At 51.7% G+C, this 70,339-nt stretch overlaps 2 protein-coding genes and 1 pseudogene across 2 annotated transcripts; 1 reads left to right on the top strand and 2 right to left on the bottom strand.

Annotated features, from left to right (window-relative positions):
• Positions 1-13,033: 13,033 nt before the first annotated feature.
• CST7 (cystatin F) lies at positions 13,034-23,536 on the top strand. Its single transcript, XM_062203782.1, has 4 exons — positions 13,034-13,459; positions 20,635-20,807; positions 22,461-22,577; positions 23,045-23,536. Exons 1-4 carry the CDS (start codon positions 13,390-13,392, stop codon positions 23,120-23,122), a joined length of 438 nt encoding a protein of 145 aa, XP_062059766.1. The 5' UTR covers positions 13,034-13,389; the 3' UTR covers positions 23,123-23,536.
• Positions 23,537-25,836: 2,300 nt separating this feature from the next.
• Positions 25,837-67,114, bottom strand: APMAP (adipocyte plasma membrane associated protein). Its single transcript, XM_062203781.1, has 9 exons — positions 66,974-67,114; positions 58,376-58,492; positions 54,418-54,533; positions 38,582-38,674; positions 37,071-37,187; positions 34,107-34,281; positions 32,447-32,581; positions 31,835-32,027; positions 25,837-27,203 (listed from the first exon to the last, which is right to left on the bottom strand). Exons 1-9 carry the CDS (start codon positions 67,063-67,065, stop codon positions 26,994-26,996), a joined length of 1,248 nt encoding a protein of 415 aa, XP_062059765.1. The 5' UTR covers positions 67,066-67,114; the 3' UTR covers positions 25,837-26,993.
• LOC133769245 (U6 spliceosomal RNA) lies at positions 46,693-46,788 on the bottom strand (annotated as a pseudogene).
• Positions 67,115-70,339: the final 3,225 nt, after the last annotated feature.

Below are 70,339 nucleotides of genomic sequence, written 5' to 3'. Positions count from 1 at the left end.
ATGCTCCCAGCTTTTCTGAAAACGCCTGGAAGAATTTCACAGCAGAATGTTGTGGGATGAGCATCCCTTCTGAGCTGGGATGTGGTGGCTGTCGGATATCAGACGAGGGCTGACACATTGGGTGGGCACTCACGAGAGAAGGTCACTGAAGGAGGGACAAGGTGAGGGAACACGTGGAATTCACGCCCACCGCAAGAGGGGTTTTTCTCAAGAAAGATCAAGGCACGGCGCTGACATTGCATCCTGGGAATTTGACACGAGGGCAACCACGGAAGCCGACGGCAGGAGGAGAGCCCTGTGTCAGCTTCAGCCAGATGAATGACACCCAAGCCACAGAGGCGGGGGGTGTGTGTGTGTGTGTGTGTGTGTGATATGTGCAGACCCAGGAAGGGGCGGAGCCAGGGAGAAGACATTTAATCCAGCAATTGTTCTGTGAAAAGTGATGAGGAAAGACAGATGAGGACCACCACAAGAAAGGTGTGCCAGGGGCCATGCACAGGGTTCCACCTGGTCCTCCAGGGAGCGTCATCAAAGCTCCACACAGATCTGTCCACTCAGTCGCTGGGGGGAGAGTCTGCATGTGTACCAAGTTTGCAGGGCCAGCGTGGTGGACACACGCTGTATCAGAAATCCCACCCAGGCCCCACACCCACACAGGAAGTTTCTGCCCTCATCCCAGTGCCTGGCTTGGAGCCAGGACCTGGTAACTGCACCATGGGCTGGCTGGCCAAGCCCCAGATACTCACTCAATGCCCAGCTACTGGGGGTACCAAACCTGCCCTGCCTACTCCCCACGCCTCCTGGTGTGCCAATCAACCAAGACCACCTGCGTGAGAACAGGTAGGTGTGGAGCACACTGTGGCTGTTGGAGACATGGGAGCAGGAAACCAAAGGACATCACTAGGGGGTGTTCTGATTGGAAGGGGCAACCAGGGGACACTAGAAGCAGCTCTGGGGGTGGGGTGTCTCCCGGTCCGGGGCACAGGTGGATTCTTCTCTAGTCGATCTTAAATTGAACAAAGCTGAGCCTAACAAACTGCTGAGATGGTGTCGGGCTTCCCAGAGAGCCGGTTGCAGGCTGTGGGCCAGAATTTTGTTGTCATATAGGGTCTGGCTGTTGTTCCTCCATAGAGACATCCTGCCATGAGCCACAGGAATTCTGGTCTCCGGGGACCTGGGTGGGGCCGCGGTGCCGGCAGAGGAGGCGGCGACAACTTCCATCAGTGTGAGCGACAGCCTGGAAGTCCGTGGAGGGGACGTCCTCCCACGCGAGGGAACACGAGGCCTCGCTGGCCCCAGGCCCCTCCATTGGTAGTGCCCTGCGGGTGGCCCCAATTTCCAGGGTCCCACGGCTTTCCCCGGCAGGCAGAGGGTGCAGAGCTGAGCGTGGAGGGGACAAGGTGCACAGGGCCAAGGGCAGGTGCCCATGGCACACGCCTGCACTGGTAGGCCCGGCCGCCCAGGGAGCGCCTCCCCGAAATGCAGGTTCTCGGGCCTTCAAACTTTGCTCATTTTTTTAGATCACAGCTCCCCCTGCTGGAAGCAGTTCTCTTCACAGGCCCTACCTGAGAGAGTTGAAGACCAAAGCAAAGTATCTGGCCGTCATTCAGGTAACCATGGGGGACTTTTCTTTCACTCCCCAGATGGCCGCAATGGCCAGAGCTGCGCCAATCTGAAGCCAGGAGCTTCCTCTGGAGCTGCACCAATCCGAAGCCAGGAGCTTCCTCTGGGTCTCCCCTGTGGGTGCAGGGGCCCAATGACTTGGGCCATTTTCTACTGCTTTCCCAAGCCATAGCAGAGAGCTGGATGGGAAGTGGAGCAGCTGGGATTCAAACAAGCACCCATATGGGATGCCAGCACTGCAGGTGGTGGCTTTACCCGCTGCACCACAGTGCAGCCCGGGTGGGGGACTTTTAAAAGGAGCTGCAGAAGCCAGCCCCTCCCCAGCTCTAACTGCCCCCTCTGAGATTCCAATGCCACAGGTGCTGCGTCTGCCCCAGAGACACCCCCCAACACTGATAAGCTCCAGTCTGCAGCTGTGCAGGCCTAGGGCACCCGCCCAGCCAAGGAGCCAGAGCGGCCAGCACCTGCTGCTCCTGGAACAGGTCAGCATTGAGAACCCAACAGCCAGGGTGCAGACTCCTGATTCCTGGCAGTGTCTCACCCACTGCGTGCCTCACTTTCCACATCCATGCAGCGACGTGTGCAGGTCACAGGCAGAGGGGCCAAGATCCAGAGCAACTTCACAGTTGCCAGCAACATGCTAGAAGTTGCTAAGAGAGTGGTTGTTGAATGTTCTCACCACAAACACATGTGAGATCATGGGTGTGTATTTCAGCACGTCACGTTGCACAATTATATGCCATTTTTATTTGTTAATTAATTTTAATGTTCTTTAAAAAAAGAAGTAGTTATCAAGTGCTTAGGCAAATGCTCAGTGCACCCCAGCACGGTCAACCTGTTCCCTTCCCTTCAGTGTTTCTGTCTGACATTGATGGACGGCACCACCGGCCCTGTGACCTCCCACGGGGAGTGGAGGGGCCTGCCCGAGTCCAGCAGGGAGATGGTGGCATCTCAGGTCTCCCATACTCTTCTGCGGGGCTGGGCCATGGGACAGGACAGCTGATATGGCAGGGCGGTCGTGAGCACTGGATGACCCTGGTGCCAACATGCCCCAGGTCCCAAAGCAGGTGCCTGCTGTGAACCCTCTGAACCTCTCCTGGAGGGTCCTGTGGTGCCCCCCACTCTGTAGGCAGGGGCTTCTCCACACCCACCCCGAGCATCCTCGCACCTTCACTGGGGAATTGCACTCTCCCTCCATCCCTCTCTCCCAGCAGGACCTCTGCTGGCCAGATCAGCCAGTCATTTCCCCTAGGGCCTCTTAGCCAGGTATGCTGAGGGCCCTGAGCTAAGGGCAAGCACCAGGAGCAAGGATGGAGGGGCTCGCCCTTCCTGGAACTGAACACCCCTGCTTCAGCTCACACCAAAAGCCAAGCTTAGAACCCACCCAAAGCAGCTGCTTAGCCCAAGCGCAGCTGTGCCTCTGACGTCACATGTCAGGCAACAGCATCTGGAAGGGACCCTCCAGACTAGCACCCTCTGGATGCTAGGGTGCTGGGGTTCCAGAATGTTCTCCACACTGGCAGGCAGATGTACTTGTGAGAGGCGCCCCCTGCTGGCTGGGTAGAGTTTCACCTGCCTGCACCTCCATTTCTCATCCGGAGAGTGGGTTTACTCATAGACAGGGTTAGGATGACAATTCACTGGACCCCTTTGCTACCAAGCATACAGGAGGCAGTCAATAAATGTCAACTATTCTGATTATCTCCATCTGCCCAGCTATACTGACCCCAGGCCAGTGTGGCAGCTCTGGGGGCTGGGCCCAGGTCAGCTGACTGCCCAGAGCACAAGCAGCCTGGGCTGCAGACAGGCTGACCTCCGCCCTGTTGTCCAGAGAATGGGTTTTTCCCACCCCCAAAGCCAAGGTCGGATGCAGCTTGTCCAGACTGTCACGTGCGGGGCCTATCCCGGGCTCCACCAGCAGCCGTGTCTCAGTTGAGCCTCATGAGGACTCTCGGAGCCAAAGATTCCTCCCCTCTTCTCTTCAGGTTGGACACAGGCTGGGGGCTGACCTCCTACATGCTGGCCTTTGATGCCTGCCAACCACAGAGGGCCCGCCCACATGCCTTGGTGCAGATGCACTGGGCTCCGATCCAAGCGGCCCAACAATCAGACCCCTTCCCCACACACCTGCCATCCCACAAGGTCCCCACCACCCAGAATCAGGGTCCACTGCCTGAAGCCCAATGTGGCAGGGGTCCCCTGATGCCCCACCCAGGAACACCCCAGACCTGCCTGCCTCCTCAACACTCCCTGCAGGGCTCACAGCCTCCCCTGTCCCCGATATTTGGGGTCCCCCATCCCACCCTAGCCCCCAGGCAACAGTCAGAGAAGCTCCTGTGGACAAACACAGGTGCAACCCCTGGGCACTGTGAAGACCTGGCCCAGAACATGCAGATGCAGGAATCAAAGCTACTACAGCGTGGTCTTGCCTGTGGCAGGCACCTGGTCGTGTATACTCCGAATCACCTGTAGAGGATTTGGAACTCCTAACCCATCCATGGTGTTGGGTCTGGACTGCTACACTGTATTGGTTAGGGAATGTGACAAGCAAAGCAAGGCAGTCCGGGACACACACAATTATTTCCCAAATAGTTTCTATCTGTGGCTGATTGCTGTGTGGATGCAGAAGCGTGGGACCAAGTGTCTAACTGCCCCACCTTCATGCAGCTCTTAGAGGGCCTGCACGAGACGGACACGGGGTTTTCTTTCCCCACACAAGCCTCAGGCATGTGCCTGCAAGGTTGTGGCCAGGTACACCCTCCTGACACCCCGCAGTTTGGGAAATAGTGTCCAGCTGTGAGGACGAGCACAAAACCCCTCCTGTCATCCAGACCTGCTGTGAGCCGGGCCCACATCACCACCTCCCAGCCCCACAGGAGCCTGAAAGGAGGTCAGGTCACACCTCCCCCACCCCCTCCCTCCTCCCTCTTCTTCCCTCCCTCGCTCCTCCTCCCTCTCCTTCCCTCCCCCTCCCTCCTCCTCCCTCCTCTCTCCCTCCTTCCTCCCTTCCCCTCCCTCTCTTAATCCCTCTCCCCTCTGTCCCTTCCCTCTCCCCTTCCCCCTCCCTCCTCCCCCTCCCTCCTCCATCCTCCCTCCCTCACTCCCTCTCTTGCTCCCTTACTCAGGTCCCTGCTCTGAATCCTTATCTCACGTGGACAACCGGGAAACCCATTCCCTCAGCATCCTCAGTGGAGACAGCCAATGAGTGAGCTTCAGCGAGGGCGGCTGCAGGCTCTGGGACCCGGGCCCCCTGCCTCCCCCCAGCCTCCCTCCCTGTGGGAGCAGGTAGGCCGGCCCGTGACTTGCCTGTAACCAACAGAACAGGGCCGCGGAAGGTTGTGACGCGCTTTTTCTGACCCCTCTCTCTCTCCCAGGCGGGCTTTAAGGAAGCGAGCGGCTGCCTAGGAAAGTCCCTGAGGCTGGGGCCCGAAGGTGGTCTCCGGTCAGCGGCCAGCACGGAACTGAAACCGCAGCCTGACCGCTAAGGTCGCCCTCCCAGGCCCGTGAGACACAGGCTTGGCCTCCAGGGGGCGCAGTGGAACCTGCGGAACCTGGTGGGAGCCGCTTAAGTGGAGCCGGCGTCCTCTCTTGAATTCTTGGAAGAAGGTAGTTGCAAAAGCTTATTACCGACCTTTGAGCCCAGTCCTGGCTCGCCGCGTGCTCCGCCATTGCCGCCAGATGCCCCACGAACGAGGCCGCCCCATCTCGGTCCACAGCTGTGAGCTAAATAAACCCTTTTTCTGTAGCAAGTCAACGGTCTCGGGTGTTTCATGGTAGTAACCCAAAGTTCTTCATACAACCCCCAAAGAAATGACAACCGCCAATCAGCACGTGAGCCTGCAAATGAGCTTGGAAACGAGGCATGCCCCAAACCTCCAGTAGGACGGCAGCCCTGGCCAGCACCTGCGCCACGTGTGCCTGCAGCCTGAGCATGGGAGCCTGGCCCTGGGAGGTGGCAGATGCACTGGGGTGGTGGCTGTCACTTGGCCTAGGTCACTAATCCAGTAGCTGCACACACACAGTTCACTGGGTGTTCCTTATAGGTTGCAAAAGTGGTCCATGGAAGGCAACCTGTCCAGTGACCTGCGGGCAGAGCCCACCCAGACGATGAGACAGCAATGAGACAGCCCCCTACCCAGGATAAAATACAACACACTTTAACCCTCTGTGTGCAGAGCTGTGGAGGATGGGGGTAAAGGGGAGAGGGGGACGCCTAAGCTGCACCTCTTTTGCACCCCAATACAAGGCAGGAAGGGCTCCCTGGAGATTTACAGAGAGAGGAAGGAGTTCTGGGCTCCTGGGGTAGGGGTACAGACAGCACTTCCTGCCCACCCAGGTAACAGCAGGGCGGCACCCTCCCCCTCTGGCAGCTTGGGACAGGCCTAGAGAAACCAGGTTGAGTGATTTCACTGCAGGCTGAGCTGTGAATTCTGCAGGAGTGACCATATCCACGGGGGGAGGGGTGGTGCTGGGAAATGTGTGCGTGCACTTGGCTTCACTACACCAAGTGCTCTGGCCCAGCCCTCATCCCTCCCACATCCATTCCACCACCCCAGCACCAAGAATCTTGCTTGGGAGCCCAGCCTGAAGACCAGGGAGCGGCAAAGTCATGTTCTCTGCATGGCCAAGGTCAGCAATGGGCACACAGGGCAGGCCAGAGGGGCACCGTGAGAAAAGGCCGCAGGGCAAGCAGCAAATGGGGAGTATCAGTGCTTCTCAGACGTTAGAAGCTGGGGCCCTGGGCCCACCCTCTGAGAGTCTCATCCCACGGGCTGCAGCGGGGACCAAGAATCTGTGTGTCCATCAAGCTGCAAGAGGACACTGTTTCTGCTGGCCCAGGAACCACATATTTGGACCAACATTGTTAAGCCACTGCCTGCAATGCTTGAATCCCATATGGGAGCAGCAGTTCAAGTCTCAGTTGCTCCACTTCCAATCCAGCTCCCTGCTAATGCGCTGGGGCAGGCAGTGGGAGATGGCACATGTACGTGAGCCCCTACCACTTATGAGGGAGACCTCAGGTTTCCTAGCCCTGACTGTTGCAGCCATTTGGAGAGTAAACCAACAAATTGAACGATCTCTCTCTCTCTCTCTCTCCCTCTCTCCCTCTCTCCCCTCCTCTCTCTGTCACCCTACCTTTCAAATAACTCTTTTTTTAATTTTTTTCCTTTTTTTTTTTTTTTTTTTTTTTTGACAGGCAGAGTGGATAGTGAGAGAGAGAGACAGAGAGAAAGGTCTTCCTTTTTGCCGTTGGTTCACCCTCCAACAGCCGCTGCAGCCGGCTCATCGTGCTGATCCGAAGCCAGGAGCCAGGTGCTTCTCCCGGTCTCCCATGGGGTGCAGGGCCCAAGCACTTGGGCCATCCTCCACTGCCTTCCCGGGCCATAGCAGAGAACTGGCCTGGAAGAGGGGCAACCGGGATAGAATCCGGCGCCCCAACCGGGACTAGAACCTGGTGTGCCGGCACCGCAAAAGGAGGATTAGCCTGTTAAGCCATGGCGCTGGCCTCAAATAACTCTTTTTTTAAAAGATTTATTTATTTGAAATACAGAGTTACAGAGAGAGGCAAAGGCAGGGAGACAGAGAGAAAGAGACAACTTCCATCTGCTGGTTCACTCCCCAGATGACCACTACAGCCAGAGCTGCACTGATCCGAAACCAGGACCCAGGAGCTTCTTCCAGGTCCCCCACACAGGTGCAAGGGTCCAAGAACTTGGGCCATCTTTTACTGCTTTCCCAGGCCATAGCAGAGAGCTGGATCAGAAGTAAAGCAGCCAGGACTCGAACCGGCACCCATATAGGATGCTGGCACTGCAGGCTGGGACTTTAACCCACTGCGCTACAGCGCCAGCCCCTCAAATAAATCTTTAAAAAAATGTAGCAAAGGATGAATGAATGAACTAATGAATGCCTAAGAATTCTATATAGAGCCCAATACTCCTGTAGCAGTTCTGGCATTCCTGGATGGGATAGAAATAGTACACATCACCATCACATACATGTACACAGCGATACAGACACACCACGTCCACGTGTGTACGCTTACACGTACATGCTCACACACATGCAGAGATACACACATAGGAAGCCTTTTACCCATGCCCCGGGAGCACACACAGAAACACTGACCCATGAGTAATGGATACTTGCACAGAAGGACACGGCACAAACATAAGCACCCATGCATATTGGACAGGGCCCTACACAGAGGGGGCACTCAGCCAGGTCGGCAATGGTCCCATGGTTAACTTGGTGGCCCGTGGTCAAACGTCCAGTATCTGCTACAACCCACTAACCAAGCTCTGTCACACTAACGTCTCAGTCAGTCCACGGTGCTTGCTCCCTGGGTCCATTCCGCATCCTGTCCTGAACCTAACGGACCGGGGTGATGTCTGATGGATGAGAAAGGCAGTCGGGATCCCTGTGACCTGCACTGTGACACAGGACTGCGAAGTTCATGTCCCCAGAGGGAGGCTGAGAGAAAGCTGTTTCTGGTAGTTTCTGTGAACGAGCATGGACAAGCAGGCATTTGCTAGAGCAAGAGCTACGCACCAGGTACCAGAGGATGCGTGCATTTCCTGGAGCAAAGAAATCGCATCTGGTGCAATAGCTGTGCTTGGAGTTATCACCTGGAACCCATCTCTCTACTACACAGGTGAGGAGGAGAGCTGGGGGCAGTGGGGAGGTGGCGGGGGAGGTGAGGTACATGAATCTCCATCATCCCTCCAGGCATGTGGTGTTGCTTTTGGTTTGCTATGCTCCTGTGCAGAGGCAGTTCTAGAAGCTTCCACCTGACCTTACCCTTAAACCCTCACTCCACAGGTCCAGGAGCCGCTGGGGGATTCTGCCAGGTGCTAAGCAAGTCTGTTCCCATTTGCATTTCCAATTACATCACCAGTGCCCATATGGGATGCTGGCGTTGCAGGCAGCGGCTTTACCCGCTACGCCACAATGCCAGCCCCTATCACTGATTGTCTAATCATGTTCCTTCCACATCTGTGGTCATCCAGCCAAAACCATTGACCACAGCCCCTGAGTTGGGAGACTATTGCAGGTACTGGTCTGAGCACAGTACACAGCCTGGCTCGTGATTCAAAATTCCTGGCATCACATCCCAGAGAGCGGATCCCCAGCAAGGGGATATCGTGCTGTGTCTATATGTCTCAGGTAGTCACCTGCAAACCCCACCTCAGTGTTGAGAAGCTCCCAGGGGCTGGGAGAGAGAAGGAAAAAGAGCAAGCATGGGGACCAGGGAGATTTTGTCTCTCCAGTAGTTCACCCAGCTTGTTCCCGCTGTCAAGTCTACCCTACATAGAAGAGGGATGACAGAGCTCTCCAAGGATGCTATGGAATCCACTCATAAATGTGCTTCCCCTGGGGCTGGCCCTGTGGCGCAGCAGGTTAAAGCCCAGGCCTGCAGCACCAGCATCCCACGTGGACACCGGTTCGAGTCCCAGCTGCTCCACTTCCAATCCAGCTCTCTGCTAGTGTGCCTGGGAAAGCAGCAGAAGATGGCCCAAGTGCTTGGGCCCCTGCACCCATGGGGGAGACCCGGAAGAAGCTCTTGGTTCCTGGCTTCAGAACAGCTCAGCTCTGACTTTTGTGGCCATTTGAGGAGTGAACTAGCAGATGGTTCTCTGTCTCTCCTGTCTCTGCCTCTCTCTGTAACTGACTATCAGTGCTCCCTTACTACCAGAAGTGCAGTCATTCCCACTTACCCACAGGGTATAAGTTCCCAAGACCCCATGCATGCCTGAAACCACAGATAGTACTAAATCATGCATATAGGGGCCGGCACTGTGGCGTAGCAGATTAAAGCCCCAGTCTGCAGCGCCGACATCCCTTAAGGGCACTGGTTTGAGTCCCAGTGGCTCCACTTCCAACCGAGGTCTCTGCTTGGCCTGGGAAAGCAGTAGAAAATGGCCCAAGTCCTTGGGCCCCTGAACCCAGATAGGAGACCCAGAAGAAGCTCTTGGCTCCTGGCTTCTGATCAGCTCTGGCTGTTGCAGACATTTGGGGAGTGAACCAGTGGATGGAAGACCTCTCTCTCTCTCTTCCTCTCACTGTCTATAACTCTACCTCTCAAATAAATAAATAAAAGCTTAAAAAAAATCCCAGAGTTCTTCCTTCTTCACAGCTGCTCAGAGGGGAGATTTGTTCTTACTGTAAATGTTAACAAGCTCAGCCCACATTTCTGTCCCTATGAATTCAGCTGAAACTCTCACCTTCTCGCTTATACGAAACACCCTATGGCTTCTCCCTGGCAAATCTGCACAGCCGATGTCTCCATGCTTGCCTTTCCACATCACTGCTGAGTAAAATAACAGCTATTTCATCACAGGCAGCTCCATACCCTAACAGCCCATCTGATAACCGGGACGGCCACCAAGCGACCAGCGTGAAGAGGCCACAGTGGCAGGACATTTCATCACACTCCTCAGAACGGCACACAGTTTAAACCTTATGAATTGCTTACTTCTGGAAGGTTCCATTCAATATTGGCAGGCTGCGGTTGGCCATGGAAAACCAAAACTGCAGAGAAGGGAGGTTCATTAGCAGTCTTTGTGAAGATGCATGTGTTTATTTGAAAGGGTGAGAGAGGAGAGAGATCTTCCACTGCTAGTTTATTCCCCAGATGGTTGCAACAGCCAGGGCTGGGCCAGGCCAAAGCCAGAAGCTTGGAACTCCCTCCTGGTCTCCTCTGTGGGAGGCTGAGGCCCAAGGCCTTGGGCCATCCTCCGCTGCTTCTCCAGGTGGATTCATAAAGAGGTGAATCAGATGCAGAGTAGCCAGGACTTGAACCAGCGCTCAGACATAGATGTGCCACACGCCAGCCCCTCATCAACTGTCTTTAAAGATAATCAGGTGAGAGAGCCAGGTGAAAAACTCCAGAACCAGTTCATAAAACTCCTTCTTAAAATCTGTCAGGAGGCCAGAGTCGTGGCTTAACAGACTAATCCTCCGCCTTGTGGCGCCGGCACACCGGGTTCTAGTCCCGGTTGGGGCGCTGGATTCTATCCCGGTTGCCCCTCTTCCAGGCCAGTTCTCTGCTATGGCCCAGGAAGGCAGTGGAGAATGGCCCAAGTCCTTGGGCCCTGCACCCGCATGGGAGACCAGGAGAAGCACCTGGCTCCTGCCTTCAGATCAGTGTGATGAGCCAGCCGCAGCGGCCATTGGAGGGTGAACCAACGGCAAAAAGGAAGACCTTTCTCTCTGTCTCTCTCTCTCACTATCCACTCTGCCTGTCAAAAAAAAAAAAAAAAAAAAAAAATCTGTTAGGAGCCTGCACTGTGGCGTAGTAGGTAAAGCCATGGCCTGCAGTGCCAGCATCCCATTTAGGGGCCAGTTCGAGTCCTAGCTGCTCTACTTCTGATCCAGCTCTATGCTATGGCCCGGAAAAGCAGCAGAAGATGGCCCAGATCCTTGGGCCCCTGCACCCTCATGGAAGACTTGGAGGAAGCTCCTGGCCCTGGCTTCAGATCAGTGCAGCTCTGGCTGTTGCAGACATCTGGGGAGTGAACCAGCAGATGGAAAACCTCTCTCTCTCTCTCTGCCTCTCCGTCTCTCTGTGTGTGACTCTGACTTTCAAATAAATAAATAAATCTTAAAAAAAAAAAGTATATTCCTAGCCGGCGCCGCGGCTCACTAGGCTAATCCTCCGCCTTGTGGCGCCGGCACACCAGGTTCTAGTCCCGGTCAGGGCACCGATCCTGTCCCGGTTGCCCCTCTTCCAGGCCAGCTCTCTGCTGTGGCCAGGGAGTGCAGTGGAGGATGGCCCAAGTGCTTGTGCCCTGCACCCCATGGGAGACCAGGAGAAGCACCTGGCTCCTGCCATCGGAACAGCGCGGTGCGCCAGCCGCAGCGCGCCTACCGCGGCAGCCATTGGAGGGTGAACCAACGGCAAAAAGGAAGACCTTTCTCTCTGTCTCCCTCTACTGTCCACTCTGCCTGTCAAAAAAAAAAAAAAAAAAAAAAGAAAGTATATTCCTTTAACCCACTCTGATACCAATCTGTGCTCATCCATGTTCTCCAGAGAGCAGGTCCATGGAGCTCTCTCAAACAATGGACATTCATTGTCAGGCGTCAGCTCACGCAGCCACGCAGGCTCAGAGTCCAGGCTCAGGTCAGGCCAGTGGTGTAAATCACAGGCTGAGGCCAAGCACCAGGAAGGTCAGGGATGTCAGTTCCAGTCCAGTCCAGAAACACAAGGTCAATGTCCCAGGTCCAAGACATGAAGGGGAGGGGGGAATGCCCTCTTACCTGGCCTATTGCTGTGCCCAGGCCTTCCCTGGATTGGGTGAGACCCACCCTCAACCTGCCTCACTCAGTCCATTAATGCTGCTTTTGCACCTTGTGACTTACCCAGGGCCACCCTGTGCCTCTGCCTGCCCAGCAGCTCTGGGGGAGATGAGGCCACAGGATGGGGGAGCCCATCACCCCGTGTTCACGGATGAAAGGGCCTGCAGCTAGGAGAAGACATTGGGTGCTGGGGCGTCTCCTAACCACCCTGAGCTTTCTCCAGTGCCCATGAAGCGGAGGGTAACAGGACACTCGGCGCAGCAGCAACCTGGGATCCAGTCTGCCTCCCTGCCTCCTGCTTGGTCTCAGCCAGAGGAGGATCCCAGGGCCAGGCACAGCCATGGGGAGCGGGGAGGGGTCACAGCAGCCACCATACCTGGAGCCGTGCTGCCAGCCATCACGGTGGCCGCCATCACAGTGCTCACAACAGATGTCAGAAGCCAGAAGCTGAGAGATGATGCTCCTTGCCCAGGACCCACAAACCCAGGACCCAAAACCCAAAGCCTGAAACCCGGTACACGCAAGAAGGGCCAGGGGCGGGAGTAGGGGTAGCGCTTTCCCTGGGATTTGGGTTAAAAGTGAGGGCTCTGACCCAGCCACCCTGGGTGACGCCGGCCCTGTGCACACAGGTCTCCCTGCTCCGACTCAGGTGTCTCCAACCTGTTTGGACAGGACCCCTCCGAAGCAGCTTGCTCCATGCCAAGCTGGGAGCATTGACACTGAAGCAGCACTCGGGGAAAACTGAGGCACCTTGCCAGAGAGCACCCAGGCATGCAGCGGCAGAGCAGAACTAAAACTGGGGTGGGGGAGGGGGCCTGTCTCCAAAGCCCCCTCCTAGCCCCTGCCCGGGGCACGTATACAGACCCAGGTCCTTGGAGCCACAAACCATTCTTTTCTCTCCTTTGCTGGCTTGGAACCAGAGAAGGGAAGTGATCAGCCACTCGCTGCTGACCCAGTGCTTACAAGATGCTGCTCAGACTCTGAGCCTCTGGCCCCGCCCCCACCCCGGGGTGGGGTGGGGCGGCTGGGGGCCCCAGAACGCCGGAATTCAGGGAGGAAGAACAATTGGAGAAGGAAAACCACACGACGCGGCTTCTGAAAATCCCCGCGGATTCTTGAAGACATTAGCCTTCCCTGTGAGCGCACGGGAGGGAGCCAGGCGTTGCACCGGGCTCCCTCGCAGATCTCACTTCTCCTCCTCCTCCCCAGCAAACTATCGCTGCCTGGAAACTTTGTAAAGGAAGCGGTTTTCAATTGTGGTCGAGAGGGAGGCGGCAATGAAGCGCTTCTGGACGAAATGACTCAGCAAGACGCCACCCCCTCCCCAGCCAGGAGCAAGCGCCCCCCAGCCCCGCCCTGGCCCATCCCCGGCGCAAGGTGGAGGTGGGGGTTTATAGGGCAGGCTCGGCTCCCTGCACTCTAGCCCAGCACCGCTCACCGACCTGCAGTGCGCACTGCCCCACAGTCATGCGGCCGGCCCGGGCGCTGCTCGCCTTCTGCTGCCTCGTGGTGCTCACCGCCGGGGCCAGTTCCCCAGGTAAGGGGGAATCTCCCCTGGTTGCCCCCAGCCTCCAGAGACTGACCACCCCAGTTTTAGTTCCGCTCTGCCGCTCCTCGCCTGGGGTCTCACTTTCCAGGCTTGGAGCCCACGGGACCGCGCGGAGGCAGCATGCAGAGGGTGCACCTGCTGTGCACTGTTCCTCTCTGTCCCCTCAACTGGCCGCAGGGATCCTAAGTCTGCGCCCTGGAGGTCAGCGCGGGGGAAGGGGCGGGGAGGAAGAGGAGAGAAACAGAGAGGCACAGCTGGATGGGTGGCCACCTGCCCAGGTAACAGCCAAGGAGCTCCTGCCTGCCGGTGGAGGGAGCTGAGTAGTGCCCTTCGCTGCCCACATAGACTGTGGAGGGGCGAGGAAGCAGCAGGTGCCAGAGGGCTGGGACCTACTCAAGTTCCCCGCAGCCCAGGGCCCAGCAGCGGGGACAGCACCCACTCTGTGGCCAGAGTCTGACCAAAGGTGACGAGATGAGGGTACCCAAGACCCCGGGTTCGTGGACGGCTCACACTCCCCCTACCCAACGGTGAATTGGACATCAGGGCTCAGTGACGCTGGGGGCCTGTCAGTTTTAAACCTAAGGGGGGGGTGCAGGGTGAGTGCTGTGACTTGGGGGCCTGGAGAACAGGGCTGGTGTGGGGGTGCAGCTTCCGATGTCAGTGAGGGGGACAAGCCATGGGGTGTGTCCCCCCCCCTGGTGTTCTCCCCTCAACCCCCTCACACAAACACGTGGTCCACACTTGGAGGCCCAGAGCCAGCAGCAGGCTGGGCCAGGACACCCGACTTCAGCTTAGGCCACGGAGGCACGGGGGCTTCTGCCCCTGCCCTGTCCTGACCCCAGCCTGCTGCTGTGTTTGGTGTGCACCCAGGGGAGAAGCAGGGGGCAGCTGGTTGTGCACAGTGGAGAAGCCTCCTGGAGAGGCTGCCCTCTGGCGGTGCCTGGGAGGAAGTACCCTTAAGGTTCTGCAGTCTCCAACAGAGCAGGGCCAGGGCAGGGACAGGACTGGGGCGGGGCACCCCTTGACAGCTGGGTGATATTAGCATATCCAGGTCTTGCTTTCTCTTTGGCTGGCCCCTTTGGGCCAGCCTGGGCCTCCCCGTTCAAAGCTGGTCTCGGCCACTGAACCCCAGATGGAGAAGGTGGAGCCCATACCGGCACAGGGAACCTCAAAGCACCCCAGACTGCCCTCCTGCCCCATAGCTGCAGGACCTTGGAACATTCCCAAGGCTCAATTCCATCATCTATGAAATGGGAAAATGACCACGTGCCTCCCCACCTTTTGCCCGGAGGGGCTGAGCAGAGGCGGCTCAGGGAGTAGAGGTGTGGTGGCTTGCGATGGGCCTGGGCTGGCCTGAGCTGGCCTGGCTGCCAGAGTCTGGGCCCGAGCTGGACCCCAGCACCGCAGCTGTTTCTGGGGATTCTAGCAGGCCAGGGTGAGCGCCTGGAGGCCCCTCTGCCCGGCGGGGGAGGACAGAGAGGGGAACCTGGGCCCCAACCTCAGTCTGCAGCCCTGCAGCCTTTCTCTTGCCTCATCTGACAACGGATCCCAGAGCCTGCTGGTGTTGGAGGGAGGGGGAAGGGGAGGAAGAGGACAGCAGGGACCCCAGGGTGGGGCCCTATGGGCATCTGGCTTTTCTCAGCACCCATGAGCTAGAAGCTGAACCCTCACAGCACCTGTCCACCAGGGCCCTCCAGGACACAGGAAATTGCCACACGGCTTCCTGCTACTCTTTAGCTGTAAATTACAAGCAAAATGCGCTTCTTCTTTCTCCTCCAGGCTGGCGTCTCTTCCAGGAAGCCCCACGGGCTGCCAGCCATGCCCTTCCCCTGCCCCCTCCAGCCAGGGCAGGGACCCGACCTGGGGTCAGCTGTCATCTGCTCTTCTATCCTCAAGGTGCTGTCACTCGGGCTGCGAGCATTATGCCCTACCTGGAGAGACAGCGCCCCCTCCAGGCCAGGAGGCCAGGGAACCACTGCATCCATTCTTCCCAGTGCTGACATTTCTGTTCCCCAAAGGGCACGTCTGCTTGCTCTTAGAGCCCCTCTGGGTGGCCAGACTGGCGTATTGATAACCACTGCACATCGTCCACTGCTAAGTGTGTCCCGTGCGGTGTCTCCTTCCTTCTCACCACCCGCTGTGAGGTTGGTGCCATCATCACCCCTGTGTTCCAGATAAAGATATGAAGGCTCAGAGAGGTTAAGCAGCTCACCCAGGGGTGCACAGCCAGAGAGAGGCAGGGTTGGGATTCCCACCCTGCATAGGTCCCAGTGAACCAAGGCCAGGACTAATCCAGGGAAAGACAAGGGGACACGTGTGTCCTCAGCAGCATGAGCCTGCTCATCCCTCTTCACTTGGGGACCTGTGCACCCTTGCAATTGATGACATGAACCCCAACTCAGTTTTGATGGCATCGGTGAAAGGAGCAGAGGAGCAGGGATGAGCTGAGGGACTCATCCCCCCGGGGCAGTGGGGAGGGGGCAGAGTGGACACAGCCCCCTTGAACTGGACATTCACTTCCTACTACCCCAGTCCTTGGGGGCAGCCTACAGACTGTAAGCCCCGAGAGATGGGAGTGGGGTCAGTCCTCCCCGAGAGTCCCAGCAGCACCTCAGCCCCATCCACGATGTCTCCCCAGCCCAGGAGACGTGGGACACGGAGGAGACTAGCAAGGCTGCCTGTGTTTGGTGCCTGGTGCCTGGGATCCCTCCTGGCGGGGGGTGTGGCTTCACATACTGGGATTCCCCACCCCGCTGGGGTCACACCTAGAATACTCCTAAAAGAGGAAGGTACAAGCAAGGCAACTTCCACAGAACCCACCCCTTCCCTGCTACATGGCAGGTGCTCCCCGCTGCATCTTCCCCTACTGTGCCTGCGTGTCCTCCGTGTCGCAGAGGCCCAGATGAATCCGCTGCGGCACTATTTGCTGGCCCTTTCTTGGAGGACAGGGGGCCTGACGGGTGGGTGGTGTCACTGACCTACTGACTGTGGCCCCAAGCTTTGGTGCCACCTGCAGGTCGGAGCCTGCATTGCAGTTCAGATCTCAGAGGTGGTCGTGAAGGGTCCATACTCATCATGCGTGTGTCCTGTATTTAAATGAAGCCCATTCAGAGGCCGCCCAGGTGGGCTGTAGGAGCTGGACAGGTGGAACATGACCCAGAAGGTGAGCTTGGGGTCTGAGAAACACGGGGGAAGGAAACTGCAGGAGTCATCTGTAATGTGTGTGGGAAAACTGCTTCTTTTTACATCTTTTATTTTCTGATTTATTTCAAAGGCAGAGTGACAGAGTGGGGGGGGAGAGGAGAGAGAGGAGAGAGAGAGAGAGAGAGAGAGAGAGAGAGAGAGAGAAAGGGAGAGAAAGAGATCTTCTGTCACTCCCCATATGGGCTGCAAGGGCCAGGGCTGGGCCAGACTGAAGCAAAGAGGCAAGAACTCCATCCTGGTCTCCCACATGGGTACCAGGGGACCAAGCACTACAGCCATCTTCCACTGCTTTCCCAGGTACATTAGCAGAGAGCTGAATCATAAGTGGGGCAGCTGGGGCTTGAACAGGTGCTCTTATGAGATGCAAGTGTTACAGGCTTAACCCCCTGTTACCACAACACCACCTGAAAAAAATGCATTTTTAAGTAAGAAACAACAGAGGTTGCTTGGACGCTTTGTCCCCCATTCTGAACCTCAGCACCAGGGAGAGGAGAGGCCCTAGATTTCCATAATGCATGGAATGCTGGTGATAGCAGGGATGGGGTGCAGGGGCACCCCTGTCTGTCCTCGGTCCCTGGAGCAGGTCCAAGCCGTTCAGGGACAGGAAGCAGGAAGGAGCTACACACCCAGGTGCTTGTGTGGCCAAGTCCTCCACTTTTCCCAAACCTGTCTGTGGCAGGGCCTGGCCTCTGAGGACACTCATGTGTGACACGAGTCCCCAGGGAAAGGGCACCAGGTCCACTGCCCCCTCTCCAAGCTACTCAACATTTTATATCCATGCACAGGTGCTCACTGCCTCGGCACTGCTCTGTGGCCAGTATAGCCCCGAGCACCCTCCAGCCCCAACCTTTCCTTGGACAAGGAGCTGGTCAGCCTGCAGCCACTGTCTAGTACCCAACCCCAGGCCCAGGTAACGGGTGTTCCTCTGGGTCCCTTTGGGGAAGGGGACATGTTATTCCCAGGGAACACTCAGATCTGCTTCCCCCTGTTGGATTCATGCTGCTATTTCTTTTTAAGGCTTTTTTTTTTAAGGCAAAGTTACAGAGAGAGGAGAAAAGATACAGAGAGAAAGAGAGAGAGAGATCTTCCATCTGCTGGTTCACTCCCCAAATGGCCACACCAGCTGGGCTGGGCTGAAGCCAGGAGCCAGGAGCTTCTTCCGGGTCTCCAGTGTGGGGGCCCAAGCACTTGGAGCATCTTCCACTGCTTTCCCAGGTGCATTAGCAGGGAGCTGGATCAGAAGTGGAGCAGCAGGGTTGTGAGCCAACGCCCATATGGGATGCCAGCGTGGCAGGCAGAGGCTTAGCCAGCTGCACCACCGGGCTGACCCCCTGGAGTTTCCATTTCTTCATAACCCAGGAGCCAGCTAGTCTCCCCACCTCCCCCCACAAAAGCCCGCATCCCTTGCTGCCAACCTCTCCGGGACCAGCAGTGCCTCTGATTTCCAAAGGCCCCTGGGGCAGTGTCTCAGCAGGATCTTCAAGTGCCACAACTCACACAGCCCCAGAAGCTGTCTGGATAGGGCCTCCACTTCTTGCTGCTCAGCCCCACCTCTCTGAATGAACTCCTAGTCCCAGGGCCTGAGGCCAAGGAAGCAGAGCCGGATGCTCTCAAAGGACCTGGACAGACACCTGCCCAGCCAGTAGCCACTGCCCGCACAGCCTGGGCCCTACCACCAAGGAGGGACTTTCACATTAAGTTTCTTCATGTTAATCTCCTTGACAGTGGCACTGGCCAGCACCTGCCTTATATGCAGCCTGGCTGTCTCATTTCTGGCACACTGATAGTTCTGGAAACTCTAAAGAAGTAAAAGATTTAGGCCAGCGCCGCGGCTCACTAGGCTAATCCTCTGCCTTGCGGCGCCGGCACACCAGGTTCTAGCCCCAGTTGGGGCGCCGGATTCTGTCCCAGTTGCCCCTCTTCCAGGCCAGCTCTCTGCTGTGGCCAGGGAGTGCAGTGGAGGATGGCCCAAGTGCTTGGGCCCTGCACCCCATGGGAGACCAGGAGGAAGCACCTGGCTCCTGCCATCGGATCAGCGAGGTGCGCCGGCTACAACGCGCCAGCCGCGGTGGCCATTGGAGACTGAACCAATGGCAAAGGAAGACCTTTCTCTCTCTCTCTCTCTCTCTCTCTCACTGTCCACTCTGCCTGTCAAAAAAAAAAGAAAAAAGAAGAAGTAAAAGGTTTAGGGGCTGGAGCTGTGGTATAACAGGTAAAGCTGCAACCTGCTGCGCCAGCATCCCATGTGGAGGCCAGTTGGAGACCTGGCTGCTCCATTTCCAATCCAGCTCCCTGCTAGTGTGCCTGGGAAAGCAGCGGAAGATGGCCCAAGTTCTTGGGTCTTTGCACCCACGTGGGAGACCCAGAAGAAGCTCCTAGCTCCTGGCTTTGATCTGGCACAGCCCTGGCCGTTGTGACCATTTGGGGAGTGAAACAGCTAATGGAAGACCTCTCTCCCTCTCTAACTCTGCCTTTCAAATAAATAAATACATCTTAAGGGGGGGGGGGGAGAAAATATTTATAAAACTAAAACTCCTCTTCCCCATTCTCCCAGTCCCCTTTCCAATGTACTTATAATTCTTCCAAAACTTTTAAATTTTTATGTAACATACAAGCACTTCATGACTTTTATGGACAAAGTGAAAAATGCAAAGAGAAGTCCAGATTCAAGCCACTCATGAGACAGCACTCACTTGTGGTTGTATGGAGCCTGTATTAACACTCACATTCATCTCCTCTTTGGTTTTTTTAAGATGTATGTATTTGAAAGTCAGTTACACAGAGAGGAGAGGCGGGGGCAGGGGTTCTTCTGTCCGCTGATTCACTCCCCAGTTGGCCGCAATGGCCAGAGCTGCATCAATCCGAAGCCAGGAGCCAGGAGCTTCCTCCAGGTCTCCCAAGCAGGTGCAGGGGCCCAAAGACTTGGGCCATCTTCTGCTTTCCCAGGCCATAAGCAGAGAGCTGGATCAGAAGTGGAGCACCCGGGACTAGAACCAGTGCCCATATGGGATGCCGACACTGCAGGCGGCAGCTTTCCCGCTACGCCACAGCGCTGGCCCCCTCCTCTTTGTAATAAAAGGCAAATTCTGTGCCTGGAAGGACCAGATACCAGTGCCTGGCCTAACCTTGCCCCTCCCCCAGCTCTCCAGACCCCTCTTCAGCTGTCCTGCTCTGCTGATTGCTGAGACCCAGTTCTCAACTCAGCACAGGGCCCTTAGAGTCTCCCTACAGATCTGTTCAGACCCAGCACCCCCACAGACGCACCTTGCACCCCGACTCCCCCCACCTCACTTGCTCTGCTTTCTTGCCATGCTGATGCTTTCATTGCGTGTTGCTTTGCAGGACACCGTGAGAAGCTTCTGCGTGCCCAGCAGGAGGAGGGGGCAGGAATGGGCTAGAAAGGAGCTGGACAAAGGAGTAAGCAGCTCAGGGTCTCCCCCGAGCCAGACCCCAGGCCATCTGCCACCTTGGCTCTCTGGGAGTCAAAGGGATACCAGGGTCCAGCTCTGGCACAGACACTGAGAGATGCGGCTGGGAGGGAAGCCGAGTATGCCTCCCTTGTATGGGAAGACGTGGAAAAGACAAAGAACTGCAGCTGCCTACTCTTGGGCTCAGCGGCCGTCATCCCCAGCAAGGGCTTGGGCACAGAGAAGCCAGAGAGAGCCGTGCACAAGTGGGGAAGCAGGACCAGGTCAGCACTACCACGTGACCCACTAGGTTGGGGCACGCAGACAGGGGTGGAGGCCGGGGGCCCTTCTCCTAACACCCCAGGCCACATCCTGTCCACAGGTCCTGCTGTGGGGGTGGGGGAGCAGGGGGTGCTAAGGGAAACACAACAGAGGCATTATGGGGTGAGAGGGGGTGGGGTGGGTAGGAGAGGGGGCCTGCCCAGGCACAAGACATGGCGCCCACTGCAAGGCTCCCGCGATCATTGTTGTGCTTGTCTCATTGTTTTTCAGATTTTTGTTCCCAAGATCTTAACTCGGGCCTGAAGCCAGGATTCCCCGAGACCATCAAGACGGATGACCCTGGAGTCCTGGCCGCAGCCAGGCATAGCGTGGAGAGGTTCAACAATTGCACAGACGACATCTTCCTGTTCAAGGAGTCCTTTGTCCGCAGGGCCCTGGTCCAGGTGAGGGGCCCTGGGGAGCCGAGTAGCACTGGCCCCACCCTCACCTCACCACCCCCACAAACACACACCCCACCGCAGGGTGAGACACTCAAGGCTAAAACCCGTGACCCAGGGCAGTCACTAGACCTCCAGCCCAGAGTCCACAGGGAGTGGGACAGAAGAGAAACCCACGGAGGTGCTGCCCTCGCCCCAGAGCAGGCCGTGGCATCTCCAGCCAGGGCTGGCCCCACTTCCCACTCCCCGCCCAGCCTCGGCCCCAAAGGACTAGGTGCTGCTCTCTACCCACCCAGAGTTCTCTCATCCCTTTGCCTGGTGCACAACCCCACTCTGCCTCCAGCCTGCCTGAATAGCCCACAGCCCCCTGCAGAGTGGTCACACCCTTAGTAACCTATGGCCACCCACAAGGGACCGCACAGGGCACAGCCAGCCTCATTCACCTGAGTCCAAGAACACGCGGCCAGCACGGGCAGCAGGAGGGGGCTGTGTGGTGGCCTCTGACGCTTGGAGGAAGCTGGCCCTCAGTGATATTGCTGCTGGAGGCTGGAGGGGGTAGGGGGCAGTGCAGAGGCTCTGCTCTGAGAGGAAGGCCCAAACTCTGGTCTTGTGGGTCACAGGAGGAGGGTGATTTTGGCAAGTGTCACTGTGAAAGCAGCAGGGCGTGGCCAGTGCCAGTGCTCCGGGCCCAGCCTCGGAGCTGTCAGGTCCTCTGAGGCACTGCCTCCTCCAGGGAGGCCAGTAGGATCCCTGGACCCAGTGTCCCTGTCCTCCTTGTGGGGGGGATGGGAGGTTGCTGGACCTTGGCCATGGTGGAGATGACCTTGTTTCACTTGAGATGGGGCTGAGACTAAAAATGAGCCAGGTCACTGGCAAGGCCAATTGGAGAAGGGTTTTGTTTTTTTTTTAAAGGTTTTTTAAATTTATTTTGAAAGAGTTAGAGAGAGACAGATCTTCCATATACTGGTTCACTCCCCAGATGGCCACAATGGCCAGCACTGGGCCAGGCCGAAGCCAGGAACTTCATCCAGGTCTCTCAGGTGAGCACAGGAGCCCAAGCACTTGGGTCGTCTGCTGCTGCTTTCCCAGGTGCATTAGTAGGGAGCTGGATCGGAAGTGGGGCAGCCAGGACTTGAACCAGTACCCATATGGAATGCCTGAGTTGCTAAGAGGTGGCCTTACTCACTAATGCCACAGCATCAGCCCCAAAAGGGCTCTTCTGAAACTCAAAACAGTTTCCAGCAGCGGGGAGGAGGGGGTACAGGGTGAAGCCAGCAGTGCTTGCCACAGGAGCCATGTAAAATTCACAGCAGGTGCATCTCCCACTCAGGGGGCTTCATTTTGTCTCCGAGGAGAGAGAGGGAACAAGCAAGGACTTTGCCCTTAGCCTGGGGGCCAGGGCAACCCAAAGGCAAGCCTGGCCTGAGGTTACTCCTGAAGTGTGGGATCCAACCAGGAGCTGGCACTCTGCCGGAGGGAGGGAATGGCAGGGGCCACGGTGCAGCGGCCTGCTCCCCGCCTCATGGGGATCCCGAGTTGTCCTCCACACCAGCAGTCTCCCTCCTCACCTGTGTCGGCACACCTGTGCTGGTTGGTGCAAGAGCTGCCGTCTCTTCCGCCCAGCCTTAAAACACCAGCCCCTGCTCACGTTCTCTGCAGATAGTGAAAGGCCTAAAATATATGCTTGAGGCGGAATTCAGCCGAACCACCTGCAGGAAAACCTCGCACGTCCAGCTGGATGACTGCGACTTCCAAAGCAACCATACCCTGAAGCAGGTAGGTCTGAGCCCCTGCTCACATCAGTACCCTAGCATCACCTCCTGTGTTCCTGCACTGCCGTGATGTGGGAGAACAGAGGAGTAGTCAGGTGGGAGAAGACCTGCTTTGAGATCACTCAGAAATTGCAGATAGATAGAGTTGTATATGCAATGTATAGGATATGATACCTCTCTGCAGGGAGAAAGAGAAACCAGATGTGGCAAGATGTAGGTGCAATGTAAATGCCCTCAATCATCCTTTCAAGTTTTCTTAAGCTTGACATTTTCCAGAATAAAAACTGGGGATTGGGGGAGAATGCCTTGGTGAGGAGTATACACATGGACACATGTGCACACACACGCATGCTGACTCTGTAACTGGCCAGCAGTCCCTCGGGCACAGATGTGCATGTGTGCATGCGGCAATCTGGGGCAGGGGTCCGGGGCGGCCAGGTGGATTCCCAGGTGGGTCCTTGTTTCTTGCAGACCCTGAACTGCTACTCCGAGGTCTGGGTAATCCCCTGGCTCCAGAAGGTGGAGGTACCCGTTCTCCGCTGTCACTGACTCCTGGGCAAGACCGTGGCTGCGACAGACACGTGATGGATGATCCAGTGGGTCGCTGCCAAGGACAGAGGGCGGCGGCCCCCTCTGCTACCTATGTTACACTGCACTTTCTTCTCCAATCAGCTGTTTTGCTGATGCTTTGCACCTGGACTCAGGGCCAGAGCATAGGGGACTGAGTCCTCAGATCAAAGTCACTGGAGTCGGGGCCACAGCAGAAACAGGCTGACCTCAGCGGGTGGGGGTCCCAGGCATCCACCCTGGGTCTGAGCACGTAGCACTGGGAAGGTGTGGGGCAGGGAAAGCAAGCATGCTCCTGGCATCAGGACCTTGTGCGGATGCACAATGCTAAGTAAAGAGCTGACCATCTCAAAGCAAAGGCTTAGTATGTTACCTTTTAAAGGGTGTGGTCAGGAAGGGCGGGTGAGTGCTGTGAGGGGCTCCCTTCACCAAGTTGTCTGAGTTAAGTTGCCTCCATAAAGCTCTGGGACTGTCCAGCCCTTTTGTTGCCAGCTAAAACCTCTTGAAGACCAACGCAGCCACAAACAGGCAGGCCTGTGGGCAGGAAGAACTGGCAAGGCAGACTAGCCACCAGCTCCGAGCTGTGCTCTCTTCCCATGAGGAGGGTGGGCTCCACCAGAGTCCTCTGTGCTGCCCGTGAGGCCCAAGGGATCGGAAGGGCTTGGCAAAAATGGTTCCAATTGCACCGCACCTACCAATTCTCTCTGGATTGCTTGTGCTATTACCTATTTAAAATGCTGTATCAAGTTATTTCAAACACTTGCGTGGACGGGCAGGTGGGGCAGAGTGCTGGGACCACTCCCCAGGGACCACTCCCCACTGCCAGAGCCCCGCTGCAACCCACTGCCCAGACAGGCCTGAGAAGGCCATCCTGTCACTGGCTCTCCAGCCTCAGGAGTGTATTCTCAGCTATGGCACGGGAGTCTTGGTTCAGCTGTGTGCCAGCCACAGCTCTGAGAGCTGTACAATGAGATCGCGTTGCCTCCTGTCATTTAAAAGTGGATGTGAAAGACCTTCAACATCCACATCACTCTACCAGTGTGTGATGATCATAAAGTACTCAGACAGGGATCCCCGTCCTGCAAAAGGCAGTAACTGAACCCTGATGGAGTTCTGTAATGGGCACTAGAGGCAAGCTGTGGGTCACCTGCCTAGTTTTCCATGGGTGCTAGTGATTCATACTGGAGCAAACCCCACTTCGGTGTACAGCAAAAGCATATCCGACCTAGTGAGAAGAGCAGTTTGCACCTTGCCATGCTAAATTAGCACATAAAACACAGGAAGTGACACGTACAGAGAGAATCAACACCTGGGTCAAAGTCGAGACTCTCTTGCTCAAAACTGTGAAAAAACAATTTCCCAGCTTCTCTTCCGTGGTGAGAATGAAGCAGTAAAAGCCAAAGCTCTCTGTTCTGAACTGAAAAGTCAACCTTCAGGCCCAGCCCGTAGAAACTTTTTTAACGACAGAATAATTGGGGGCGGGTACGGCGGCTTACTAGGTTAATCCTCCGCCTGCGGCGCCGGCACACCAGGTTCTAGATTCTGTCCCGGTTGCTCCTCTTCCAGTCCAGCTCTCTGCTGTGGACCGGGAGTGCAATGGAGGATGGCCCAAGTCCTTGGACCCTGCACCCGCATGGGAGACCAGGAGAAGCACCTGGCTCCTGGCTACGGATCAGCGCAGTACGACAGCCGCAGTGGCCATTGGGGGGTGAACCAATGGAAAAAAGGAAGACCTTTCTGTCTCTCTCTCTCACTGTCTACTCTGCCTGTCAAAAAAAAAAAAAAAAAGAATTGGGTATTCCCTTAATGTTCTTGTTTATCTACTATAGGAGGCTCATCGTCAGCTATTAGAAAGTATTTAGGCCGGCGCCGTGGCTCAACAGGCTAATCCTCCGCCTTGCGGTGCCGGCACACCGGGTTCTAGTCCCGGTCGGGGCACCGATCCTGTCCGGTTGCCCCTCTTCCAGGCCAGCTCTCTGCTGTGGCCAGGGAGTGCAGTGGAGGATGGCCCAAGTGCTTGGGCCCTGCACCCCATGGGAGACCAGGAGAAACACCTGGCTCCTGCCATCGGATCAGCGCGGTGCGCCGGCCGCAGTGCGCTACCGCGGCGGCCATTGGAGGGTGAACCAACGGCAAAAGGAAGACCTTTCTCTCTGTCTCTCTCTCACTGTCCACTCTGCCTTTCAAAAAAAAAAAAAAAAAAAAGTAAAAAAAAAAAAAAAAGAAAGTATTTAATGAGTATTCAACTCGCTGCCTTGCAGGGTCATATAAAACAATATTAACAGTTTTCATCTACTGTGACAAAGGTTGCACCAACTGGGTTAATGCCAACCTCTGCCTCTTGTCTAACCAGCCATCAGCCTGCTGGCTTACCGCTAACTTGAGGCCTGCCCACCGTGACAACAAAAATGGTTCCAATTGCACCGCACCTACCAATTCTCTCTGAATTGCTTGTGCTATATCTATCAAGTTATTTCAAACACTTGCTGAGAACCCATCTCGTGTGTGCCCTCACAAACACCCAGGAAGGAAAGCAGACCGGTGCAGTGTTGACTACCAAGGATGAGCTGGTGCTGGAGGCAGGCAGCCTGAGCCCTGGCCCTGCCCTGAGAGGGGTTTCGCAGTTTCCCTTCAGTTGCTGTTAAAAAGCCACCGTCCTCGGCCACACGATCAGAAAAGGTTAATCATCCAAAAAGTCTTTTTAGTATTATTATTTATTAGCAAATTTAATTCCAGTGTGGAGACGTATTTGTCAAGATACACAGCAACTTGGGGCTTTTAACACTAGAGCAAATGTGACATTAACGCGTGCACTTTTCACATCTGTGGGTCGAGAGGTCAAGGACAAGGCAGAGACCCAGGACACTCCTGAACATACTCCTGCAGCAGGTGCTGAGTGCCTGGGCCACCCAAGTTTCCCAGACAAACCCAGGAAGTCCCCTGAGCCACTGGGAACAGTCTGCCTTTCCTAGGCACCCACTCAGGAGTCTTCTCAAATTTTTACTTACTTTACTTCAGAGACAGAGACAGAGAGAGAAACAGAGACAACCTCCATCCACTGATTCACTCCCTCAAATGCCCACATGGTGTGGCCAAAGCCAGGAGCCAAGAATTAAATCCAGGTGTCCCACACAGGTGGCAGGGACCCAACTGATTGAACCACCACTACCCCTCCCAGGTGAAACATTAGCAAGAAGCTAAATTCAGGACTCCAACAATTCAGGCTGTGGGTATCCCAGTCGGCATCTTAGCCGTGAGACAATCTGGTGCAGAGGAAGGCCAGGCAGGAGCAGGTGGAGGGTGGGATTGATGCTCCTCTGCTATATGGAAGGAACACCTAGGAACCTGGGCCCACGTCCCATACAACCCTCAAGAAGACAGCTCCCAGCGGCCCCGATGCACATGACCTGTGCTCCACCACCCCCACCCGCCTTTCCATGCCCCCTCAAAAGGTATCACCCCACTTTCTACTAGATGCTGCAGCTGGCAGGACAGAAGCAGGAGCAACAAGACCCCTATGGCTCTGTACACCGACCCAGAGCCTGTTAAAAGTGCATGGTGTTTCCTAGGCCCTAGAGAGTTACTGTACTTAGAAAGCTTTTATAAAAAAACAGAATGGCTTCACAGATTTGGCTTCCCTGGAAGGTACGCTATGCATCCCTCTAAACCCAAAGTCAAGCCCAAGTTGAGGGGTGGCCCTCAGGGGTCCACACAGCCTTGGGGGTCACGGCCGCCGTGGCCACCACACCTCGAGGACTGGCAGGCGCAGGTGGGCAGCGCCGTGTCCCCGGCTCCAGCTGGGCCAGGCAGGGTTCCGAGCGGCTGACTCCCCGCATGCACGGCTGTGGGCTGGCTACGCGGACTGGAGGCTGAGTCTGCAGAGGAAGGGGGACTTGAAGGAGCCCAGGTACAGGTACCCATCATGCTCGTGCGCCTCGCTCACGTGGGTGGCCACCAGGCCATCAGGGTCGTGCAGGCTTCTCCGGAAGGCCCCGCTGTCGCTGAGCTCCAGGACAAGGCTGTAGCGCGGCACAAACTTCATCACCGTCTCCTGGCTGAACAGCTGGACGAGAAGCACAAGGCAAGGACCGTGAGAAGGCCGTGAGCAGACAACTGCTCTCGCCACCCAGGGCAGAGCCGGGATCGCCCCACCTCCTATCCCAGCACAGGGGCCCCGCAGCAGCCCCACCTGCTCCCAGCAGGCCAAGGAGGCCAGTGCAGGGCAAGGTTGGCCTGGCCGAGCACAGGGAAACACAAGTCACATCCAAGGAAGACACAGCGCCGAAGGCACCATCAGGATGACCTTGGCACATCAGCTCCTCGGATTACAGAGCCGTTCACGCCCCAGAACCCAAGGCCGAAAGGGTTCAGCAAGCAAATCCACACCCCATAGACAAGCCGATTCCACAGCCTGCCTCAAAGCTCAGTGTGTAGATTGTGAAGTGATACCTCCAAGCTCTGCCTCCAGCCATCCACCATGGCTACTGAAGTTTGAAACAGAAAAGCCCAGTGGAGAAGACATTTCTAAAACCAAGGAATGGAAACTGACAGGCAGATGTGTACTCTGGCACGACAGGCGCTCAAGTGTCTGGTGCAGAGCATCTCCCAGTCACCACACATGTTCAGCAGCAACAAGCCAAAGCCGCCATGGTGCCCAAAAAATCCCTAAGGCTTCCCGTGACCTTGACCCTTGACCTTGACCCAACCGCCCCTCTCTGCGCTCTGCTTTCTCCAGCTTATCCCTGAGACCGCCTTTCAACTACACGTTTCCAGAGAGCTCACAAGCCCCACCTTCCCATCCAGCCCCAGTGCGAGATCCCTCCGGGCTGGGGGGGGTCCTTCCTTCTCCAGCTCAGCATCCATGGCTCCTCCACCCAGCAGATGGGGCCTGACACCAGCCCTGCCTCTCTGCGCCCTACATACTTGGCCGCTGGACAGGCTCCCCAGGGCCCGTTCTCCACACAGCAACCGTGGTTGGCTTTCTAAAACGTTCTGCATACTCTGTCACCTTCTCCTGAACAATCAGGCCATACGGCTGTCTGTGAGCAGGGCAGGTGCATACACAGGACGGGGCCACTGGGCCTGGCACAGGCTGTCGGGGCCCATGTGGGTGAGGAAGGTGCTCACCCAGTAACAGAGCGGCTGTGGTACCAGGGCCCTTGAAGGGAAAGGTAGGCTCCTACAGGAGGCCAGGCAGGGAGGGGACACCCAGTGTGTGGCACTGGGCCCCAGCAGGGGGCCACGCAGGAGGAGACAATGGCTATAGACTGGTTAAGTGTAGGGGAACTGTGGAAACAGGTAAATATTGTCTCACTGTCAGAGAGGGAGGTGCAAATACGGGGTGGACAGGGGCAAGAACTGGAATAAATTCTGCAGTGTGGGACTAGAACTGGAGACATAAGCATAGAGTTTCAAGTTAAACAAACGACAAATAAATGAAGGCTCAGCAGAGTGTGCATGTTACGACACATACGCAGGCCTGGATGAGTGCACACAGGTGTCCCCTAGCTGGGGGCAGTGATGCTGAAACACAGTGCGACTCTTAGCACCCAGGTGGGGCTCCTTGGAGAAATGGACGATGCTAGAGCCGGGACAGGTAATAGGCAGGATGAGCGTGGAACAGCTCGTGTGCCAGGGAGCAAAGAACACATCCCAGGGGGACAGCGGCGAGTTCAGGAAGCACACTGAGGGCACGCCCGTCGGCCATGGCCAGACAACTCGGGCATCAAGGTAAGTCACGGCATCAACACCAGAGCCAGCGACACGAGAGGAAACTGTGAGATGGCTCTGGTGACAAAAGACCGCCCTAGACAGCGAGGCACACAGCTGTTCACAGCCACACTCCGCCCCTGGGGAACCTGCATCTGATCCTGAGGACACCCGGACAAATCCAAAGACAGAGGGACACTCGGCAGCCCAAGTGACCTGTGACCTCACAAGGGATCAGGCCAGGAAGACAGAACAAGCCAGAGGTGAATAAAGAGACAACCAGACACCACCACGCCTGCTCCTGGATCCAGCCCCTTGCTATTAAGGACACTGGGGCGGCTGGAGACACCTGAATGGGCTGTGGACGGGACATAAGTGAGGCATTCATCCACGGGAGCAGCCTGTCTCCGGCTGGTGGTGATGAGGGACAGCGTCCCTGCTGTGGGAAAACACATCAAAGGATCGGAGTGATGGAGCCTTGGGGGTGGGGGGGGGTGACCGGCCTGCAACTAACTGTTCAGGAAGAGTTCTCTGTGCCCTTCCTGCTCCTTCTCTGACACTGCCTCCAACTCCAGACAATGACACTTCAGCTCGGATTAGATCTGGAACACAGCCTAATCTCTGCAAGTCTAGAGGCCTCTGGCCTTCTCCTCCCTCTCAAGGGCACAGGACGCTGGCAGAGGGAGCAAGGCCACGCTGCCTCCTGCCCCAGATGTTCTCAGTGCACGGATCACATCCCACCCCTCTCACACGGGGCCTCTCAGCTCTGCAGTCACTCCCTCATTCAACAGCGCATCCAGGAGCCTACCATGTGCCAGACACCACTACAGGTGCTGCAGACAGAGCAGTGAACTAAGCCTGCTCAATCAGGGAGGCACAACAGCCACCAGCAGACAGCAGGGGTGCTCACGTCCTGGCTGCAAGAAAACTGACAGTGACAGCAACTGAGCACTTAGCCAAGGGCACTGTTTACCTGTTCTCATTCCATTAGATCAGCACCTAATGAAATGCTACCACTGGGCTGGCACTGTGGAGCAGCAGGTTAAAGCCCCAGCCTGCAGCGCCAGCATCCTATATGAGCACCGGTTCAAGTCCTGGCTGCTCCTCTTTAAATCCAGCTCTCTGCTATGGCCTGGGAAAACAGTGGAAGATGGCCCAAGTCCTTGGGCTCCTGCACCCAAGTAGGAGACCCAGAAGAAGCTCCTGGCTTCAGATCAGATCAGCTCAGCTCTGGCTGTTGCGGTCATCTGGGGAGTGACCCAACAGAATGGAAGACCTCTCTCTCTCTGGCTCTACCTCTTTCTGTAACTCTGTCTTTCAAATACATAAAAATAAATCTTTAAAAAAAAATAAGGAGTCAGCGCGGTGGCATAGTGGGTTAAGCTACCGCCTGCAGTGCCATCATCCCATATGGGTGCTGTTTTGAGAACCAGATGCTCCACTTCCAATCCAGCTCTCTCCTGTGGCCTGAGAAAGCAGTAGAAGATGGCCCAAGTCCTTGGGCCCCTGCACCTACATGGGAGACCTGGAAGAAGCTCCTGACTCCTGGCTTCAGATTGGCACAGCTCTGGCCATTGTGGTCATCTGGGGAGTGAACCATCTGATGAAGGACCCCCCCCCCCCCGCCTCTCCTTCTCTCTCTATGTAAATATGACTTTCAAATAAACAAATATATCTTTTTAAAAAAATAAGAAATGCTACTACCACTCTTTCCAATTTACAGATGCAGTCACTGAGGCAGAGACAACTCATCTGCGCAGGACCCACAGCTGCTGCTCTGGCTTTCTCGCCAAAACTCCTCTCTCTTAGCCCACCCCACTGCTCTGCCACCTCCTCGGTCCCAGCAGGGACAGATGCTGGCAGATGCTGGCACTGGAGGAAGAACAGAGTTCTGAACAGATCAGGATTCACCACACAGCAACCTTAACACTCCCAGCACCCTAAAGGCCACACGCAGCTCTCAGAGGGCAGGCTGGGGACACTGTGTCCGATTACTGGTCGCATATTCAATACCAATTCCAAACTTCCCTCTGGCCTGCAAAGTGGAGCTTTCTGGGAAAGACTTCTGCATGACACTAGCGCCCACGTGGGCAGCGTGATCAACATTTAAAGGCTGTGTCCAAGGGACAGTGCCAGTCAATGATGCAAGTGGGTGGTAATCTTTTTAAGTATCTGGTTGTGGTAGGAGGTCCCCTGGAGAGGGGAGACTGACAGGAGGATGGGGAGGCAAAGGAATTAGGCTGAGGGAAGTGGCTTCTGGGTGTGGCCACAGGAAGGGGAGGCAGGTGTAAGGCAAAGTTGCAGGTCTGCAGGGGAGCAGAGGGTCCGAGAGAGCCATGGCAGAGGGAGGAAGGGACTGGCCAGCAGGTAGAGACACCAAAGCCAACATGGTGAGGTTGACAACACAAGTATCCAGAAACAGGGAACCAGAACACTTTAGAATTAAAGGGCTCAGATGTTTAAGTCCACCTTTCAGGATGCAGACTAGAATGCGTATTAAGAAACCATCAGAAGTAACACTTAGGCCGGCGCCGCGGCTCAACAGGCTAATCCTCCGCCAGTGGCGCCAGCACACCAGGTTCTAGTCCCGGTTGGGGCACCGGATTCTGTCCCGGTTGCCCCTCTTCCAGGCCAGCTCTCTGCTATGGCCCGGGAAGGCAGTGGAGGATGGCCCAAGTGCTTGGGCCCTGCATCCGCATGGGAGACCAGGAGAAGCACCTGGCTCCTGGCTTCGGATCAGCGCTGTGCACCGGCCGCAGCGCGCCAGCCGCGGCAGCCATTGGAGGGTAAACCAACGGTAAAAAAAGGAAGACCTTTCTCTCTGTCTCTCTCTCTCACTGTCCACTCTGCCTGTCAAAAAAAAAAAAAAAAAAAGAAGTAACACATAGTTTAGGCAGAACTAGACTTCTTTGGATATAAAGGTCAAAGAGAGGTCATAATTAGCTTCCTTTTCATTTGTGTTTTGGAATGAGTTTGAATAGTTACCTTAAAAATGATCTTCTTAATGTAGGGCCTCTCGGCTAAGAAGTCCAACATGGAAAACCCGGGGCTGGGGCGGATGCTTGACATGGCAACCCAGTATCCGCCGGCGCTGCTGGGCCGGATGTTGTCTGGAAACCCGGGCATGTTCTCCACGAACAGGTCAGCCCCTCCCTTCATCAGGCCAGACACATAGACTCTGAAAGATTCACCCGAGATGCAGTGAGCAACAACCCCCGATTTAAGGGGAAAAAAACTTGAGCCAGGCACCCAGTTGATGTTGGTCCAAATCCACTGCGGGGAATGCCCACAGCTGTGCACATCATAAACCACAGCACAGCTACTGAGAGGAGACCCTGGAGAGCCAGCTCAGCTGGGACTGAGGGGGGACATGGGGGTGGGCCAAGGCCCTCCTGGGGGCACGGCTGGCACCAAGTGAAGACACTCCCCCACCTGCACCCTTGAGGAGGCTGCAAATGAGAGGAAGGAAACCCAGCTTGAATTTTCCTTCTATCATGGTTACTTAAGTAGCAGTGCCTGTGGGTCCTCAGGCTCCATCCAGCATGTCTCCAGCCCACCCCGAAAACAATCGACAGCGCCACTGAACAGCACACGCACCTCCGGATCCTCGCCATGGTCGTTTCAGCCACTAGGACAAAGTCCTCGGCAGGAGAGAGCTGGATGCCATTAGGGAACCGCAGCTGGTCCAAGAGCACCTTCACCTCCTTGGTCACGGTATCATACTCCAGCAGGCTGTGGACGCCAAGAGTGCAGGGCCATGCAGGGGACAGTCCTCCCAGGGGTCTTAGAGCCCTGCCCTCCCTTCTGGGCTTTCAAACTCGGGTACTGAAGGGGACTCAGCCGCACACTGGCCCTGGGGCTCATCTGCTCAGACCTGGTTCCAGAGGGGGGCCACCTCCCCATCCAGAGCAGACCCACAGCATCCTCTTCCAGAGAACCCCACACACAGGTCTCAGGTGAGCACCAACACTCCAGCACCACCAAGGTCCCCCTTCCCAGCCTGCCTGAGGGGCTCTGTCAGATCTAGACCCACACCCTCAGATGGACTGGCCAGTTTTCTTTCATTCCCTCAAAGAGAGAGTGAAAGTATCTTATCTGCTGTGACACACCCATCACCTGTTTCCAGAAGCCATTAAGCTCCTATGCTAGAAGCTAAAACATGAGGGGATCTTCCAAAAAAATGTCAGAAAATACAAATTTTTAAGAATGTTATACTGGGGTGGTGCTGTGGTGTTGTGGTGTAGCAGGTAAAGCTGCCACCTGCAATGCAGGCATCCCATCTAGTCCCAGCTGCTCCACTTTCGATCCAGTTCCCTGCTAACACACCTGGGAAAGCAGTAGCAGATAGCCCAAGTGCTTGGGTCCCTGCACCCATGTAGGAGACCTGCAGAAATATCCTGGCTCCTAGTTCCTAGCTTCGGCCTGGCCTAGCCCTGCCCGTTATGGCCATCTGGGAAATGAACCAGCAGATGGAAGATTTCTCTCTGCCTCTCTTTCTCTCTCTGTAACTCTGCCTTCCAAATGAATAAATCAATTTTAAATAAAAAATAACATTGTACTACAGTTTTAATGATCTGTGATTATTTTAAAATTTACTGCATATGAGTGAAATGGATGTCTTTTCATTTGATCACTGTCTGCAGCCCTTTCTCATATTCCTGCTGAACTAGGGTCCTTTTACTTTGTACTTCTTGAACTCTTCATTTAGTGGAGCACCATGACTTTGACTATGTTAAAAATATGTTACCTAAAAAAGAAAAAAAAGTTTGGTAGAAAAAAATTTGACAGAAAATATTCTGACATGGAAAATAAGCATCTTTAAAAAAAAAAAAATGTTTACATGAAAGGCAGAGTGAAAGAGACAGAGAGCTTCCAATCACTGTTTCAGTCCCCAGTGGCTACAACAGCTAAAGCTGGGCCAGGCAAAGCCAGGAGCCTGGGTCTCCCACGTGGACGGCAGGAGCCCATGGATTTGGGTCACCTTCTGCTGCCTTCCCAAGTGCATCAGCAGGGAGCTGGAGAGGAAGTAGAGCAGCCAGGACATGAACTGATACTCATATGGGATGCCAGCACTGCAAGTGGTGGAATTAATCGGTGCTACAACACCAGATAAACAACCTTTAATTCCGTTTTTCCGCCAACGCCCCCAAGTGCCCTCACAGTGTGCTGGGAACCACCATGGTTCCTGGAGGTGCCACGCTCTGCTGACGTCACCCTGCTGCTCAAGAACCGGGGAAGGCCCGAGAGGAAGGCTCACCGCCCATCATCCGTGCCCTCCATGACCAGGAGCAGGTAGTCCCGCCTCTGCCACTTGCTGCTGGAGTCCGTGAAGTAGATCTTCCTGCCGTCGCGCGTGATGGTGAGGTCATTTACAAAGGACATCTTCTTCCCTTCAATGGGTGTCTCGGAGGACAGCAGCAGCTTCACTTCACCTAAAGACAGAAAACAGAAAGAGGGGCCGGCGCTGTGGCGTGGTGGGTAAAGCCACCACCTGCAGTGCCGGCATCCCATATGGGTGCTGGTACAAGTCCTGGCTGCTCCACTTCCGATCCAGCTCTCTGCTATGGCCTAGGAAAGCAGTGGAAGATGGCCCAAGTCCTTGGGCCCCTGCACCCATGTGGGAGACCCAGAAGAAGCTCCTGTTTCCTGGCTTCAGATTGGCACAGCTTTGGCTAGAGTGGCCAATTGGGGAGTGAACCAGCAGATAGCAGCTTGCTCTTTTTCTCTCTCTCTCTGCCTCTCCTCTCTCTGTGTAACTCTTTCAAGTAAATAAATAAATCTTTAAAAAAAAAAAAAGAAAGAAAAAGATTTTCTCTTATTATAATAACTGGCTTATCAATAATTTCAAAATACTAATCAACCAAATTGATTTAAAAGGAAGAAAAATAAAATGAGCTTTTTCTTGCCAGATGATGTATTCCTTCTTACGGTAGAAGGAAAACACTGCATTTGCTGTGTGGTGATGACTTTTATACTATTTTTTTTAATTAATTTATTTATTTGAAAGTCAGAGTTACACAGAGAGGAAAGGAAAAGAGAGAGAGAGAGAGAGAGAGAGATGTCTTCCATCCACTGGTTCACTCCTCAATTGACCACTATGGCCAGAGCTGTACGGATCCGAAGCCAGGAGCCAGGAGCTTCTTCCAGGTCTCCCATGCAGGTGCTGGGGCCCAAGGACTTGGGCCATCTTCTACTGCTGTCCTAGGCTATAGCAGAGAGCTGGACTGGAAGTGGAGCAGCCAGGTCTCGAACCAGCAGCCATATGGGATGCCGGCACTTCAGGCCAGGGCGTTAACCCGCTGCGCCACAGCGCTGGCCCCGCCTTTTATACTATTTAAACATTTTTTTTATTTATTGAAAGGCAGAGTAAGAGAGAGAGAGAGAGAGAGAGAGAGCGCGCGCTTCCGTATGCTGGTTCACTTCCCAAATGCCCACAACAGCTGGGGCTAGGCCCGGCCAAGGCCAAGGCCAGGAGTCAGGAACTCCTACATGGGTGGCGAGGACCTACCAAGTATGTGAGCTCTCAGGGTGGGCAGCAGCAGAAAGCTGGGTTGGAAGTGACAATGGGACTCAGTCCCAGGCATGGCACTATGGGATGCAGGTGTCCCAGGTAGCAGCTTAACCCCCGCACCACAATGCCTGCCCCTAGACTCACTTCATTAAAGGAAGACTGCTTTCTGCAAGGATAAGGAATTCTTTCTTCTGTTCAAGCCAACTGACTTTAAAACATCTATTAAGTGTGTTAACACATCTATTAAGCGTGTTAGGTAAAGGCCTTAGCTTTGTTTGCTTGAGACAAATATACAATGTTCCACTCATTTGCTTTCAAATAAAGTAGCAGCAGTGTGCCTTTAAAAATCATAGAAAAAGGCCGGCGCCACGGCTCTCTAGGCTAATCCTCCGCCTGCGGCGCCGGCACCCCGGGTTCTAGTCCTGGTCAGGGCGCCGGATTCTGTCCTGGTTGCCTCTCTTCCAAGCCAGCTCTCTGCTGTGGCCTGGGAGTGCAGTGGAGGTGGCCCAGGTCCTTGGGCCCTGCATCCGCATGGGAGACCAGGAGAAGCACCTGGCTCCTGGCTTTGGATCGGTGCAGCACACCGGCCGTAGCAGCCATTTAGGGGGTGAACCAACAGAAGGAAGACCTTTCTCTCTGTCTCTCTCACTGTCTATAACTCTCTCTGTCTCTCTCTCTCTCGTTGTCTAACTCTGCCTGTGTAAAAAAAAAAAAAATCATAGAAAAAAACATTCATTTCCGTGTATAATCTCACTTAAACCTGCACAGCACTCTCACGGGGCAGGGACAGCTGTTAATCTACAGAAGAGGAAAGCTGACACATCATCACACAGTCAGCAAAGGGCAATCCTGGGGCTGCAGGGCCCAAGTTCAAGCCCCTTGGCACTGCCCAGAACAACAGATGCTTCCACAGCACGGACTTCCACCAGGAAGACACTCACAGCTAATATTATAGCACTGGTCAAGGTGACCCCATGACCTGAGATGGGAGAGAGAGGAGGAACTGGAAAAAGAAAGAAAGAGACAAAGGGGACAGCAACCAAGAGAAGACTGAGAGGGAGACAGAAGACAGACAGACAGACAAGCTGTAGAGAGATACACAGGGAAACAAAGATGAAAGAGGCCTAATACCCTCAGAATGAATCTCCTGAGAAGTCAGGGTCCAGATCAAATGCAGTCATGGGTAGGGAGTATGCTGGTGTCCAGCACAAGCTGATACATGTGGACAGTGCTTGCAATACAACTCAGTGAATACGAAAACACTGAGAGGGCCAGCACTGTGGCACAGCAGGTAAAGCTCTTGCCTGCAGTGCCAGCATCCCATATGAGCGCTGGTTCCTGTCCTGGCTGCTCCACTTCCGATCCAGCTCCCTGCTAATGGCCTGGGAAAGCAGTAGAAGGTGATCCAAATCTTTGGGCCCCTGCATCCACGTGGGAGACCTGGATGAAGTTCCCAGCTCCTGGCTTTGGCCTGGCCCAACCCTGGCCACAACAGCCATTTGGGGAGTGAACGAACCATTGGATGGAAGATATCTCCCTCTAACTCTGACTTTTAAATCAATCAATAAATCTTAAAAAAAAAAAAAAAAAAAACTAAAGAGAGAGAAGATATTCAGAGTCTACAGCAGACTGTATTTAACAAATCCTATTAAACACATTGTTAAAAAGGTCTGAAATCATCACAGAAGGGAACAAGATGTTGTCACGTACGTTTCCAAGGGTTTACTTCAAATAGTCCTTTGTAAGCATCGGCCACAAACAGAGTCCCGTTGGGCCCCGCGCGGATGCCCAGAGGTCTCCCACAAGCAGGCTCATCATCTCGGCTTTCTAGGGAAACAAACAGACAGGAATTGGTGGCTGGCTCAAGATGCCACTGGTGCCCTCCTCCATGTCAAGTACCTCATCCCTCCTTCCTACAAATACATCACGCCGGACAGAGCAAAATGACCATGACGTTAGAGTAAGGACAGCCCCTGTAGGTGCTCACTGTGGGTGCTCACTGCAGGTGCTCACTGTGGGTGCTGCTGTGGGTGCTCACTGCAGGTGCTCACTGTGGGTGCTCACTGCAGGTGCTCACTGTGGGTGCTGCTGTGGGTGCTCACTGCAGGTGCTCACTGTGGGTGCTCACTGTGGGTACTACTGTGGGTGCTCACGGTGGGTGCTCATGGTCAGTGCTCACTGCGGGTGCTACTGCAGGTACTCAGAGTAGGTGCTCACTGCGGGAACTTATCACAGGTACTCGTTGCAGGTGCTTATTGCCAAGATGGTGCAGAAACAGATTAAATAACCAAATTAGTAAACAATCCATCAAATAAAACTAGATGTGGATGCCAATGAGTAGAAAGATGCCTGAGAAGTTACTAAAATGGTGGTAACTGTAATACTGAGACCACTCTAGGGTGATTTTTACTTTTTTTAGGGAGGTGCGTATCTCTGTGTTGTTTCTGCTTCACAATGAAAATGCATCATTTGTTAAGAAAAAAATTCCAATTATTAAAACATCATAACTAATAAGAAGTCTATGGCCCACCAGCTGTTAAAAAGTGGGATTCTTTGCAGCCGGCACTGTGGCTCACTTGGCTAATCCTCCACCTGCGGCACCGGCATCCCATATGGGCACCGGGTTCTAGTCTCAGTTGCTCCTCTTCCAGTCCAGCTCTCTGCTATGGCCTGGGAAGGCAGTGGAGGATGGCCCAAATGCTTGGGCCCCTGCACCCGCATGGGAGACCAGGAGGAAGCACCTGGCTCCTGGCTTCAGATCGGCGTAGCTCCAGCCGTAGCGGCCATTTGGGGGGTGAACCAATGGAAGGAAGACCTTTCTCTCTGTCTCTCTCTCACTGTCTATCTGTCAAAAAAAAAAAAAAAAAAAAAGTGGGATTCTACTCTAGTTTTCCAAAGTCTGAGTGAACTTTGACCCACCCTTCTGAAACTCCTAGGAAGCTAATATAGGGATTAGATTTAAATGTCCAAGGAATGACAAAGCTCTGTGACAGCAGCATGCCCTCAGCACCTGTTCACTCTGAGGGGACCACGAAGGTAAACCCACACCTGAAGGAACTGCGTGGGGCAGGTGGCACCATGAGGTCCAGGGCCCACGTGCGGTAACAACCACATCGCATTCCATGTGCCAGAAGCTCAGGGGTTCTGAAACTGACTTTAGGGAGAAGCAGCTGCACGTGACAATCTGACCTCTTGCGGAAGGACTTGTGTCACACACTTACTGCAAGGGCCCGACCCAAACCGGGCGATGGTCTCAATTTCGCCATTCTCCAGTTTGACGACTCGGCCATCTGCTGTCCCGGTAAACATCACGTCTGTTTAAAAGAAACAAAAGGAAAAGAGCACTATGGACTTGGTCTAAAACCAAGACCACATCACCTCCTAAAACAGGGTGGCCGGTTTATGTTAATTCACCTCCAGAGAAGAAAGGGCAGTTCTGAAGCTTAAGGGGAAGTAGTGTCTGGGAATTTAAAAAAAAAATCCTTAAAACTCACAGCAATAAAACTGGGGGCCTAGGGAGTCAGTGTGTGGGCCTGAACCACCAAGCAAGGAGTGGCACACAGCCATCAGCGGTGAGAACTGCAGGGACAGTTCCCAGTGCAGAATCACTTGACTGAAGCTTAGCATCAGGGGCACGCGCTCATGTTCACCTTGTCTGACAATGATGCTGCAACATCCTATCAAAGGGGAAGAACTTCTGGGAATCCTTCAGGCTACCATGAATGCACGCTGCTCCCCCAAGGTGCCCATTTGTGTGACCTAGCAGTTGCCTGATACAGGGGTGCCTCAGTTTGATCCAACCTTTGACTCCTGCCTCCCTCTTCCTGCTAGTGCAGACCCTGGGAAGCAATGATGATGGCTCAAGTAATGTGGTTCCTGCCATTCATGTGTGAGATATGGATTGAACTCCTGGTTCCCAGCACCAACCCAAGCTAAGGGCCTTTGTGGGTATTTGAGGAGTGAATCCGTGGATAGATGCTCTCTCTGTCTCCCTGCCTCTCTCTTTATCCCCCAGCTTCTAAAATAATTTTTGTAATAAGAAAAGCCTCTCATTTGAGGGTGCAGCAAGATGGCAGCTGAGTAAGACGGCCAGGGACTGTTTCCCCACAGCGACACCAATCGGAGCAGATATTCACATACCAAATCACCTTCACCACCACTCAGGAATCCAGGTGAGACATCACAGTGCCTGCTTTTGGTATCATAATAAGGTGCATTGAAGGAAGCAAGAAGGAGAGAGTTGCCTGTGTTATCCCTCTCCCAGCTCCAAGTAGGGCAGTGTGAAGAGAGATGCTTCACCTCCCAGTTGGAGGACAGAGAAAGAATTAAGTTCAGACTACAGACTTGAAACCCAATACTAGGCCCACCACGGGAATATGCCAGACAGGGCCCATGGCCCCTGCTCCCAGACCAGTAGGAGCAGACTTGGACTTCTGACTCTCTTTAGCCAAGCAGCCAAGGCACCGTTTCCACGACTCCTCCTCCAGCCTCCAGCCTCCAGCAGACAGCAGAGCAAGATCCACAGGAGAGCAGGGTAAGAAAGCGAGCTTAGGACTCTGCCTTGGAACTCACAGCCAGGCCCACTCCAGCAGCACCTGATAAAGCCCAAAGGACTCCACCCCAGGTCAGTGCTCCCAGAGGAGGCCTCTAGAGGTGTCCTGGCACTGAAGAGAGACCCACGCTCTGGTGGAATAAATTCAATGGGACAGACCTGTTAGGGCAGATTCACTTTGGCAAGTGTTACTGCCAGCCTCGCTGGGCCTGATGTACTCCCCAAAACTGTCCAGGGCCTGGTGACTGTGAGATCTGGTTAGCGCCAGCACAGGCAGCCAAGGGGATGCCTTTATAACCCCTGCCCTAACTTGAAGAGGCAGAAAGGAATCACAGAACTATGACTGGGACTCAGCACTGGGTGGATCTTAACCATTCCCATAGCAGGGCCAGTAACTATGAACAGGGCATCTAGACCTGCTGCAGAGCCAGCTGGAGTCCCGTTGATCTGATGCATATCGCAGCCAGCATCATCTGTGGTTCACCACAGCAGCCTTAGGTGTTGAGTCCACCTCAGCAGTATACAGCCATGCCATACCAGCATGGGCTTTGATCCTACCCCCAACCCCCTTGCTGCCCTGGGCTCAGTAGCCCATGGGCCCCAGATGTGGTCCTGGTAGTCACAGGACTAGGTCTTTGGGCTGACCCCATCCCTAGGAAGAGGCTTACAGAGACACACTGCCCATTTTTAGATGGTTCCCCCAGATCACTCTGAACAACACAGCAACTGCACATCTGGGGCTTTGGGGTCCTCCAGGGCTGAAACGGCAGTAACACCAACAGGAGGAGACCTGTGGCACCTTAACGCAGCCATTGCTGAAAGAGAAGCATCCAGAAGCTGAGAGAAAACAAGCGGGCTGCCCAGAATCTCAGGAAGAACAGCCACAACCGAAGCCAGAGGACGCAGTCTGGAAAGAACTCCTAATCCTCCCAGGTGCAGCTGATCCAAGTGCCCCCCAGAATCAAGGGGCTTCAGGAGGATCTCCCTTTCGATCCCTCCAGAAACAAACCAGAGAGCTACCGACACCTGCAAATTCTCAGGTGCAGAGTTCAAAATAGCTGTTTTAAGAGATCTCGAGAGAACACAGAGAAACAATTTAATATTCTAACACAAGGACTCAAAAAAGATGGAAGTAATTTTAAAAAGCGCAGAATAGGTCAAACAAGAAAGAAATGGTGAGTTCAGAGACAGGCTACTTAAAAATACGCAAAGGCAAAAAAATTACAAAGAGCAGAGAAAGTTTATGGAGACTTTAAGACAGAGTTAAAAGCACTGATATCACTGTAATCCACATTACAAAGCATATTTAAAGAGACAGCAGAAAACCTCCCAAACCAAGAGAAAGATACAACTATCCAGGCATAGGAAGGTCAGAGGTCACAGGCAGATTCAAATCAATCAAGTCCACCCCAAATCACATTATAATCAAGCTTTCCAGGGTGAAGGACAAGGAAAATAAATAAATAAATAACACATAAAGATGTCCCCGTTTGCCTGACTGCAGACTTCCAGGCAGAGTGGGGTGGGACTTCCAGGGCACTGAAGGGAAAAACTGCCAGCCAAGAGCACTGCCCAGCAAAGCTATCCTTTAGACATGAGGGACAGATAAAGACATTCTCTGACATGCAAAAGCCAGATTTATCACCATCAGCTCTGTCTTATAGGAAATGACAAAGGGAGTTCTTCAAACTGAAAGACACTAAAAAGAAGAAAATATCAGAAGGCAGAAAACTCAACAGTAAGAATAATTATACAAATTCAAAATGTGCTAATATTTTAAGTATGGTACATAAACCGCTCACATGCAGTATTTAAGAATATAAGAATAAATAATTTTTGAAACTACATTGATATGTTAACAGACATATAATATAAACAATATAAAGATGTTTTATATCTTTATAAAAAGATATAAAAAGAGAGACCAAAAACTTAAAATATGGGGATATGAAATGTACAAGTGTAGAATTCATTATTAATCTTTTATTTTTCTTTTTGTTTCTTTCCCTATATTTATAACCAATGTTAAGTTGCTATCATCTCACAGAAGATGTTTCCTGAAACCCTCATGGTAATCACAAAGCAAAAATCTATAATCCACTTAAAAAAATAATGAGGAATGAAAACACAATACTAGAAAAAAAAAATCATTTAACTACAAAAGAAAGCTGCAAGGAAGGGTGGGAGTAAGAGAGGAAGGGAGGGAGGGAGGAATTATAAAACTAGAAAATAATTATCCAACTGGCAGGACTAAAACCTTATCTTTCATTAATACCTTAACTGAAAATATATTAAAGTCTCTGATTAAAAGGACTGATTGGGCTAACAACAAGGCCAACCTACATGCTGCTGACAGGAAACACCTCACATCTAAGGTCACCCACACACTGAAAGGGAAGTCATGGAAGAACGTACAGGAACAGCTATTTTTCTATCAGATAAAATAGATTTTAAGCCAAAAGCAGTAAAAAAGGGACAAGGAAAGGCTTTATATAATGATAAAAAGTTAATTTAGAAAGAGGAAATAACAATTAAAAATATACATGCACCCAATATCAGAGTGCCCAAACATCAAAAGCAAATAGAGCTAAAGGGGCAGACAGACTCTAATACAATAACATGGGACTTTAACACCTCACTTTCAACAACGGGCAGATGTACAGACCAGACACCAGCAAAGAAACGGCACAGTTAAAATGTACCCTAGATGAATCAGACTTGAGAGAGATCTACAGAATGTTCCGGCCAACATCTACAGAATACACATTCTTCTTAACAATGGAACATTCTCCATGACACATCACATACTAGGTCACAAAACTAGTCTCAGCGAGTTCTAAAAAAAGGAATTACGTTGTGCATCTTTTCTGATCACAATGCAATAAAACTAAAAATCAGCAGGAAAAATTTAGGAAATGATATAAATACAGGGCAATTAAACAATTAACTCTTGAACAACCAATGGATCAAGGAAGAAACGTAAAATGTGGGGACAGGCATTTGGCCTAGCAGTTAATGCCAATGACTGGGAAACCTGGTTCTATATCAGAGTGCCTGGGTTCAAGTCCCACCTCTGCTCCTGATTCCAGCTTCCAGTTAATGTGCACCCTGGAAAGCAGCAGGTGACAGCTCAAGTAGTTGTGCACTTGCAACCCCTGGGAGAGATCCAGATTAAGTTCCTTGCTCCCAGCTTCAATGGAGCCTAGCACCGCCTATTGCAGGCACTTGGGAGTGGACAAGCACATGGCAGCATAGTCAGTCTGTCTGTCTGTCTGTCTCTCTCCTTCTCAAATAACAAACATATATTGTAACATTTAAAATTTTCAGGGCTGGCATTGTGGCTCAGCAGGTAAAGCCACCACCTGCAACGCCAGTATCTCATATGGGCACTGGTTCATGTCCCATCTGTTCTTTTTCTGATTCAGCTCCCTGCTAACAGCCTGGGAAAAGCAGTGAAAGACAACCAAGTACTTGGGCCCCTGCCACCCATGGGGGAGACCTTGAAGAAGCTCCTGGTTCCTGGTTTCAGCCTGGTTCAGTACTGACCATCGTAGTCATCTTAGGAGTGAACCAGTAGATGGAAGACCTCTCTCTCTAACTCTGATTTTCAAATAAATAAATAAATTTTCAAAAAAATTTTAAATTTTCTTGAAACAGATAAAAATGGAAACAGCATACCAAAACCTATGGCATACAGCAAAAGCAGTACAAAGAGGAAAGTTTATAGTAATTAATGCTTACATCAAAAAAGCAGAAATATCTCAAAGAAACAACCTATCACTGTATCTCAAGGTACTAGGAAAAACAAGAACAAAGCAAGCTCAAAATCAGTAGACAGAAGAGGCCAGCGCTGTGGCATAGCAGGTTAAGCCACAACCTGTGGCACCAGCAACCTGTATGAGCACCAGTTGAGATTCAGTTGCTCTACTTACAATCTGGCTCCCTGCTAATGCACCTGGGAAAGCAGCAGAAGATGGCCCAAGTGCTTGGGCCCCTGGACCCATGTAGGAGACCCAAAAGATGTTCTGGGCTCCTGGCTTCAGCCTAGCACAGCCCCAGCCAGGTATTTATTAGGGGAATCAACCAGCAGATGGAAGATCTTTCTTTCTTTCTCTCTCTCCCTCTCTCTCTCTGTCTCTCTGTCTCTCCTGCTCTCTCTGTACCTCTGTCCTTCAAATAAATAAAAAATAAATCTAAAAAAAAGTTTAAATTAGAAGACAGAAATAATAAAACTCAGAGCACAAAAAAAAAAAAAATGGCACAGAGACTAAAAAAAAAAACAAAAATCAATGAAATAAAGAGGTGGGTCTTTGAAAGCATAACAAGGTTGACAAGCCAAAGTCAGACTAAGAAAAATAGAGGGGGCCGGTGCTGTAGTGTTGCAGGTGAAGCCGCTGCCAGCAGTGCCGGCATCCCATCTGGGCGCCGGTTCGAGTCCTGGCTGCTACACTTCTGATCCAGCTCTCTTCTTTGACCTGGGAAGGCAGTGGAAGATGACCCAAGTGCTTGGGCCCCTGTGCCCACGTAAGAGACCCAGAAGAAGCTCTTGGCTCCTGGCTTCAGATCAGCACAGCTCTGGCCGTTGCAGCCATCTGGGGAACGAATAAGTGGATAGAGGACATCTCTCTCTCTCTCTGCCTCTGTCTCTCTGTGGCTCTGCCTTTCAAATAAATAAATAAATCTTTAAAAAAAAGAAAAATAGAGAAGATTCAAAAAAATCAGAGATGAAAAGGGAGCGACTACAACTGATACAATAGACACAAAGGATTTTTAGAGATTATTAAGAACAATTAAACACCAACAAATTTGATAACTTAAAATAAATGGACAAATTCCTGAATACATATAACTTACCAAGACTGAATCATGAAGAAATGAAATATCTAAACAGACCAATAAGTATAAGAAATAAGACTAAATTAATAATTTTTTAAAAGAAGTCTCTCATCAAGGAGCCAGATGGCTTCACGGCAGAATTTTATCAAACATTTAAAGAAGTAATATTAATTTTTCCTAAATTATTCCAAAAATTAGAAGAGGAGAGAATTCTCCCAAACTCATTCTATAAGGCCAGTACTACCCTGATACCAAGACAAGACAAGGGGAAGGAAGACAGGAAGCAAGCTAGCTGGCCAATATCCTTGATGAACAGAGATGCAAAACTCCTCAACAAAACACTGGCAAACCAGATCCAATAGCACATTATAAAGATTATTCACTTTAATCAAGTGGGAATCATCCCAGGGATGCGAGAATGGTTCGACATAGGCAAATCAATAAAAGTGAAGGACAAAACCATGTAGCCATCTCCACAGATGTAGAAAAGGCATGTGATGAGAGACCAGGAGAAGCACCTGGCTCCTGGCTTCAGATCAGTGCGGTACGCCGGCCGCAACAGCCATTGGGGGGTGAACCAATGGAAAAGGAAAACCTTTTTTTTTTTTTTTTTTGACAGTCAGAGTGGATAGTGAGAGAGAGAGAGACAGAGAAAAAGGTCTTCCTTTTTACCGCTGCGGCCAGCGCACCGCGCTGATCCGAAGGCAGGAGCCAGGTGTTTCTCCTGGTCTCCCATGTGGGTGCAGGGCCCAAGGACTTGGGCCATCCTCCTCTGCACTCCTGGGCCATAGCAGAGAGCTGGCCTGGAAGACGGGCAACTGGGACAGAATCTGGCACCCCGACGGGGACTAGAACCTGGTGTGCCAGCGCCGCGAGGCGGAGGACTAGCCTATTGAGCCGCGGCGCCGGCCAGGAAGACCTTTCTCTCTGTCTCTCTCTCTCTCTCACTGTCCACTCTGCCTGTCCAAAAAAAAAAAAAAAGGCATGCGATAAAATCCAACACCCTTTCATGATAAAGACTGAACAAACTAGGAAAGAAGGAACATTCCACAACATACTAAAGGCCATATGCAAACCAACGGCCCACTATACCACAGCGCCCACCCCAGTCTTCCACTCTTTTCCTCCCTTTTATAGTTTAAAATTGAGCATTTTATATGATTCCATTCTCTCTTCTTTCAAAATTATTTATTTGGAAGGCAGAATTACAGAGAGACGAAGAGGGAGAAATAGAGGGAGAGAGACAGAGAGAGCTCTTCCATCTGCCCAAATGGCTGCAATGGCCAGGGTTGGGCCATGTGGAAGTCAGGAAGTTGGAATTCCATCTGGATTTCCCATGTGGGTGGCAAGGGCCCAAGCACTCGGGCCATCCTTTGCTGTTTTCCCAGAAACATTAACAGGAAGGTGGATCTGACATGGAGCAGCCCAGACTCAAATGGGCATTCCGATATGAGATGCAAACAGCAACTAACTTAACCCACTATATCACAATGTCACTCCTTCTCCTCTTTCTTAGCATTTCAGTTATGCATTTTTTTTTTCCTTTTTGTAGTGGTTGCTCTAGAGTCTGCAATATGTGTTTAAAAACTATGGAGCATTAGGCCGGCGCCACGGCTCACTAGGCTAACCCTCCACCTTGCAGCGCCGGCACACCGGGTTCTAGTCCCGGTCTGGGTACCGATCCTGTCCCGGTTGCCCCTCTTCCAGGCCAGCTCTCTGCTGTGGCCCGGGAGTGCAGTGGAGGATGGCCCAAGTGCTTGGGCCCTGCACCCCATGGGCGACCAGGATAAGTACCTGGCTCCTGCCATCAGATCAGCGCAGTGCGCCGGCCGCAGCACGCTACCGCGGCGGCCATTGGAGGGTGAACCAATGGCAAAAGGAAGACCTTTCTCTCTGTCTCTCTCTCACTGTCCACTCTGCCTGTAAAAAAAAAAAAAAAAAAAAAAAACTATGGAGCATTTCAAGAATTTGTGTATTGTATTTGCTTAAGGACCATGCTAATCTTCTTTGTATTTTTATATTCAGTGCTGAAGTGAGCACTTACTGTGCTTTAAAATTTGTCCTAGGTATTTGAGGAATTTTTTTTTTTTTTTTTTGGTAGCTGTTGGAAATGGGATTGCTTTCTTGACTTCTTTCTCATATAATTTGCTATTGGTGTGTAAAGACAAATTGATTTTTTTCTCACTGACTTTGTCTCCTACACCTCTGCTGAAGTCATTTTTTAGTTCTAATGGTTTCTGGATGGAATCTTGTGATTTTCTATACATGGGAACACGTCATCTGCTAAAGGTGACAATTTTATTTCCTCCTTTCATTTTGGTTGCCCTTTCTTTCTTTCTCTTGCCTAATGGCTCTGGCTAAGAATTCCAGTACCATATCGAGTAAGAGTGGTAAAAGTGGGCATCCTGTCTTTATTGAGATCTTTGAGAGGGCTGGCGCTGTGGTGCAGCGGGTTAAAGCCCCAGCCCCGAGGCACTGGCATCTCATGTCGGCGCTGGTTCAAGTCCCAGCTGCTCCACTTCTGATCCAGCTCTCTGTTATGGCCTGGGAAAGCAGTGGAAGATGGCCCAGTGCTTGGGCCCCTGCACCTGCGTGGGATTCCTGGAAGAAACTCCTGGCTCCTGGCTTTGGACTGGTCCAGCTCTGGCCATTGTAGTCATTTGGGGAGTGAACCAGTAGATGGAAGATCTCTCTTTCTTCTCTCTCTCTCTCTCTCACTCTCACTCTAACTCTAACTCTACCTCTCAAAATAAATAAATAAAATCTTTAAAAAAAAAAAAAAAGAGTGGAAGACTAAAATAGAAACAAAAAACAAGGATAAAGAATAGAAAACAGAGGCCAGTGCTATGACACAGCGGGTTAAAGCCCTGGCCTGAAGCGTCAGCAACCCATATAGGCACCAGTTCGAGACCCGGATGCTCCACTTCTGGTCCAGCTCTCTACTATGGCCTGGGAAAGCAGTAAAAGATGGCCCAAATCCTTGGGCCCCTGCACCCACATGGGAGACCCGGAAGAAGCTCCTGGCTCCTGGCTTTGGATCGGCGCAACTCTAGCCATTGTGGCCAACTGGGGAGTGAATCATTGGATGGAAGACCTCTCTCTCTCTCTCTCTCTCTCTCTGCCTCTCCTCTCTCTGTGTAACTCTGATTTAAAATAAATAAATAAATCTTTTTAAAAAAATAGAAAACAGTAACAAATATGAATATAACAGATTAATGGGTCAATAATCACTTTCTCAGTGGTTTAAAAATACCAAATAAAGGGTGGGTATTGTAGCGCAGCCAGCTGGGCTGCTGCCTGGGACACCTATATCCCACATCAAGTTGCCTGGTTTGAGTCCCAGCAAGTCCATACTTCCAATCCAGTTTCCTGCTAATGCACCTGGGAAACAGCAGATGATGGCCCAGGTATTTGAGTCCCTACCACCCACATGAGTGTCCCAGGTCCAGTTCTGAGCTCCTGGCTTTGGCCTGACCCAGCCCTGGATGTTATGGGTATTTGGGGACTGAGTGGGTAGAGGATTTCTCTGTGTTTGTGTACATGTGTGTTATTCTGCCTTTCAAGTGGATAAAAATAAATAAACATTAAAAAAAAAAAAAAACTTGAGGCGAAAACTAACGGAACTGTAAAAAACACAATAGCTGGAGATTTCAATACCTCTACCCTAGGAACAGATTTAGCAGGCAGAAAAATCAATAAGGACATGGTTGAACTCAACAGTGCCATCTACCAACTGGGCCAAACTGACACTTACTAACTGCTTCATCCAACAACCAGGCCATTAAACAAATCTTAACAAATTTAAAAGAATCTCAATCATATGATGTCTGCTATCAGACCTCAATGAAATTGTGTCTAGAGTTCAGTAACAGAAATATAGCTGGAAATATCCCAAAATTCTGGGAGATTAAATAACACATTTCCAAATAACATAAGTCAAGAAACCTTATGAGAAATATTTAGAACTGAAAGAAAATACAAAACAGCACCTGTGTGATTTCAGCAAAAACAGAACATGGAGGAAAATTTTGGCACTGAATGTATATAACAGAAAAGAAAGTATAAAAATAAATCCCAATACATTTCCAATTTAGGAAACTAGAAAACAAAGAGCAAGTTAGATTCAAAGTGAATATGGCTGGCGCCGCAGCTCACTAGGCTAATTCTCCGCCTGTGACGCCGGCACACCAGGTTCTAGTCCCAGTCAGGACACCGGATTCTGTCCTGGTTGCTCCTCTTTCAGGCCAGCTCTCTGCTGTGGCCCAGGAGTGCAGTGGAGGATGGCCCAAGTCCTTGGACCCTGCACCCGCATGGGAGACCAGGAGAAGCACCTGGCTCCTGGCTTCAGATCAGCACGGTGCACCGGCCACAGTGGCCATTGTAGGGTGAACCAACAGAAAAGGAAGACTTTCTCTCCGTCTCTCTCTCTCACTGTCCACTCTGCCTGTCCAAAGAAATAAAATAAAAATAAAAACAAAGTAAATAAAAATAAATTTTAAAAATCAGAGCAGAAATCAATGAAACTGAAAGCAAGAAATCAACAGAGAAAAATCAATGGAACCAAAGCTGGTTCTTTGGAAAGATCAATAAACCTTATAAACCTCTAAGCAGTTAACTGAGAAAAAAAAGAAAGACATAGGGCCAGCATTGTGGCTTAGTGGGCTAAGCCTCCACCTGCAGCACCAGAATCCCATATGTGTGCCAGTTCAAGTTCCAGCTGCTCCTCTTCTAATCCAGCTCTCTGCTATGGCCTGGGAAAGCAGTGGAGGATGACCCAAATGCTTGGGCCCCTGCATCCACGTGGGAGACCCCAAGGAGGCTCCTGGCTTCGGATGGACTCAGCTCCGGCCATTGCAGCCATCTGGGGAGTGAAGCAGCGCATGGAAGATCTTTCTTTCTGTATCTTCTGTTCTCTGCCTGTAACTCTACCTCTCAAATAAATAAATAAAATCTTAAAAAAAATACAAATTACTAATATCAGAAATGAAAGAGGGGCTATCACCAGAGATCCCATGGGCAAGTAAAAGAATAAGAGAGGGATACTATGAAAAACACTCTGTCTAAAAATTTGACAGCCTAGATGAAATGGACCAACTCCTTGAAAGACAGAATCTGCCATGTTCCACAAGAAGAAATACACAATATGAACAGTCCTGTATCTGTTAAAGAAACTAAATCAATAATTAACAACCCTCCAAACCAGAAAGCACCAAGCCCTGACGTAGTCAATGATGAATTTTACTAAACATTTTCTAAAATATAACCTATTCTCTAAAATCTCTTCCAGAAGATAGAGCAGGAAGAATACTTCCTGACTCATTCAATAAGAATGGCATTATCCTAATATTAAAAGAAAAAGATATCATGAAGATACTTCTAAAAGTTCAAGGAAAATTAAATTAAAAGATGAACTATTTTGGTACAAAAAATTTGTGAAATCCATGTATACAGGGAGCCTACAAAAAGTTCATGAAGATTCATATTATGAAACAACTATGTATGGGTTTCAAAATATCTGCACCAAAATAAACTACCTTTTTTCTTTAATGTGGAGATGTAAGTAATCACTTTTATTTTTTATGTTTTTAATATTTATTTATGTATTTGAAAGCAGAGTTATAGAGAGAGGGAGAGATACAGAAAGAGATTTTCACTCCCAAATGATCACAATAGCTGGGCTGAGCAAGGCCAAACCCAGGAGCCTGGAATCCCAACCAGTCTCCCACATGGGTACAGAGGCCAAGCATTTGAGTCATCATCCCCTGCTTCCCCAGGCACATTGGCAGGGAGCTGGATCAGAAGTAGAACAGCCAGAACTCAAACAAGTGCTCATATGGGATACTGGTGTTGCAGGTGGCAGCTTAATTTGCTGTGACACAACACTGGCCCCTTATTTATTTTTAAATTTTATTTGAGAGGCAGGCAGACAGATATGAAAGAGACCTTCCATCTGCTGGTTCACTTTCCAAATGTCTGTAATGGCCAGGGCCGGGCCAGTAACTCAAACCAAGTCTCCGACATGCACAGCAGGAACCCAACTAGTTGCACTATCACCAGTGCCTCCTGGGGACCACATTAGCAGGAAGCTGGAATTTATAGTTGGAGCCAGGGATCAAGTTGAGGCACTCTATATGGGACATTGCCATCCTAACAGGGGTCAACCTCTAGACCAAACACATCCCCCAAAATAAACCATCTTTAATTTCATCTAACCATGAACATTTTTGCAGTATCCTTGCACAACAAAACTAGACCAATATCTTCCATGAACATAAATGGAAAAATCTTCAACAAAGTATCAGCTGATCAAATTGACTGAATGACACATAAAAAGAACTGCATACCATGACCTAATTTATACCAGGTATACAAGATTTGTTCAATATTTAAAAATCAATTAATATAATCCATCATACCAAACAGACTAAAGAAGAAAAATCACATGAACAACAGATATCTGTATCTCAACAGATACAGAAAGAGCATTTTAAGTTCTTTTTAAAGATTTATTTATTTGAAAGACAGAGTGACAGAAAGAGGAGAAACAGAGAAAGAGAGAGATTTCTTCCACTGGTTTACTCCTCAAATGTCTACAACACACAGGGCTGGGCCAGGTCAAAGCCAAGAGCCCAGAACTCCATCTGGGTCTCCTACACAGGTGGCAGGAACCAAAGTACCTGGATCATCATATGTTGCCTCCCAGGCACATTAGCAGGGAGCTGGGTCCAAAGCACACAGTCTCCAGGACTCACACCAGGTACTCCAGTGGAATGTGTGTGTCCTGAGCAATGGCTTAACCCACTGCACCACAACATCCACGCAACAGTGATTCTTTAAATAAGACACCAAAGGCATAATCCATAAAGAAGTAACTGATTAGCTGAACTTCACTAAATTAAAAGCTTGTGCTCTGTGAAAAATACTGTCAAGTGAATGAGAAGGTAAGCCACAGACAAGCAGAAAGGATTTCAAAAGACACATCTAGGGGCTGGTCTGGGAGTGTGCACTGTGGCTCAGCAGACTGAGTCACCTCTTGGGTTACCCTCATCCCACACTGGTGGACCTGTGATCAAATCCCAGCTCCACTTCCAACCTAGCTTCCTGTTAATGTGTAATCCAAGAGGCATCAGACGACACCTCAAATATCTGGCTAACTGCCATTCACGACCTAGATGGAGTTCCAGGCTCCTGGCTTCAGTCTGGCCCAGCTCCAGCTGTTGCAGGCATTTGGGGAGTGAACCAGCAGATGGGAGATAGCTCTCTGTCTCTCTCACTCTCTCTCCCCCCTCCCTCCTCCTCCCTCCCTGTCTCCTTCTACCACTCTGCCTTTCAAATAAATAACTGTTGCCCAAAATACACAAAGAACTCTTAACAATTAACAATGAGATATTGAACAATCTGATTTTAAAAAGGACAAAAATCTGAAAAGACAAATGACAAAACGTGCAGATGGCTAGTAAGTTTATGAACAGATGAAAACATCATATCATCAGAGAAATGCAAACCAAAAACCACAATGAGATGCACCACACCTATCAGAATGTCCAAATGCAAAACAGCAGCAATAGCATGAGCATCAGGAACTTTCACCCATTGCTAACAGAAAACAAGATGGCATGGCCACTTTGGAAGACAGTTTGCTGGTTTCTTACAAAACTAAACATACTCTTACAATATAATCCAATGCTCAGGCTCCTTGGTATTTACTCAAATTAGTTAAAAACTTGCTTCCACACAAAAATCTGTACATAGATATTTAAACAGCCTCATTCATAACTGCCACAACTTGGAAACAACCCAATGCCTCTCAGCAGTGAACAGATGAGCTGTGGTACGTGCAGACAATGGCATACTACTCAGTGCTGGAAAGAAATGAGCTATCCAGCCATGGAAAGGCACGGAGGAGCCCTAAATGCACATTACCAGTGAAAGCAGCCAATCTGAAAAGACTACATACTGCATGATTCCAACTGAATGGCATCCTGGAAAAGGTAAACCGCAGAGACAAGGATCACTGGTTGCCAACCACAGCCCAAAGGGGAGGGAGCACGAGCAGACAGAACACAGAGGTCTCCTAGGGCCGTGAAAATGCTCCGAATGACACCACAATCTCATTACACACTTGTCCAAACCCATGGAATGCAAACACCCAGTGAACTCTAAACTACAGGCTCCGGCTGACACCTGTGTGCCACTGTGGGCTCATCCCTCTGAACGAACGCACCACTCTGGGAATGTGGGAAGCTGTGCACGTGTGCAGGAAAGCACTTGACAAAATCTAACACCCATCCGTGATAAAACCTCCTTTGGAAAATCTCTGTACCAGCTGCTCAATTTTGCCATGAGCCTAAACTGTCCTACTAAAAAACAAAACAAAGCATGTTAATTGGTCACCACTCTCCCAATCACTCTCTGGAGGCTAGGGCCTCCCTCCAGGACCAGCAAGCTGCCAGCCATTCCCCAAGGACAACCTTCATATGAAGCAGCAGGTCCCTCCCACAGCGGCATAACCAGAAGTCCCTGCTGTGCCTCATTGAAGCCTCCCAGGGGATCACCAGCACCTCCGTGGAAAGAGGCAAGACCCGATGATAGAGCAGAAAGTGGAAAGGCAGGAAAGAGCTCTCTCTGAGAGCTAAGAAAAGACTGCTGGGACTGCACTCTGCCTTCCTCTAAGTTCCAATTTTGAAAATGGCAAATTTGATTTTTTTTCTTCACCAAAAAAAAAAAAAAAAAAAAAAAAATTTACTAATGTCGATGTCTCTTTAAGAGAATACAAAGTTCTACCATGAATATTAATTCTAATGTAAACAATTCTGACTTTGTCAGCCAAAACAACAAACCAACAACTGCAGAAATGAGCCAGACTTTGGGTCCTATGTCAACAGCAGGCACCGGGCAGAGAACACCAGGCCAGAGGCCCCTGGAGGGTGACACTGAGAGGAGTACATGGAAGGCACCTGTTCACAGCCACAGCGCCAAAAACACACGGCCCTTCAGAGGGACAAAAGGCGTTTGCAAAGAAGCTGCTTAGACATTCTCGCACCAGTTGAAGTTCATTAACCATTTCATTATTGTGTCTGTTCAACACTAAGTTTAATTCCTACTTTAACAGACAGAAGATGCTTTGTTCCATGTTGCTAAAGGCACAAGAATTAGAGCCAGAACCGATTCCAGTTCTCGGGCTTGTGTTAAGTGTGGAGATGATAGTTGGCTATAGGCATAGCCACCAAAGTGAGCACTAAGAAAAACAGACAATGAGAATATGGAGAATTGCTGGTCTTTAGCTCAAACTGCAATCTATGCAGAGACATACTGAGCCAGGAAGCAATGAGCAATCAAGCAACACCCACCTGGCTCAGATAAACAAATGAAAACATCCGTGTCTGCATTTTTGCCTTCCTCTTTCACAACACTCTGAATACAAGAAAAGCGTCCCATAGAGAGGAACTCAAAATCACCCTGCACTAACGTGGCACATGCTACCTGGACAGACCAGACCAGCAGAGAGAGCCACTCCCACTGGACACTCCCTCGGGACGTCCGCAACTGAGCAGGGTGCCCTGGACAACCCCAATCCAGGGGAAGGTTGACACCACAGCTGTTTCCCCAGGATCCACCCCCAGGCAACAGACACCCAAGGTCAGACTGCAGTGCCAGGGGCTTACTTACCCCCGATATTTGCTATGGACTCTGGCCCAATAAGTTGGTTTTCAAATAGCCTTTCCGCCTGTCGCAACTTCGTATTTGGTTGCAGAACACCAAGCAAGAAAGGGGGCTCTTTGAAGCTGTAAAACAATGCAATTACAGGGAGTTGTCTATAAAACACAAGTGAAGAAAAATGTCTACCGAGGGCCTATCACATGCATAACTCCTCTGATAATGAGAACAAATTCCAATGGTACCCTCAGGTGCCGGAAGTGCAAAGGAAAAGGGTAAAACTGTTCCAGGACATCAGAAAAGGTCACAGCACAAAGCAAATAATGAAAATACCAACACTGCTAGCTCCCTTGGAAACTCACCTGTCACCTGAGAGAGCCCCAGGGCCTGCCCCAAGCTCATCCCCTCACTGCCCAGGGCTTGGGGGCAGCTCGACCTCCTCACCCTGAAGCGACCTACACGGGGCCTAGACCCTGCCATCCCTCACCCTCCCATCCCTCCGACAGGGCTCTGTCACTCTTCCCCACCCCTCTAATCCCTCCCACCCACATGCAAATACGCCACATCTCGCTGAGGCCACCTGCAGAAGACAGACAGGACCAAACCGCTTCTCACCCTGTCCCTCTGCGACCATCCTGGCCCAGCCAACACCTTCTCTCCCCTGCTTCCTCCCTTGTCCCAACAGGCAATTCTCAACCCAGAAGCCTCGGCAGAGCACAGCACCTGCCTGCCGAGGCTGCCACTGCCCACCTCAGCGGGGCCACGGTCCCTGGAGAGGCTACGCGGTCCCATGGTCTGGCCCCATCATCTCTCTCGCCTCCTCTCTCCCCTTGGTCCCTCGGCAGCCCCCACATTGGCCTCTCGCTACAGAGTACCTCCTACCTGCAGCCCCCTGAGTCAGCACCGTCACAAGACCAGCACAATGAACCCCAGATTAAACTCCCTCTCCATCCTCCCCCAGTGATGGCTTTCTACCTGCTGCAGAGACAAACGCTCTCGGCTTCACTCGGGAGTTTTACTGCCAAAGGAGGCAAGTAGGACCGCGTGCTTTGGCATCAGGCACACATGGCTCCAAGTCTGACACTGGGAAGGCCCTACCTCAACACAACTGGGATGGGCACGTGGGCCCCGGCCAGAGCAGCACACCACCGCACAGCTGGCCTCAGCCCCTACACTCAGGAAGTACCTGTGAAGTGCACCATCCCTGCCCACAAGCAGCCAGAGTATAAGCTTAGCAGGGAGACTTAAGGAAAAGTTATATGAGAAAATGCAAAGGACAGGCAAGGAAGGGCCCCACTCCCCATGCCTGGGCAGCAAAAATGTCAGTGAAGGGCCACCTCAGGGAAGCAGAAATGAGGCAGAGTCCTGGGACATCACCGGCCATACTGCTCTTGCTCCAGCCAGTAACTCCTGCTGACGGCTTCAGCTGAGCTGTTTGTGTTTAGCAACTAATTTTGTCCTGTTCTTCCACTACGGCCCTGCCTTACCATGATCATTTTTTAGGAGCCCCTCTGAGAATCAACCTCACTAAAAATTGATGCTGACTCTACCAACTGTGAATGTGGCAAGTCTGCCTTACGCAAGCATGCACGGCAGGACAGGGTCCTCACACCCCAGGCAAACCCTGCAGCTAGCATGAGGCCACAAGCACTCTGGGAAGGTGCTGGTCTCCATCCAGAAAGAACACAAAGATTATCTTTCATAGAAGAGTATGACTGTCATTTGCCATTTGTAAAAACACATTTTTCAGGGGTGGGCAGTTGGCACAGCAGCGAAGTCATCACATCCCACATCAGAGGACATGGGTTCACATCTTCACTCTGTTTCCAATCTGGTCCCTACCACCCCTTGGAGACCCAGGCTGAGTTCTGGGCTGCTGGCTTGGGTATGGCCCAGCCCTGCTATTGCAGGCATCTGAAAGATCTCTCTCACCTCTGTCTATCTGTCCCTCCCTCCCCCCCTCTCTCTTTAAATAAATAAATAAATATCTTCAAATAAAAATAAAAAATAGCAACAACCTTCAGGGGTGGCCAGGACATGGAGAGCCAACAGAAGCCCAGTGAATCAAAGTCAGGTAGAAGCCATGGAGGCTTGCAGGCGAAGAAGAGAAACTGCCCCCACACACCATGACTCCTGCTGCAGGCAGGACGTGGTACCTCAGAACTGCTTACAAAAAGCTCAGTCAACCGAGACCACTGCCACTCCATGGGAGCTCACGTCCCTGAGACTGAGGGCCACCGGGTGGATGCAGGCTTTCCTCCAGCCTCCAACCACGTGTGACCACACTGACCACCTCTCCCCCTGCTCCACACCTCTCCCTCCTCCCAGCGAAAGGCTGAAAGGCACTGCCCGTCATCCTTGACTGTGAATCAGCATGTCACATAGGGGAGTATGTAGGACATGTCTTTAATCTCCCCAAATGGCAGACGCTGGCGGCTTTGCAGGGCAGGTTGTTGGCAAAGCCCCGCAGCCTGCTGCTGACTTCACGCCCCTGGGACAGACACTACCTGCACCTGACTCCAGTCTGGAAGGACAGCTCCATGGAGCAGGAGGGTGGTGGGATTAGCCAGACAGACCCCACCCCTAACAACCAGAGAGCACCCAAGAGAGGACGGCCAGGACATCTGTAGGCCAGGTTCACACAGAAAATACTCTTTGGAGGACTCTGGCCCACCAGGAACTCCACAGCCAGCACTCTGCCACTAGCCTCAGGCCCTCCCTCATCCTCAATCTTACATGAGCTGATGGTGTTTTTACAGCACTCTGTGCCTTTAATAATTCTAAATCCAACAATAAAAAGTTGGAATCAGTGCTATGGCATAGCTGGTAAAGCCACAGCCTACAATGCTGGCATCCCATATGGGTGCTGGTTCGAGTCCCAGCTGCTCAACTCCAATCCAGCTCCCTGTTGATGTGCCTGGGAAAGCAGTAGAGGATGGCTCAAGTGCTTGGGTCCCTGCTACCCACGTGGGAGACCTGGAAGACACTCCTGGCTCCTGGCTTCCAACTTGCCCAGCTCCAGCCATTGGGAAGTGAACCAGTGGATGGAAGATCTCTCTCTCTCTACCTCTTTCTCTGTAACTCTGCCTTTCAAATACATAAATAAATCTTAATTTTAAAAGACACAATAAAAGGCTGACTCTTGCATATTATATGTCAATATAAGGTTAGAGCTGTGCCCACTTTGTATCTCTGCATCACCGACCTTAAGCATACTAGATGCTGAATACACTTTTAGTTAATTGAATCACTTCTAATTAATTAGATAAACCACTTCTAATTCCAATTTCCTGCTAATGTGCACCCGTGGAGGCAGCAGTGATGGCTCATGTATCTGAGTCCCTGCCACCCACACGGGAGACCCAGGCTTGAGTTCCTGGCTCCTGGCTTTGGCCTGGCCCAGCCTAAGCTGTGGTGGGTATTTGTGAATCAGTAGATGGAAAATCTCTCTCTGTCAGTCTCCGTCTCTCTCTGTCTGCCTTTCAGATAAGTAAAAAATAAAATTTAAAAACTCAGGAACTAAATAAATCAGAGAGTAGGTATTTGGTGTAATATTTCAGACAATGTGTGGGACACCCACATTCTATACCAAAGTGCCTGGGTTCAAGTCCCAGTTCTGCTCCCAAGGCCAGCTCCCTCCTAATGTGTACCCTATGAAGCAGCAGGAGATAGCTCAAGTAGTTGGGTCCCAGTCTCCCACACAGGAGACCTCGGCTGAGCTTCTGAGTATTAGCTTCAGCCTGGCCCAGCCCGGTTGCTGCAGGCATTGAAAGGTCAACCAGTGGGTGAGAGATCTCTCTCTGCCTTTCAAACAAATTTTTTTTTAATAAATAAGAAAACCACAAGGCTCTACTTCTCATAACTTACCTCCCCGATCAGATGGAGTTAACCACCCCTCTCTCCCAAGAGATTTCATCAGCCTATTACAGTTCCTCCAACAACCCTTCCCAGGGATCGCCAGGCAGCTCACCTTAGAGGCTGTGGATCTATGGGAGAATCCAGCAGCATCACAGCTCCAAGCAGGGGCACGGTGAGGGAGACAGCCAGCATCAGGAAGGTTACTCGGAAGACTCTGCCGCTGAAGGAGCTGCCAAAAGCAAAAGACACCACGGAGTCAGCAGGCCTCGCGGAAAGGCGCACGGCTGGTCTGAACACCCGGTCGCAGGAGCACAGCCACACGGCCAGCTTCCCCACTGCAGGTCGCTGACCTCTTGTAAGTAAACTTTAGCACTGTTTGCTAGGATTGGCAAACAATGTCTTTCTTCTTTCCTGAAGAAAGGAATCTTCCAACTGTGTGGGACACCCTAATCAACTATGTTCCCAATTGTGAGCCCTTGGCCGAGCCCTACAAGGTCAAAACTCACTAAACTGCTGGGCATAAGAACCGGGAAGAAAGAGTTGCAGGTTGCAGTGGCTAGTAAAATGAAAACGCTGACTCACACTTAACAAAGGAGAGTTACTTTAAGGGCAGGTCTCCAGCCACTCAAATGTGCCTCACTGACTCTGCTCTGGGTATGGGGTAATCTAGGCGCTGGTCCTCACAGCCCAGCCGCCGGTCAAGCATCTGCAGGCTGGTTTCTTCACTCCGAGAGCCCTGGGCTCCTCACTGTGCCTTAATAGGTTGGGCAGGGCAAGCTCAGCGGCCTGCCACTTATGAACATGCATCAGAAAATAAAGCAAATCCTTCCGTTTCTATTGGAAATGAAAGACTGGGACAGGGAGACAGTGGCTCTCATAAAGTACACTCCTGCAGATGCTTTGGACGCCACAGCCAAAGAGCACTGAATTCTACTAGTGCCTCGAGTGCCCGGAACCAGTGTCCCCCCAAGAGCCTCCAGCAAGGAACACGGTCCACTGACACTGACCCTTGAATTCAGCATGGCTGACACCTGTCCAGACTTTGTTTTTTAGAAGCAGAGAAACAGACAGAGACAATAAGAACCCATCTGTAAGTTCACTCCCCAAATGCCTGCAATGGCCAGGGCTGAGCAGGGGCTGACACCGCAAACTCAATCCAGGTCTCCCATGTGGGTAACAGGAACCTCACTACTTGAGCCATCATCAACTGCCTCCCATGGTGTGCATTAGCAGGAAGCTGGACCAAATCCAGGCACTGCAATATGGGAGGCAGGCATCTCAACCAGTGACTAACCTGATAGACCAAACACTTATCACACTTCTGAGAACCGTAAAAAAATGAATCTGGGCAGCGCTGTGGCACAGCAGGTTAAAGCTCTGGCCTGAAGTGCTGGCATTCCAGATGAGCACCGGTTCTAGTCTCAGCTGCACCTCTTCAAATCCAGCTCCCTGCTATGGCCTGGGAAAGCAGTAGAGGACGGCCCAGGTCCTTAGGCCCCTGCACTCACGTGGGAGACCTGGAAGAAGCTCCTGGCTCCTGGCTTTGGATCGGCACAGCTCGAGCCGTTGCGGCCATCTGGGGAGTGAACCAGTGGATGGAAGACCTCTCTGTTTCTACCTCTCTCTGTAATTCTGTCTTTAAAATAAATAAAATAAATCTTTAAACAAATAAAGCTATGCTATTTATGCCACTAAGTGTGTGGTATTTTGTTTTGGCAGTCACAGAAAATTACTATGGTTTTCCAATTAAACTAATTTCCACAAAATGTAGAAGCAGCTTTCCATTACTTCAACGTAACTCAGGCTGTGAGTAGAGGAAGAATTATGAGGAACTGCAGAGAAAAAGCCCAGATTTCCTTGCATACACTGCTAGTAGAGACACGGATGTTAAAGACTCTGCTGGTGAGGTCTGAGAAAGAAATGAGAAGCATGGCAGACAACAGAACTGTATCTTCTTAGAGAATCCCTCACTCATCATGAACAGACTGTTATCAGACAGGCAGGCACTAAAAGTGCTGCAACAGGGCCGGCACTGTGGCATAGTGGGTAAAACCTCCGCCTGTGCTGGCATCCCATATGGGCACTGGTTCTAGTCTCGGCTGCTCCTCTTCCGATCCAGCTCTCTGCTATGGCCTGGGAAAGCAGTGGAAGATGTCCCAAGTGCTTGGGCCCCTGCACCCACGTGGGAGACCCAGAAGAAGCTCCTGGCTCCTGGCTTTGCATTGGCCCAGCTTCAGACACTGCAGCCAACTGAGGAATGAACCAGTAGATGGAAGACCTCTCTCTGTCTCTCCTTCTGTAACTCTGCCTCTCAAATAAATAAATAAATCTTTTAAGAAAAAAATGCTGCAGGTAAAGGCTCAGAAGGATGCCAGGAATCTGTAATGAGAAACAAGTTAAGCAGATCCTCATAAGAGCGGTAAGAAGCTTGGCTTGAAACATGTCCTGCAGTTACACAGAAAGCACAGCACTGAACAAACACAGTGTTGAAGGTGCAACCTGCCCTCTCCTCCAGAGAAAAATGGGCATAGCACCTCTTTTCTCCTTTCACACTGGCCATTTGCTACTGAGGATTCTAATGTGTCTATTTTCCAAAAACTAATTTTGTCCCTAACTTCCTTCTTTTTGCTCACAGGGGGCTCAGAATCTTCACCCAGGAGGGGTGAGAGTCTTACTTGCTTTATTCTGTAGGAAAGGAGGTGTCCAAGGTCCCATAAACCCAAACAGAATGCTGCAAATCCAAGCTCTTGGACAAGGGTAGGTGGCCAGGAAGGGAAAAGCCAGGTCGACTCTGCCCTCCCTCTCCTGCCCAAACCCCAGCCCACAAAAACCTTGCCTTATAATGTAACTGATTTAAAACAGGCAAGGAACTTCAAGAACCACAGGCATGCAAATGACTATCAGGCACTGATCAACTGTGACCCAACATGAAGCAGGCGAATGCATCTGGAGAGGCCTACATACAGCAAGGGAAGGGGTGAGGGTCATAAAAATGAAAAAAAGCATAACAAATCAGAATATGCTACACCATGTGGAAAGCAGGCAGCGAAGGGCCCAGCCAGCTTGCCCACGACCCTCTGAACTCAGAGAGCCTGACTACGAGCCAGATCCAATTCTCACCACTAACCACAGCCTGCCAACACCAGAGGATGGGGCAGAGGGCACCCAGACTGAAAGCCCTCGAGCTGGCATTTGGAAACTCTGTAAAAGTTCATGGTCATTTGCCCAGCCTGGGTATTTCCTACAAAATGAATCACACAATCTGCGATCTTCTGTGGTCTGCTCCTGTACCTCGGCAGAACATTTTCCAGGTTCACCCAAGATGCAGTATGCACCACCAGCACATGGTTTCTTTACGGGCTAAAGAAGATTCCACCGCATGTGTACACCACAATCTGTCCATCCACTCACCTGCTGATGGACATCTGTGTGAGGGGCAAGCTGAGAGCATTTAATGGTACAAGGTGTTTTTATGGGGTGATGAAAAGCTACTGAAACTGGAGAGCTGGTGGTTGTTCAACACCGTGAACACACACGCCCACCGAACCTTAAATGGTTAACTGTATAAGGGGAATTCCACCTCAACTAAAAAAAAATAGTGATAAACATATTCTACGGGTTTTTTTTTTTCTTGCAAATTGTTGAATTCTTTACTTAGTATAGAGTTGGTCTTCTACATATAAAGTTAATTGAAAATGGATCTTAGTGGAGAATGGGACTGGGAATGATAGAAGGTGGAGAGGGAGGAGGGGGAAGGGTGGAAGGGTTGGGGGGAGGGCAGGTATGGTGGAAAGAATCACTGCGTTCCTAAAGTTGTACCTAGGAAATGCACGAAGTTTGTATTCCTTAAGTAAAAGGTTTCTTTGAGGGGGGAGGGGGATGTTCTAAACAGATTGTGGTATTGTTGCAAAGCTCTATAATTACACTAAAAACCAATGGATTGGATGTTGTTAAATGGGTGAGTTTTATGGTATGTGACTCACATTTCAATAAAGATTTCTTTGGCTCCCCTAGGCCAGCTGCCTCTCCAGAGGCCACCATACTCTTTAACTCAAGGGGTTCTCTTGAAAGGAGCTCCAGTCTTTCAACACAGGGACAGAACAAGGCACCTGTCCAATGAGGCAGCGCTGGTCACAAGTACAAATGGCAGAGCGCTTCCGATAATGTGGTTTCTTTAAAACCGGAATCCCAAAGAGAGAACCACACTGAAAAGGCAGGCAGTGAGGATGTGCGGCTGCGGGCCCAGCCACTCCAGTACTGTTAAGAAAGATGATGCAGGAGGGGCGGGTGGGAAAAAAAAAAAAAAAAGAAAAAGAAAGATGATGCAATCGGCGCCCTGGCCCCAGTGGAGGAAGCGTTGTGCAATCTTTCACCTTAAGGTGCCAATCTGACTGAGGTGCTGCTATGTTTTTCCCTGCCTAACGTGATTCTACCGAAAACAGAGCCTTCTCATTTGTCTCAAACTCCTAAACTGTTAACTTTCCTTTACCACACCGCCCGTTGCATTTTTAAAAAACCGGTTTACTCATCTCCTTCAGGGCCTGGGAAGCCTCGCGTGGATAACCGATTGTCCCTTGACAACACGTTTTTAAAAAGCTCAGTTTTGTCCAAATCAAACCTCCTGCTGTCCCTGAAAGGTAGAAAGGCAGCCAAAATCTGGGGACAACCTCCTGACACCCACATCACATCACCCATCCCCACAGGGACCAGTGATGCCCACTCATAGTCACCTGGAAGCCACTGAGTCTACCGTTCCCAAAGGTGCCTGCTTCTCCTACCTCAACGTAACCTGAGCAGCTTTAACAAAGTCTGGAGAACTGTGGTATGGGAGGTCCAGAGTGGGCCCAAGAACCCTTTTCTCTTTGCAAGTTGTTCTCAACATGCAACTGGACACCACAAGCCTCCTCCAACTCCCCTCCCTCACCTGATCATCACACAGCCTCTACTGGAGAGGTCTCTGGCCAGGTTCTAGAACCATAGCTTCAACACAACTCCTTACACAGCTATCGGATGGAACTTTCTGTATGACAGAAATACAGCTGCCACCAGCTATGTGTGGTTAGGAGGCATGTGGGACAGAACCAGCTCATGATATAAATGAGGTAAACGTGGTTCCTGGACCCCTGGACCTCTGAACCTCTGAACCTCTGGACCGGGTGCCACACTTAATTCTAAACCAAGGTTCTAAAGCTTTGCCAGAGCCCTCCTCACTGTTGGGTCCTGCAAACTCAGTCTACAGCTCCTCTGCCTTTTTTCCATGTTTGCCTCTCTCCGGCTATGTACACCGTGCTATTTTAACTTAAATAAAGGATGTTGCATTTATCCATCTTCATTTTCACTGACAAAGCATCGCAGGGTCCCATTCTGTGTCGACACATCCAGGTGCAGTCTGAGGAATCAACCTGTTTGTCTCCAATCTCTCGGGAGGACGCCCATCACCCTGAAATATCCTAGGTCTCTAAGGGCAAGGGCACAATCTTGGTGCTGCAACAGGACCTGACAATTACCAGTGGCCTGGCCACAAATTACAAAATGCCCTCTCATTGCACCAGCTACCTCCAAAAGGCATTCTCTAAGGCTTCCTGCACACCAGGCACCAGGGCCTTGAACAACGGGTGGGAGTCTCGAAGCACAGACTCCAAGACACCAAAACTGACTGGGGTTTTTGTAGAAAACTTTTAAGTCCCAAATCCATGAAACACCAGCCACCTGAGGTGTCAAGCTGAGCCCTGGAACTTAAGAGATGGTGAAACAGCAAGAAGGCCCCTCTCCAGAAGTGACTGTATCTTGATTGTTTTTATTTTTCATAGTCTTTAGACCAAATGTGTTATTTTATCCTTGGGAAAAAAAAAATCACCAGAAACAAGTTAAAGGAGCCATTTGGAAACACACACCCAGCACGGAGCTGAGCCGAGAAATCCAGATTCCTAAGTCCATATGAAATCGTGAATTCATGATTACCCAGTTTCTCCACTCTGCCCCTTCACTCCGCAATCTTGAAAAGGAAAACGGGAAGTGGATGGGGTAGAGACCTTTAATTAGTCTAGAATCCTTCAGAACTTTATTTTTTTTAAAGCAGCTCTTGCCTTCTCAACGTACTCACTCTTCACTCCTAAGCAATTATATACAAACATTAAACAGTTCCCTTCCTAGACAGAACTATACTTCAAAAGGGAAGGAATGGTTTTAGGAACAAGTATCCTTTCAACATAGTCTGTAAAGTTCTTGGGGAACCTGATGTCAAAACATCATGATAAGCTTGTCCTGGTATGTTACAGTGCTTAGCTCATCTATGTTTCACATGGGGGTGGGGGTGGGGGGAGGATTTAACAACCAAACTCTGTTATAGCCCAAATACAGAAATTCAAGAGCTTTGCCATAAAATCTTATTTCCAAAGCATCATTTTAAAAACATGCTTCTTAATCAATTCTATCCTCCTGCATTTGTCTTCATTTCTCTTCTGACTACACTGCTCTCTAACTCTATATAAACCGCCTCACTCACGCAATGCCTTTACCAGTAGCTCACACTACCTTCCAAGCCAAGAGTCGGGAAAAGAGCCAGCCAATTTTTCTCAAGGGGGTCCTTTCACTGGTAAAATCTACTATCGCACTTCTGCTGTGTCAGTTGCATAATGTCTTTCCAGGCTTTCTTTATTTCACTGAGCACGTCCAGAGTTTATTCTAACAGTGTTGTACTACTTTAGATTCCTTTACTGCACCCACCGTACACAGGGTTTTCCTGGCTGACTCTGAACTCAGACGACTTACCAGAAATGACCATAAATGAAATGAACAATACTGAGGGAATTGCATAACAAAAACAGTGACAGTGTTATAATAACAAGTGTGGAAAGAAGTGGGGGGTGACAAGAACTTGCTTTGAAAGAGACTCCTGGCAGACACGTGGCAAAGGGATCAGCAGATTAAGAAGAGAAAGAGAAAAACACAGGAAAAGTATGACAATGTTCACGAGCAGAGAGGTCAAGAGAGTATCTTTTATTTAAACAGAAATGTGAAAGGCACATGTGTAGATGAACACAGATGGAAAAGATCAGGTGGCAGATGACTTTGAAGCGTGCAATTTACCTGTCATTAAGAAAGAAATCCCCAGAGAGAAACTGAAGAAAACAATGTAATTAAGTCTGGCCCTCTGCTCTGGGGCCAGAACAGCCCACCTGAGAGTTGGACACCCCCCCAACAAGGGCCCTCAGGTGCTCTGTGCCCTGGTTTTCCATACACTGCACCTCAGGACAAACTCAAAGCCACCTGCTCTTTCATCTCTCATGTTTTCACAAGTAAACCATTGCCACTGGATCACCAACAGAAGCTTACTTCACAATATCCAAAGTAAGCAAGTGACCAACTTGTCCCAGCTTGCCAGGGTTAGCACTAACGGGAAACTGGAGTACACAGCAATCCAGGAGGGTTGGTCACCTGACAGGACAGGTGATGGAGCTGCTTCCTGATCCGGCCCAGGAAGCTGACCACCACCATCAATCTTCTCCCCAGTCGCCCTCCTGGAGCCAGGATGCTCCTCTGCTACGGTTCTCTTTCAAAATGAGTGCCTCCACCACGAACGAACAAACCCAGTCCATGCAACAACTGCCTCTCCTCTCAGCACACTGCTGATGACTAACATACCTGTCACATTTCCATCAGCATATAAATCAGTCAGTGCCACCCCTGAGCTTGGTCAGGGAGGTCTCTAGGTCCTCTCTCAAAATTCAAAGTTATGGGGGCCGGCGCTGTGGCACAGTGGGTTAAGCCACCGTCTGCCACGTCAGCATCCCATATGGGCACCGGTTCGAGCCCTGGCTGCTCCACTTCTGATCCAGCTCCCAGCTAATGCACCTGGGAAAGCAGTGGAGGATGGGATGGCTCAAGTGCTTGGGCCCCTACAACCTTGTAGACCAGGAGGAAGCTCCTGGCTCCTGGCTCCTGGCCTCCACCTGGCCCAGCACTGGCTGTTGCGGCCATTTGGGGAGCGAACCAGCGGATGGAAGATCTATCGCTCTAAGTCTGTCTTTCAAATAAGTAAATTAAAAAGAAACTTAAAAAGAAATTCAAAATTATAAAGTTCAGAACCCAAAACTGGAAAGCGAATTGGAAGTATCTCATATTGAAAGCTATGTTTAAAGAGCACGTTTCAATTTTTAGCTAACAAAACCGGGCACTAAAATCCTGAAACAGCGAGGGTGGGACAAAGGCCAGAACCCCGAAACCTCACAGACGAGGGCACCCAGTCAGAAAACACCTGCAAGGCTTGACTTCAACATCACTTCTGTTTTCCGAAGGTGGGGCCGGGGGCCGGGAGCGGAAGAGCAGGTGCGGCAGCCAGCTCTCCGAAAGGCCACGAGAGGAGACGGGGCCCCAGCATCTGCTCCTAGGAGGAGGTCGGGGAAGGCCGCGGCCACCCGGCTACCCTCGGCTGGGACCGGGTGGGCCAGGAGGAAGGGCAGCGCGCAGGGGCGCCCACAGCCAGGGAGAGGCGAGGCAGCGGGCGCCCTGGGGTGCCGGGCACGAGGGGTCGGGAGCGGCGCGCGGCGGCCCCAGGACCCGGCAGGTGCATCCTGGCTGTCCGGGCCGGTGTCCTCCACTGCAAAGCGAGTTACCCGATAGCGCTCTCGCTGCGCGCCTGGCACCCTACCTCACCTGGTACTGGGGTCGCTGTCATCCCCCCCACCCTCAGGCCCCGCCTCCAGCACACCTGCCGTCCTTAGTTTCCGGGGCCTGGCCATCGTCGGTGACCACCTGCGGCCGCAGGGGCCTGCGCTGCCGCAGCCCGTCCGCCTCGCTCATGTTGGCAAGACACACCAGTTCAGCCCGCAGCCGCCTCTGGAAATGAGCAGCGCGGGCTCGGACTCCCGCCCCGCCCCGCCCTGCGGCGCCCGGAAATGACGTGTGTCCGAGGCAGGCCAATCCGCAGCGTCGGCCCCGCCCCTTCCGGGCGGGCTCTGGAGAACCGGCTCGCGCCTTCTGGGATCCGGGGCGCTGAGGCGGTTCCAGAGTGAGTGCGGGCGTCGCTGCGGTGCCGCTCCGTCTCGGCCTGAGGGGTCCAGAGAGCGGCTGGCTGCCCCCACACCTGCGCCCACCGCCTCATTCTGACGGTGAGACCCGCATGATCGCTTCACGGCGCGGTGCGGGTTCTGTTAGCGGAGAGAAGCGGCGGGAACATGTTTCCCTGTGGTGGGGGACGCGGCAGGGTTGGGGCTTAGGGTCTTTGGGTGAAGGTTACGACGGACGTCAGGGAAAGTTTATGAAAGCTAAGTAGAGGCAGAACCGGCCAAGACTGGTGTTGTAGGGAGCCCGCAACAAGGGTCTTTGCCGGTGCGGGGAGAGCACGGCGGGCAGACCGCAGCCCAGGTCCCTGCCTCCCTCCCTCAGCAAAGCTAAGCTAATGGCAGAAGGCCAGTGTCTGCGAAGCCAGCAACCCACAGGAGCCCTGGACCGGCTGCTCCACTTCCAACGCAGCTCCCTAGTGTAGACAGAGAGAGAGCTTCCACCCACTGGCTCACTCCCCAGATGACCAGAGCTGTCAGGGCAGGGGACCCCGGGCAACAGCAGGTGAACTTGGCCGCGCCACAACGCCGACTTCCGGAAGTTGATTCTGAACGCTGCATTTGGACTGTCTTTCCCCGAGATGGTTCCTAGTGCCAGTGGCAACCGGTCTTGGTTTCTTCTGCCCAGAATCTGAGACCTGCACCTCTTTCAGTCGCTTCCAGCAAATGCTCTTCACAAGATCAAGATTTTCCCTTTAAAGCAATTGTTACATTAAAAATCGTACTGACTGAAGTTAAGCCACCCCTGCCACGCCAGCATCCCATGTGAGTGCCGATGGGAGCCCCGGCTGCTCCACTTCCGATCCAGCTCTCAGCTAATGCGCCTGGGAAAGCCCAAGTGCTTGGAGCCCAGCCCCCACGTGGGACCAGGTGGAGTTCCAGGCTCCTGGCTCAACCCCAGCAATTTAGGGAGAGAACAAATGGATGGAAGATATTCTCATATTCTCTCTCTCTCTCTCTCTCTGCCTTTCAAATAAATAAATAAATCTTGGGGTGGGGGTGGGGGAGGCGGTGAATGTCCTGACTGCACTTGGAAGCTCTCCCAATAAGAAGGTGCTGTTACCTTGTTCAGTGCTAGGTGGCACTAGAATTCCACATGAATGTTTTGTATTCATTCAAGAGCTGGAGAACCAGCGTGAGGGCAGTGGGTGGTTCTTATCCAAATCCAGGCTTTTTTTTTTTTTTTTTTTTTTTTTTGAAAAAGCTAGAGAGAGGTAGAGACAGGGAGAGAGGTCTTCCATCCGCTGGTTCACTCCCCAGATGGCCACAACGGCTGGAGCTGTGCCGATCCGAAGCCAGGAGTTTCTTCCGGGTCTCCCATGTGGGTGCAGGGGCCCAGGACTTTGGCCATCTTATACTGCTTTCCCAGGCCATAGCAGGGAGCTGGATCGGAAGTGGAGCAGCTGAGTCTCGAACCGGCGCCCATATGGGATGCCGGTGCTTTAAGCCAAGACTTTAACCCACTGCACCGCAGCACTGTCCCCCCCCCCCCCCCCAATCTAGTTCTGCAGCAACCCCAGGTGATAACTCAGCCCTGAGCAACATTTTCTGTCATTCCGTATCACACAACACAGTCAGTACTGTTGTTATCACATGGATAGTTTTCACAACATGCTGTATGCTCTGATCTTTTCCTGCCTGTCTGGATCTTCCTTCTCTGCCTGACACCCCTATGTCAGACCCTCAGGATTGCTTGCCCTTTCTGATTCTATGCCTCCCCACTTTTGTCTGCATTGTTTCTTATTGTGGTTCTCTGTCTTCCACTCTCTTCACCCCCAAATCTTTTTTATCATTCAGGATCCACTTCAAATATTGTTGCTGGAAATCTTGCCTCAAATTTCCCAAGCACAAAACCTTCCTCATTGCTTCCAATGCACTTTGAATAGGCCTGATGGTAGCTCTGAGCCCACTGAACTACAGTGGCTTGTATTCCGTGCCCAGTGTTAAAACCCCACCAACTGAAAGCAGCCAGAACCACGCCATCTTCATCCTTTGGGTTTGTTGGACTCAAGCAAGGGAATGCACCAGGGAACTTGTGAGGCTCCTCAGAGCAAGCAGGGTTGTCCAGGGGTCCTCGTGTAGCTTGGGGGCTGACTTTGTTATAGATGCTCTTGGCAGGAACTGGTCAGAGTTCATAAACCAGCTCAGTCACTGAGGAACCAGCGGTCTTGCCTCTGGAACACTTAGTCTGTGTGGAGGTGCTGGGGAGCAGCTCCTGATCTTATCTGGGACAGCGTGAGTCAGAACCAGCTGGTATGAAAATGCTCTGAGCGCCAATCATTTGTGTTGCATGACACACTACAGTTTTTCTGTTTTTGAGTCACGGTGAAATCAGCTTTGCTTGTGCTATGTTTCAGTTCTCAGTCCTCCCACCCCACCCTGCAGCCCAGCTGCCAACCAGGCGGACTTTCTCATCTTGCCAGAACCAGTTACTATGATTGGTTAGATCAGGTTCCTCAACCTCAGTGCTAAAGACATTTGACAAGGGGGTGGGGGCTCATTGTAGGATGTTTAACAGCCGTCCTGGCCTCCAGCCACTAGATGGCAGTAATATTACACCTGGTCGGATGGTCAGCCAGGTCCCCAGATTTTGGCTCCAGTCCTGGCTGCTCTACTTCCAACCAGCTCCCTGCTAATAGCCTGGGAACACAGTGGAAAAAGGCCCAAGTGCTTAGGCCCCTGCACCCATATCAGAGACCTGGATGAAGCTCCTGACTCCTGGCTATTGCAGCCATCTAGGGAGTGAACCAGTGGATGGAAAATCTCTCTATATATAAATCTTAGTTTCAAATAAGTAAATAAATCTTAAAAACAAATCCCCAGACAATACCCTGGTTCTCAACCTTGGTTGAGAAACACTAGGTTAGGCCAGCCTGGGACTAGGGGTGAGAATTGTAGCCACTGAAACACTGTCCTGCTGCCAGACGTTTATCTCAACAAACTCAAGGCTTTGCAGCATGGAAGAAGGGGTGTGTGGTGCCAGGCAGACAGCTAACGTGCCTCACAGCTAAAAC

Source organism: Lepus europaeus, chromosome 10 (assembly GCF_033115175.1).
Source record: "Lepus europaeus isolate LE1 chromosome 10, mLepTim1.pri, whole genome shotgun sequence".
In the NCBI taxonomy this organism is placed as follows: domain Eukaryota; kingdom Metazoa; phylum Chordata; class Mammalia; order Lagomorpha; family Leporidae; genus Lepus; species Lepus europaeus.
The sequence above is the reverse complement of the archived record's forward strand: the minus strand, read 5'-3'. Positions and strand labels throughout refer to the sequence as shown.

What these genes read in the sequence shown, in the direction of transcription:
- CST7 (XM_062203782.1), top strand. Translation starts at nt 13,390, where the DNA reads ATGCGGCCGGCCCGGGCGCTGCTCGCCTTCTGCTGCCTCGTGGTGCTC. An exon ending in CGCCGGGGCCAGTTCCCCAG is followed by an intron (nt 13,460 to 20,634) that starts GTAAGGGGGAAT and finishes ATTGTTTTTCAG; the next exon opens with ATTTTTGTTCCCAAGATCTT. An exon ending in TCCGCAGGGCCCTGGTCCAG is followed by an intron (nt 20,808 to 22,460) that starts GTGAGGGGCCCT and finishes CGTTCTCTGCAG; the next exon opens with ATAGTGAAAGGCCTAAAATA.
- APMAP (XM_062203781.1), bottom strand. Translation starts at nt 67,065, where the DNA reads ATGAGCGAGGCGGACGGGCTGCGGCAGCGCAGGCCCCTGCGGCCGCAG. An exon ending in GTCCATAGCAAATATCGGGG is followed by an intron (nt 38,675 to 54,417) that starts GTAAGTAAGCCC and finishes TCTTTTAAACAG; the next exon opens with ACGTGATGTTTACCGGGACA. An exon ending in GTTTGGGTCGGGCCCTTGCA is followed by an intron (nt 37,188 to 38,581) that starts GTAAGTGTGTGA and finishes TTGTTTCCCTAG; the next exon opens with AAAGCCGAGATGATGAGCCT.